Here is a 56,204-nt window from a genome sequence, read left to right on the forward strand (position 1 = left end):
TTTCTCAGGAATAAAACACACTACATTGGCCTCCACAGGAATAAAACACACTACATTGGCTTTCTCAGGAATAAAACGCACTACATTGGCTTTCTCAGGAATAAAACACACTACATTGGCTTTCTCAGGAATAAAACACACTACATTGGCTTTCTCAGGAATAAAACACACTACATTGGCCTCCGCAGGAATAAAACACACTACATTGGCTTTCTCAGGAATAAAACACACTACATTGGCCTCCACAGGAATAAAACACACTACATTGGCTTTCTCAGGAATAAAACACACTACATTGGTTTTCTCAGGAATAAAACACACTACATTGGCTTTCTAAGGAATAAAACACATCACATTGGCTTTCTCAGGAATAAAACACACTACTTTGGCTTTCTCAGGAATAAAACACACTACATTGGCTTTCTCAGGAATAAAACATACTACATTGGATTTCTTAGGAATAAAACACACTACATTGGCTTTCTCAGGAATAAAACACACTACATTTGCTTTCTCAGGAATAAAACACACTACATTGGCCTCCTCAGGAATAAAACACACTACATTGGCCTCCTCAGGAATAAAACACACTACATTGGCCTCCTCAGGAATAAAACACACTACATTGGCCTCCACAGGAATAAAACACACTACATTGGCTTTCTCAGGAATAAAACACACTACATTGGCTTTCTCAGGAAAAAAACACACTACATTGGCCTCCACAGGAATAAAACACACTACATTGGCCTCCACAGGAATAAAACACACTACATTGGCTTTCTCAGGAATAAAACACACTACATTGGCATCCACAGGAATAAAACACACTACATTGGCTCTCTCAGGAATAAAACACACTACATTGGCCTCCACTGGAATAAAACACACTACATTGGCTTTCTCAGGAATAAAACACACTACATTGGCTTTCCCAGGAATAAAACACACTACATTGGATTTCTCAGGAATAAAACACAATACATTGGCCTCCACAGGAATAAAACACACTACATTGGCTCTCTCAGGAATAAAACACACTACATTGGCCTCCACAGGAATAAAACACACTACATTGGCTTTCTCAGGAATAAAAAACACTACATTGGCTTTCCCAGGAATAAAACACACTACATTGGATTTCTCAGGAATAAAACACACTACATTGGCTTTCTCAGGAATAAAACACACTACATTGGCTTTCTCAGGCATAAAACACATCATATTGGCTTTCTCAGGAATAAAACACACTACTTTGGCTTTCTCAGGAATAAAACACACTACATTGGCTTTCTCAGGAATAAAACATACTACATTGGATTTCTCAGGAATAAAACACACTACATTGGCTTTCTCAGGAATAAAACATACTACATTGGCCTCCTCAGGAATAAAACACACTACATTGGCTTTCTCAGGAATAAAACACACTACATTGGCTTTCCCAGGAATAAAACACACTACATTGGATTTCTCAGGAATAAAATACACTACATTGGCCTCCACAGGAATAAAACACACTACATTGGCCTCCACAGGAATAAAACACAATACATTGGCTTTCTCAGGAATAAAACACACTACATTGGCCTCCTCAGGAATAAAACACACTACATTGGCTTTCTCAGGAATAAAACACACTACATTGGCTTTCTCAGTAATAAAGCACACTACATTGGCCTCCTCAGGAAAAAAAAAACACTATATTGGCTTTCTCAGGAATAAAACACACTACATTGGCTTTCTCAGGAATAAAACACACTACATTGGCCTCCTCAGAAATAAAACACACTACATTGGCCTCCACAGGAATAAAACACACTACATTGGCTTTCTCAGGAATAAAACACACTACATTGGCTTTCTCAGGAATAAAGCACACTACATTGGCTTTCTCAGGAATAAAACACACTACATTGGCCTCCTCAGGAATAAAACACACTACATTGGCCTCCACAGGAATAAAACACACTACATTGGCTTTCTCAGGAATAAAACACACTACATTGGCCTCCACAGGAATAAAACACACTACATTGGCTTTCTCAGGAATAAAACACACTACATTGGCCTCCACAGGAATAAAACACACTACATTGGCTTTCTCAGGAATAAAACGCACTACATTGGCTTTCTCAGGAATAAAACACACTACATTGGCTTTCTCAGGAATAAAACACACTACATTGGCTTTCTCAGGAATAAAACACACTACATTGGCCTCCACAGGAATAAAACACACTACATTGGCTTTCTCAGGAATAAAACACACTACATTGGCCTCCACAGGAATAAAACACACTACATTGGCTTTCTCAGGAATAAAACACACTACATTGGTTTTCTCAGGAATAAAACACACTACATTGGCTTTCTAAGGAATAAAACACATCACATTGGCTTTCTCAGGAATAAAACACACTACTTTGGCTTTCTCAGGAATAAAACACACTACATTGGCTTTCTCAGGAATAAAACATACTACATTGGATTTCTTAGGAATAAAACACACTACATTGGCTTTCTCAGGAATAAAACACACTACATTTGCTTTCTCAGGAATAAAACACACTACATTGGCCTCCTCAGGAATAAAACACACTACATTGGCCTCCTCAGGAATAAAACACACTACATTGGCCTCCTCAGGAATAAAACACACTACATTGGCCTCCACAGGAATAAAACACACTACATTGGCTTTCTCAGGAATAAAACACACTACATTGGCTTTCTCAGGAAAAAAACACACTACATTGGCCTCCACAGGAATAAAACACACTACATTGGCCTCCACAGGAATAAAACACACTACATTGGCTTTCTCAGGAATAAAACACACTACATTGGCATCCACAGGAATAAAACACACTACATTGGCTCTCTCAGGAATAAAACACACTACATTGGCCTCCACTGGAATAAAACACACTACATTGGCTTTCTCAGGAATAAAACACACTACATTGGCTTTCCCAGGAATAAAACACACTACATTGGATTTCTCAGGAATAAAACACAATACATTGGCCTCCACAGGAATAAAACACACTACATTGGCTCTCTCAGGAATAAAACACACTACATTGGCCTCCACAGGAATAAAACACACTACATTGGCTTTCTCAGGAATAAAAAACACTACATTGGCTTTCCCAGGAATAAAACACACTACATTGGATTTCTCAGGAATAAAACACACTACATTGGCTTTCTCAGGAATAAAACACACTACATTGGCTTTCTCAGGCATAAAACACATCATATTGGCTTTCTCAGGAATAAAACACACTACTTTGGCTTTCTCAGGAATAAAACACACTACATTGGCTTTCTCAGGAATAAAACATACTACATTGGATTTCTCAGGAATAAAACACACTACATTGGCTTTCTCAGGAATAAAACATACTACATTGGCCTCCTCAGGAATAAAACACACTACATTGGCTTTCTCAGGAATAAAACACACTACATTGGCTTTCCCAGGAATAAAACACACTACATTGGATTTCTCAGGAATAAAACACAATACATTGGCCTCCACAGGAATAAAACACACTACATTGGCTCTCTCAGGAATAAAACACACTACATTGGCCTCCACAGGAATAAAACACACTACATTGGCTTTCTCAGGAATAAAAAACACTACATTGGCTTTCCCAGGAATAAAACACACTACATTGGATTTCTCAGGAATAAAACACACTACATTGGCTTTCTCAGGAATAAAACACACTACATTGGCTTTCTCAGGAATAAAACACATCATATTGGCTTTCTCAGGACTAAAACACACTACTTTGGCTTTCTCAGGAATAAAACACACTACATTGGCTTTCTCAGGAATAAAACATACTACATTGGATTTCTCAGGAATAAAACACACTACATTGGCTTTCTCAGGAATAAAACACACTACATTGGCCTCCTCAGGAATAAAACACACTACATTGGCCTCCTCAGGAATAAAACACACTACATTGGCCTCCACAGGAATAAAACACACTACATTGGCTTTCTCAGGAATAAAACACACTACATTGGCTTTCTCAGGAATAAAACACACTACATTGGCCTCCTCAGGAATAAAACACACTACATTGGCCTCCCCAGGAATAGAACACACTACATTGGCCTCCACAGGAATAAAACACACTACATTGGCTTTCTCAGGAATAAAACACACTACATTGGCTTTCTCAGGAATAAAACACACTACATTGGCTTTCTCAGGAATAAAACACATCACATTGGCTTTCTCAGGAATAAAACACACTACTTTGGCTTTCTCAGGAATAAAACACACTACATTGGCTTTCTCAGGAATAAAACACACTACATTGGATTTCTCAGGAATAAAACACACTACATTGGCTTTCTCAGGAATAAAACACACTACATTGGCCTCCTCAGGAATAAAACACACTACATTGGCCTCCTCAGGAACAAAACACACTACATTGGCCTCCACAGGAATAAAACACACTACATTGGCTTTCTCAGGAATAAAACACACTACATTGGCTTTCTCAGGAATAAAACACACTACATTGGCCTCCTCAGGAATAAAACAAACTACATTGGCTTCCTCAGGAATAGAACACACTACATTGGCCTCCACAGGAATAAAACACACTACATTGGCTTTCTCAGTAATAAAACACACTACATTGGCTTTCTCAGGAATATAACACACTACTTTGGCTTTCTCAGGAATAAAACACACTACATTGGCTTTCTCAGGAATAAAACACACTACATTGGCTTTCTCAGGAATAAAACACAGTATATTGGCTTTCTCAGGAATGAAACACACTACATTGGATTTCTCGGGAATAAAACACACTACATTGGCTTTCTCAGGAATAAAACACACTACATTGGCTTTCTCAGGAATAAAACACACTACATTGGCCTCCTCAGGAATAAAACACACTACATTGGCCTCCTCAGGAATAGAACACACTACATTGGCCTCCACAGGAATAAAACACACTACATTGGCTTTCTCAGGAATAAAACACACTACATTGGCTTTCTCAGGAATAAAACACACTACATTGGCTTTCTCAGGAATAAAACACATCACATTGGCTTTCTCAGGAATAAAACACACTACTTTGGCTTTCTCAGGAATAAAACACACTACATTGGCTTTCTCAGGAATAAAACACGCTACATTGGATTTCTGAGGAATAAAACACACTACATTGGCTTTCTCAGGAATAAAACACACTACATTGGCCTCCTCAGGAACAAAACACACTACATTGGCCTCCACAGGAATAAAACACACTACATTGGCTTTCTCAGGAATAAAACACACTACATTGGCTTTCTCAGGAATAAAACACACTACATTGGCCTCCTCAGGAATAAAACAAACTACATTGGCCTCCTCAGGAATAGAACACACTACATTGGCCTCCACAGGAATAAAATACACTACATTGGCTTTCTCAGTAATAAAACACACTACATTGGCTTTCTCAGGAATATAACACACTACTTTGGCTTTCTCAGGAATAAAACACACTACATTGGCTTTCTCAGGAATAAAACACACTACATTGGCTTTCTCAGGAATAAAACACAGTACATTGGCTTTCTCAGGAATGAAACACACTACATTGGATTTCTCGGGAATAAAACACACTACATTGGCTTTCTCGGGAATAAAACACACTACATTGGATTTCTCGGGAATAAAACACACTACTTTGGCTTTCTCGGGAATAAAACACACTACATTGGCTTTCTCGGGAATAAAACACACTACATTGGCTTTCTCGGGAATAAAACACACTACATTGGCTTTCTCGGGAATAAAACACACTACTTTGGCTTCCACGGGAATAAAACACACTACATTGGCTTTCTCAGGAATAAAACACACTACTTTGGCTTTCTCGGGAATAAAACACACTACTTTTGCTTTCTTAGGAATAAAACACACTATATTGGCTTTCTCAGAAATAAAACACACTACATTGGCTTTCTCAGGAATAAAACACACTACATTGGCTTTCTCAGGCATAAAACACACTACATTGGCTTTCTTAGGAATAAAACACACTACATTGGCTTTCTCAGGAATAAAACACACTACATTGGCTTTCTCAGGCATAAAACACACTACATTGGCTTTCTTAGGAATAAAACACACTACATTGGCTTTCTCAGGAATAAAACACACTATATTGGCTTTCTCAGGAATAAAACACACTACATTGGCTTTCTCAGGCATAAATCACACTACATTGGCTTTCTTAGGAATAAAACACACTACATTGGCTTTCTCAGGAATAAAACACACTACATTGGCTCTCTCAGGAATAAAACACACTACATTGGCCTCCACAGGAATAAAACACACTACATTGGCTTTCTCAGGAATAAAAAACACTACATTGGCTTTCCCAGGAATAAAACACACTACATTGGATTTCTCAGGAATAAAACACACTACATTGGCTTTCTCAGGAATAAAACACACTACATTGGATTTCTCAGGAATAAAACACACTACATTGGCTTTCTCAGGAATAAAACACACTACATTGGATTTCTCAGGAATAAAACACACTACATTGGCTTTCTCAGGAATAAAACACACTACATTGGCCTCCTCAGGAATAAAACACACTACATTGGCCTCCTCAGGAATAAAACACACTACATTGGCCTCCACAGGAATAAAACACACTACTTTGGCTTTCTCAGGAATAAAACACACTACATTGGCTTTCTCAGGAATAAAACACACTACATTGGCCTCCTCAGGAATAAAACACACTACATTGGCCTCCTCAGGAATAGAACACACTACATTGGCCTCCACAGGAATAAAACACACTACATTGGCTTTCTCAGGAATAAAACACACTACATTGGCTTTCTCAGGAATAAAACACATCACATTGGCTTTCTCAGGAATAAAACACACTACTTTGGCTTTCTCAGGAATAAAACACACTACATTGGCTTTCTCAGGAATAAAACACACTACATTGGATTTCTCAGGAATAAAACACACTACATTGGCTTTCTCAGGAATAAACACACTACATTGGCCTCCTCAGGAATAAAACACACTACATTGTCCTCCTCAGGAACAAAACACACTACATTGGCCTCCACAGGAATAAAACACACTACATTGGCTTTCTCAGGAATAAAACACACTACATTGGCTTTCTCAGGAATAAAACACACTACATTGGCCTCCTCAGGAATAAAACAAACTACATTGGCCTCCTCAGGAATAGAACACACTACATTGGCCTCCACAGGAATAAAACACACTACATTGGCTTTCTCAGGAATAAAACACACTACATTGGCTTTCTCAGGAATATAACACACTACTTTTGCTTTCTCAGGAATAAAACACACTACATTGGCTTTTTCAGGAATAAAACACACTACATTGGCTTTCTCAGGAATAAAACACAGCACATTGGCTTTCTCAGGAATGAAACACACTACATTGGATTTCTCGGAAATAAAACACACTACATTGGCTTTCTCGGGAATAAAACACACTACATTGGATTTCTCGGGAATAAAACACACTACATTGGCTTTCTCAGGAATAAAACACACTATATTGGCTTTCTCAGGAATAAAACACACTACATTGGCCTCCACAGGAATAAAACACACTACATTGGCTTTCTCAGGAATAAAACACACTACATTGGCTTTCTCAGGCATAAAACACACTACATTGGCTTTCTTAGGAATAAAACACACTACATTGGCTTTCTCAGGAATAAAACACACTACATTGGCTTTCTCAGGAATAAAACACACTATATTGGCTTTCTCAGGAATAAAACACACTACATTGGCTTTCTCAGGCATAAAACACACTACATTGGCTTTCTTAGGAATAAAACACACTACATTGGCTTTCTCAGGAATAAAACACACTATATTGGCTTTCTCAGGAATAGAACACACTACATTGGCCTCCACAGGAATAAAACACACTACATTGGCTTTCTCAGGAATAAAACACACTACATTGGCTTTCTCAGGCATAAAACACACTAGATTGGCTTTCTTAGGAATAAAACACACTACATTGGCTTTCTCAGGCATAAAACACACTATATTGGCTTTCTCAGGCATAAAACACACTACATTGGCTTTCTTAGGAATAAAACACACTACATTGGATTTCTCAGGAATAAAACACACTATATTGGGATTGCTCAGTTATAAAACACACTACATTGGGTTCCACAGGAATAAAACACACTACATTGGCTTTCTTAGGAATAAAACACACTACATTGGCTTTCTCAGGAATAAAACACACTACATTGGCTTTCTCAGGAATAAAACATACTATATTGGATTTCTCAGGAATAAAACACACTACATTGGCTTTCTCAGGAATAAAACACACTACATTGGCTTTCTCAGGAATAAAACACACTACATTGGCCTCCTCAGGAATAAAACACACTACATTGGCTTTCTCAGGAATAAAGCACACTACATTGGCCTCCACAGGAATAAAACACACTACATTGGCTTTCTCAGGAATAAAACACACTACATTGGCCTCTTCAGGAATAAAACACACTACATTGGCCTCCACAGGAATAAAATACACTACATTGGCTTTCTCAGGAATAAAACACACTACATTGGCATCCACAGGAATAAAACACACTACTTTGGCTCTTTCAGGAATAAAACACACTACATTGGCCTCCACAGGAATAAAACACACTACATTTGCTTTCTCAGGAATAAAACACACTACATTGGCTTTCCCAGGAATAAAACACACTACATTGGATTTCTCAGGAATAAAACACACTACATTGGCCTCCACAGGAATAAAACACACTACATTGGCTCTCTCAGGAATAAAACACACTACATTGGCCTCCACAGGAATAAAACACACTACATTGGCTTTCTCAGGAATAAAAAATACTACATTGGCTTTCCCAGGAATAAAACACACTACATTGGATTTCTCAGGAATAAAACACACTACATTGGCTTTCTCAGGAATAAAACACACTACAGTGGCTTTCTCAGGAATAAAACACACTACATTGGCCTCATCAGGAATAAAACACACTACATTGGCCTCCACAGGAATAAAACACACTACATTGGCTTTCTCAGGAATAAAACACACTACATTGGCTTTCTCAGGAATAAAACACACTACATTGGCCTCTTCAGGAATAAAACACACTACATTGGCCTCCACAGGAATAAAACACACTACATTGGCTTTCTCAGGAATAAAACACACTACATTGGCATCCACAGGAATAAAACACACTACATTGGCTCTTTCAGGAATAAAACACACTACATTGGCCTCCACAGGAATAAAACACACTACATTGGCTTTCTCAGGAATAAAACACACTACATTGGCTTTCCCAGGAATAAAACACACTACATTGGATTTCTCAGGAATAAAACACACTACATTGGCCTCCACAGGAATAAAACACACTACATTGGCTCTCTCAGGAATAAAACACACTACATTGGCCTCCACAGGAATAAAACACACTACATTGGCTTTCTCAGGAATAAAAAATACTACATTGGCTTTCCCAGGAATAAAACACACTACATTGGATTTCTCAGGAATAAAACACACTACATTGGCTTTCTCAGGAATAAAACACATCACATTGGCTTTCTCAGGAATAAAACACACTACTTTGGCTTTCTCAGGAATAAAACATACTACATTGGATTTCTCAGGAATAAAAGACACTACATTGGCTTTCTCAGGAATAAAACACACTACATTGGCCTCCTCAGGAATAAAACACACTACATTGGCCTCCTCAGGAATAAAACACACTACATTGGCCTCCACAGGAATAAAACACACTACATTGGCTTTCTCAGGAATAAAACACACTACATTGGCTTTCTCAGGAATAAAACACACTACATTGGCCTCCTCAGGAATAGAGCACACTACATTTGCCTCCACAGGAATAAAACACACTACATTGGCTTTCTCAGGAATAAAACACACTACATTGGCTTTCTCAGGAATAAAACACATCACATTGGCTTTCTCAGGAATAAAACACACTACTTTGGCTTTCTCAGGAGTAAAACACACTACATTGGCTTTCTCAGGAATAAAACATACTACATTGGATTTCTCAGGAATAAAACACACTACATTGGCTTTCTCAGGAATAAAACACACTACATTGGCCTCCTCAGGAATAGAACACACTACATTGGCCTCTACAGGAATAAAACACACTACATTGGCTTTCTCAGGAATAAAACACACTACATTGGCTTTCTCAGGAATATAACAGACTACTTTGGCTTTCTGAGGAATAAAACACACTACATTGGCTTTCTCAGGAATAAAACACACTACATTGGCTTTCTCAGGAATAAAACACAGTACATTGGCTTTCTCAGGAATAAAACACACTACATTGGATTTCTCAGGAATAAAACACACTACATTGGCTTTCTCAGGAATAGAACACACTACATTTGCTTTCGCGGGAATAAAACACACTACATTGGCTTTCTCGGGAATAAAACACACTACATTGGATTTCTCAGGAATAAAACACACTACTTTGGCTTTCTCGGGAATAAAACACACTACATTGGCTTTCTCAGGAATAAAACACATCACATTGGCTTTCTCAGGAATAAAACACACTACTTTGGCTTTCTCAGGAATAAAACACACTACATTGGCTTTCTCAGGAATAAAACACACTACATTGGATTTCTCAGGAATAAAACACACTACATTGGCTTTCACAGGAATAAAACACACTACATTGGCCTCCTCAGGAATAAAACACACTACATTGGCCTCCTCAGGAACAAAACACACTACATTGGCCTCCACAGGAATAAAACACACTACATTGGCTTTCTCAGGAATAAAACACACTACATTGGCTTTCTCAGGAATAAAACACACTACATTGGCCTCCTCAGGAATAAAACAAACTACATTGGCCTCCTCAGGAATAGAACACACTACATTGGCCTCCACAGGAATAAAACACACTACATTGGCTTTCTCAGGAATAAAACACACTACATTGGCTTTCTCAGGAATATAACACACTACTTTTGCTTTCTCAGGAATAAAACACACTACATTGGCTTTTTCAGGAATAAAACACACTACATTGGCTTTCTCAGGAATAAAACACAGTACATTGGCTTTCTCAGGAATGAAACACACTACATTGGATTTCTCGGGAATAAAACACACTACATTGGCTTTCTCGGGAATAAAACACACTACATTGGATTTCTCGGGAATAAAACACACTACTTTGGCTTTCTCGGGAATAAAACACACTACATTGGCTTTCTCGGGAATAAAACACACTACATTGGCTTTCTCGGGAATAAAACACACTACTTTGGCTTTCTCGGGAATAAAACACACTACTTTGGCTTTCTTAGTAATAAAACACACTATATTGGCTTTCTCAAGAATAAAACACACTACATTGGCTTTCTCAGGAATAAAACATACTACATTGGCCTCCACAGGAATAAAACACACTACATTGGCTTTCTCAGGAATAAAACACACTACTTTGGCTTTCTCGGGAATAAAACGCACTACTTTGGCTTTCTTAGGAATAAAACACACTATATTGGCTTTCTCAGAAATAAAACACACTACATTGGCTTTCTCAGGAATAAAACACACTACATTGGCCTCCACAGGAATAAAACACACTACATTGGCTTTCTCAGGAATAAAACACACTACATTGGCTTTCTCAGGCATAAAACACACTACATTGGCTTTCTTAGGAATAAAACACACTACATTGGCTTTCTCAGGAATAAAACACACTGTATTGGCTTTCTCAGGAATAAAACACACTACATTGGCTTTCTCAGGCATAAAACACACTACATTGGCTCCTCAGGAATAAAACACACTACATTGGCCTCCTCAGGAATAAAACACACTACATTGGCTTTCTCAGGAATAAAGCACACTACATTGGCCTCCACAGGAATAAAACACACTACATTGGCTTTCTCAGGAATAAAACACACTACATTGGCCTCTTCAGGAATAAAACACACTACATTGGCCTCCACAGGAATAAAATACACTACATTGGCTTTCTCAGGAATAAAACACACTACATTGGCATCCACAGGAATAAAACACACTACTTTGGCTCTTTCAGGAATAAAACACACTACATTGGCCTCCACAGGAATAAAACACACTACATTGGCTTTCTCAGGAATAAAACACACTACATTGGCTTTCCCAGGAATAAAACACACTACATTGGATTTCTCAGGAATAAAACACACTACATTGGTCTCCACAGGAATAAAACACACTACATTGGCTCTCTCAGGAATAAAAAATACTACATTGGCTTTCCCAGGAATAAAACACACTACATTGGATTTCTCTGGAATAAAACACACTACATTGGCTTTCTCAGGAATAAAACACACTACATTGGCTTTCTCAGGAATAAAACACACTACATTGGCATCCACAGGAATAAAACACACTACATTGGCTCTTTCAGGAATAAAACACACTACATTGGCCTCCACAGGAATAAAACACACTACATTGGCTTTCTCAGGAATAAAACACACTACATTGGCTTTCCCAGGAATAAAACACACTACATTGGATTTCTCAGGAATAAAACACACTACATTGGCCTCCACAGGAATAAAACACACTACATTGGCTCTCTCAGGAATAAAACACACTACATTGGCCTCCACAGGAATAAAACACACTACATTGGCTTTCTCAGGAATAAAAAATACTACATTGGCTTTCCCAGGAATAAAACACACTACATTGGATTTCTCAGGAATAAAACACACTACATTGGCTTTCTCAGGAATAAAACACACCACATTGGCTTTCTCAGGAATAAAACACACTACTTTGGCTTTCTCAGGAATAAAACATACTACATTGGATTTCTCAGGAATAAAACACACTACATTGGCTTTCTCAGGAATAAAACACACTACATTGGCCTCCTCAGGAATAAAACACACTACATTGGCCTCCTCAGGAATAAAACACACTACATTGGCCTCCACAGGAATAAAACACACTACATTGGCTTTCTCAGGAATAAAACACACTACATTGGCTTTCTCAGGAATAAAACACACTACATTGGCCTCCTCAGGAATAGAACACACTACATTTGCCTCCACAGGAATAAAACACACTACATTGGCTTTCTCAGGAATAAAACACACTACATTGGCTTTCTCAGGAATAAAACACATCACATTGGCTTTCTCAGGAATAAAACACACTACTTTGGCTTTCTCAGGAGTAAAACACACTACATTGGCTTTCTCAGGAATAAAACATACTACATTGGATTTCTCAGGAATAAAACACACTACATTGGCTTTCTCAGGAATAAAACACACTACATTGGCCTCCTCAGTAATAGAACACACTACATTGGCCTCTACAGGAATAAAACACACTACATTGGCTTTCTCAGGAATAAAACACACTACATTGGCTTTCTCAGGAATATAACAGACTACTTTGGCTTTCTGAGGAATAAAACACACTACATTGGCTTTCTCAGGAATAAAACACACTACATTGGCTTTCTCAGGAATAAAACACAGTACATTGGCTTTCTCAGGAATAAAACACACTACATTGGATTTCTCAGGAATAAAACACACTACATTGGCTTTCTCAGGAATAGAACACACTACATTGGCTTTCTCGGGAATAAAACACATCACATTGACTTTGTCGGGAATAAAACACACTACATTGGCTTTCTCGGGAATAAAACACACTACATTGGCTTTCTCGGGAATAAAACACACTACATTGGATTTCTCAGGAATAAAACACACTACTTTGGCTTTCTCGGGAATAAAACACACTACATTGGCTTTCTCAGGAATAAAACACACTACATTGGCTTTCTCAGGAATAAAACACACTACATTGGCTTTCTCGGGAATAAAACACACTACTTTGGCTTTCTCGGGAATAAAACACACTACTTTGGCTTTCTTAGGAATAAAACACACTATATTGGCTTTCTCAGGAATAAAACACACTACATTGGCTTTCTCAGGAATAAAGCACACTACATTGGCCTCCACAGGAATAAAACACACTACATTGGCTTTCTCAGGAATAAAACACACTACTTTGGCTTTCTCGGGAATAAAATACACTACTTTGGCTTTCTTAGGAATAAAACACACTATATTGGCTTTCTCAGGAATAAAACACACTACGTTGGCTTTCTCAGGAATAAAACACACTACATTGGCCTCCACAGGAATAAAACACTCTACATTGGCTTTCTCAGGAATAAAACACACTACTTTGGCTTTCTCAGGAATAAAACACACTACATTGGCTTTCTCAGGCATAAAACACACTACATTGGCTTTCTTAGGAATAAAACACACTACATTGGCTTTCTCATTAATAAAACACACTACTTTGGCTTTCTCGGGAATAAAACACACTACTTTGGCTTTCTTAGGAATAAAACACACTATATTGGCTTTCTCAGGAATAAAACACACTACATTGGCTTTCTCAGGAATAAAGCACACTACATTGGCCTCCACAGGAATAAAACACACTACATTGGCTTTCTCAGGAATAAAACACACTACTTTGGCTTTCTCTGGAATAAAACACACTACTTTGGCTTTCTTAGGAATAAAACACACTATATTGGCTTTCTCAGGAATAAAACACACTACATTGGCTTTCTCAGGAATAAAACACACTATATTGGCTTTCTCAGGAATAAAACACACTACATTGGCCTCCACAGGAATAAAACACACTACATTGGCTTTCTCAGGAATAAAACACACTACATTGGCTTTCTCAGGCATAAAACACACTACATTGGCTTTCTTAGGAATAAAACACACTACATTGGCTTTCTCAGGAATAAAACACACTATATTGGCTTTCTCAGGAATAAAACACACTACATTGGCCTCCACAGGAATAAAACACACTACATTGGCTTTCTCAGGAATAAAACACACTACTTTGGCTTTCTTAGGAATAAAACACACTACATTGGCTTTCTCAGGAATAAAACACACTACATTGGCTTTCTTTGGAATAAAACACACTACATTGGCTTTCTCAGGAATAAAACACACTACAGTACAAGTGCGCTGAGCTTACTGCACACTTGACAACCGCTCGCCGCACCACAGTGGTTAAAAGACGCTATTTTAGATTAAATAAATGCTATAGCACAGAGAGAGGCTTAGAAAGAATGGTTAGTCCTCAGACTGATGCTCCTAAACCTTTTGTCATCACACGGAACACTTAGGCAGATTCAATTAGCCATGATTTTTGCTCTGTGACCTCATGCTTTAATAATCAGTGAATATTGCATGATATTTTAGCCAATAATACCAGAACACCACTCGCTATTTAATTACAAGTGTTACATTGCACCAATACTGCTTGTATCATATATCATATTTGTTTGCAATAATACTGTCACAGAAAACAATTATGTCATTTCTGTATTTGATTTTGGCTGGTGAAGATGAAAGGAACAAATATATACAAAAATGTGAGGCGCTCCTAGAGTCAATTCAGATGGTTCTAGGGAGAAATAGCAAAATCCAGCAGGCGTAGTAATAGTCTGCAGCCTGTGCAGTCGCTTGGTTTTCAAAACAGAGCCCCCACAAGCAGATTAGTCCAGAGAGGCTGTAGTGTTGATCATCTGGTTGTTTTGATGTGGCAAACAAGTGAATCCAGAACAACAGGGAAAATCCAGTGATTTATCCAATATGGGGGTCCTCTGGTGATCGACCTGACGCGTTTCCCTGTCACAGACAGCTTTTCTCAAGACCGGTGTGAGTGGCTAATTGCAGTTCTCAGACAGTGCACTGTGCTGTCTGGCCTCCATCATCTAGCCTCAGACATAGAGCCTTCGGTTCCTAAGGAAATCTGCTGAGACAATGGGGGCGCATATTTAACAAGAGATGACTGCCATGATGACAGCAAGGCTGTGTATTTGCTGTGGAGTTACAAGGAATTAGGTGCATTCTTTCACAGACATTGCTGGATGTGCAGAGGACTTTATACACTCAGAGGCCATTTTATTAGGGACACCTTGCTAGAACTGTGTAGGATAGACCACCTTTATACCCACAACAACCTGAATTCTTCATGGCCTGGAATCAGCAAGGTGCTGGAGACATTCCTTACAGCCTCTGACCCATGCTGACATGATGGCTTCGCACTCCTTCTCCCGTTCTACCCACAGATGTTACAATGTGTGGTGATACCCTGTGTGGCACCTCCAGATCCCTTGCGTGCCAAAAGGGGGCGTGGGCTAGTGCCAGTGAGTCCATGCCCCATGATTGGTGCCTTTGCAGGGATGGGACAGTGTATCATGCCCCTGTTCTCATCATGCTGGGGGCTTGCGCAGTGCTCCGGTAGTTTCCAGCCTCTCCAGACACAGGAGGGTGTGGAATGGATGACGCATACATGCGCGTGTCATCGATCACTGCTGCTCACCGCTCAGTGACACCATCCAATGAGGTGACACCAATATAGCTGGATGGGGCCATCATGGAACCAGCTTGAGATGACGTGGACTGTGTGACACGGTGTATTATCCTGCTAGAATGGCCAACAGAAGATCGCCATTTTCTAAAAATTCAAAGTCTTCTGAAAAAAAACCATAGTATAAATTGAGTGGGCACTGTACAAATAAATGACCAATATTGATGTTGGAATGTGACCTGTTTAAAAAAAATATGTCTAAATACCCTCAGCACAGGGGTGAGAAAATCCTCAGCAGTGAAGGGGTTGCAGACAGCCCTCTGTTACACCTCAGCCTCAGGGGCAGATTGCCCATAGGCCACACCAGGAAGAATACCATTGGGCCGTCACGTCTGTGTGGTCGTCTGTTGGTAGGGTGATTTATTTTTTTATATCTGTCCCCGCCCCCACTTCTTGCATGACTGGCAAGCAGCCCGCCAGCATCAGTCATAGGAGAGTGCCCGCCACTCAGAGTGTGCACAACCTGACTAAGCGGAGGGTAGGCGCTGCCACCACACTGCATACAGTGCACAGTGAAGCAGGTGCCAAACTGAATATGACAAGTCACCCTGGAGCCACTCTTCTCCTGAGCTGGATCTCTGTAGTGCAGCCAGGTTCCAGGGATCAAGAGAGCGGTGAGGAGTTGAGGAGCATGTGCCTCTACGGTGAGAACCTGAGAGCACGTGCTAAGCCCTTATTGGTGGAGCCTAGCACATGTGTATGTATGTCTCTATATGTAATACTGCCTGTATATATGTGTGTGTTTGACCCTATCTGTATGTGTGTGTGTGCCTCTCTATGTAACCCAGCCTGTTTATACGTGTGTCTATATGTGAGCCTGCCTGTATATATGTGTAACCCTGCCTGTGTCTATGTACAGTATATATATATATATATATATATATGTGTGTGTGTGTGTGTGTGTGCCTCTATATGTGACCCTCTCTGTATATGTGCGGAGTCTGGGGGGTGTCACTGAGTGCTCCCTCTCCCATCACCTCCCTTCCTGTCACCCACAGCTGTTTTTCAGAACTTATATACAAGCTCTATATTGAAAAAGGCCCAGAAAGTACCATAACAGAAAATATCCATAAAGTCCCCCTCATCACAGCCCCTCTCAACCCCCTCATCACAGCCCCTCTCATCCCCCTCATCACAGCCCCCCTCATCCCAGCCCCCTCATCTCAGCCCCCTAATCCCATCCCCTCATCACAGTCCCCTCCATTACAGCCTTCTCCATCAGAGGCCTTCTCATCCCCCTCATCACAGCCCCTCACATACCCCTCATCACAGCCTCTCACAACACCTCTCATCACATACCCTCACAGCACCCCTCATCACAGCCCCTCTCATCCCCCTCAGCACAGCCCCTTCCATCACAGACCCCTCTATCACAGCCTCTCACTCACACTAACCTGCCAGCTCCTGTCCTGAATGGCGGCAGCAAAGGACTAGTGGCGGGAGACTGGTCTGCAGGCAACGGTGCCGACACTAATTTGTTTGTCGCTCGCGTGGCCGAGACAGGACGCCCTCCTCTGTGTGGCGCCCTACTCGGCCACGTAATGAGCGTATATGTAAAACCATCCCGTGTGTAAGTAATTGAGTTTTGTGAGTGAGGAAAACAATGGAAGGTCAGTGGTACATGGTTATAAGACAAATGGGTTTATGGGTGAATTTATATGAATTCAGAGTTGTAGATGGATTTGTAAGCAAAAGTCAACAGTTTTAATTTTATTATAAAAAGTTATATCATTATAATAACAGCACCAAATAACATGATATTAGTGATGACATATGCTGGGCATACACGGCAAGATAAAATGTCTGTCAGACCGACAGACATTTTATCTGGCCGGTTGCCAGCCGCAGATGTCCGCCGCATACACTGTGAGAGAAATCTCACAGTGTATAGCCCGACATCTGCGCTCCACCCCCGGGGGAGGAGACATTTCCCTGTTCCTTCCGTAGGAAGGAACACAGGAAATGTCTGTCTGTCGGCCGCTCTGGGCATACACTGCCCGATGCGGCCGACAGTTACCGGGTAAATATCGCATCGGACGGGCATGCTGGACAATCCAGTATGCCCGACTGAGCAATATTTAACCCTCGGTCGCCCCCCCTACGCTACAATTATCGCGGCAATCCGCAGATATCGGGCGGATCGTCCCGATAATTGCAGCGTGTATGGCCAGCAATAGTGATGCTATTTTTTTTTTTATGAATTCTTTATTTTCAGAACAAAAACAGATTTTTGTAACAGAAAATCAATAGAAAACGTGGACTGTATATATAAAAAACAGATACCAAAGCTGAAATGCTTCAGATAAGTCTAATACACAGCATATTCTACTATATAATATAGAAAAATATCAAAATGTTCAGAAAAAAGAAATAAAATAAATATATATACATATATGTATATATAGACATATACACACATATATAGACATACCCTCACATACAGACATATCTGTTTTTAAAGAAAGAAAAATAAAAAAAAGGAATAGCAGAGAGAGAAAAAGACAAGGGGGGAAAAGGGGAGGGGATGCAGATAGACACTGAATGCACCGATATACGAAATAAGACAATAGAAATTTTTAATAATTAAGAATGTGAAATGAGGGCTGCATATGAGGCAGAGGATTTAAAATAAATCCATTTGGACCAAAGAGCAATAGACTCATAGCGTTTCTCAGGGGCTGAGTAGAGAAGCTCATCCATTGTCTTATAGAAGTGAAGACGTTGACACCATTCCCAGAGTGTAGGAGGAGTCCAGGAGCGCCAATGAACTGGGAGTACCGCCCTTGCCGCATTAGTAATATGACTAAGGAGAGACTTTTTATATAGAGAAATTGGGTCAGATGTATGTGAAAGCAACCAAAAATCCAAACCAGATGGTACAGTGTAGCCTAAGATCTCCGAAGCCAAGGCTATTATTTTACCCCAGAAGGGGGCAATTAGTGGACAATCCCACCTGATGTGCATCATCGTACCCGTTTCCTCAAGACACCTCCAACAGAGAGGGGACACCGTGGGATAGCATTTGTGGAGGATAACCGGGCAACGGTACCATCTTGTCATGACCTTATATTGCGTTTCCAGAACCTCTAAACTGTTGGAACACGGATTAGTAGCTTGAAACACTTTGTCCCATTTAATATGTATATCCTTTTTAATAAAACCTCTGTCCCAGGCCTTTACAAAAAGAGGGTCACCAGTAAACATGTTATGTAATAAAAATCTTATATATACCCGAGATTATATGTGTAGGAGGTTGCCGATGCGAGCACATAGATTCGAAGGATGTCATTTCCCTAGCAATTGCTGAAGGACCCCCCAGAGAAGAGACAAAATGTCGGATCTGAGTGTAGGCCCAGAGAGAATGGTTTGTAAGAGAGGTATTGGCACATAAACTGAAAAGGGTATAAATTTACCATTGGCCACAAGGTGACCAACTTTAAAAATCCCTGCAGCAGACCATATGGAAGAAAACCGCCCTGAAGTCCCAGGAGGGAAAAGGGGATTATATAAGATAGGAGTAAGAGGAGATATCACTGAAGATATTCCGGGTTTAACTCGCAATTTTCTCCACATCTCCAAAGTAGGGCCCACTGTTGGGTGTGTGGAACGAGCAATTTTAGAACACCATGGCAAAGTACTCAAATGAAGATTAGACAATTCTGCCTCCAGCTCCACCCACTGCTTACCCACTGTGCCCCGAGTCCAATCCAGAACTCTACCGAGTACAATGGCCTGATAGTAAGTGGATATCATTGGCAATTGTTGGCCTCCCTGACATTTCTGCCTAAAGAGCACTTCATGTTTAAATCTGGGCTTCCCACCCCCCCAGACAAACTTTCGGATGAGGGTATGTGCTTCTGACAAAAAGCTTGAGGGAAGGGCAATCGGTGTGGTCTGCAACAAATATAAGAAGCGCGGAAGAACATTCATCTTGATAATATTTAGGCGGCCTAGCCCCGAAAACTTTTGCAAACTCCACTGATCCAGTTCTTTACGAATAGAATTGAGCAAAGGTGTATGATTAAGGGCAAACAGATCACATATACGTCTAGGAACAAATATGCCTAAGTATTTAAGAGAAGAAGTCTGCCATTTAAAGGGGAAGGAGGTACCAAGTGCGGACACTCTCAACCGAAGAGGTGACATTTAAGGCAACAGACTTACTATAATTAATAGTGATGCCATTTTAATAATAATATGTAGATATGTTAAGCAGCAAACTTCATTTACTGCAAATTAGATTAGTTTTGGCATTTGCAGGACAGTTAGGAGATATAGTTGGTAATACAGAGAATGTATCAGGAGCTACTGGGCATCTTATGTAAGGAAGGGATATAATATGGCGATATTGTGTAAGGAGGAGCAGCAGGATGTGGCGTGTCGGTATAAAGTGTACTTGTCGACAAGCATTATGGGAACCTGAAAGGCAGATGCTACTTAAAGCATTTCACAGGTGCTAGCCCAGCAGGACAACTGTCAACATGAAGGCGCACGTTTAATGCGGCATCCCACCGCCTGCCCTCCGGGGTCCACATACTGCTTGTCAACATTTTGATATTGTGATTGTGGACAAGCTTTATGTATCCTGGAGTCTCTGGTTAAAGGAAAGTGCGGAATTAAAGATGGTGTTTAATTTCTGCACCTTCTCGGTCAGTCTCTATGCATGATTTGTTCTCTTTGTATGATTGTTTTTATACCTGTCTGGCACTGCTGAGTTTTATTGCATCTTATAAATAAAAATGATAATGAGACAGTGAACTTGGTGAATGGGTGAAAGAAAGTTAGAAATACTTAAATGAGGAAAGTGGTGCAAAATTAAATGTGTTGAAAGTACAGGGAGATCATTTAATTAGGGTACTTGGTTTAAGTAGATCAGGGGCGGACAATATATTGAAACAGAAACAGATAGCGAGATACAAAGTGCGAAGCTGATGAGTGCAAGGAATGGGCAATTGCAGTAGAAAGAAGTCTGCATGGGACACTGCTAAGGGATCTACAAGAGGGGAAAGGGTACAAGGGGGCATATCGTGGGGTGTTGTAAAGGGAGCAAAATGTGGGGAGAAGTGGTGCAGGGGATTGCATTGGAGGGAGGGCAACTGCATGAAGAGGAAGGGCATTGGGGCTGTTGTGCAGAAGGGAGGGGGCTGAGTGAGGGGAAAAGGGCATAAACATTTACATGGGGGTAGAAGTATATTGGTATCAGCAGAAAATAGGAAATGAATAGGATGACTGATGTGGGAAAGCTGAAGTTGGAGAGCTGATAAGATGAGGAAGAACAGACTGAGCACCAGTTAGGATTTGTGGCAAGAAGGCATTCGGTTAAAGGTATCCATACCGCTATAGCCGCCATAGTTGCCTCCAATCAAAACCCTCATGCTCAAAACATGCTCCTGAGCCTTGATACACACAAGGCATTCGATACGGTTCTCTGGCCTCATTTATTTGAGGTTTTGATTCGTAGAGGATTTGCTCCAAATTTTATTAAACTACTTCAGTTTTTTTATCATTCCTCCTCAACGTCATTATTGATTAATGGAATACGTGGTACTCCCATGGAAATGGGACGAGGCACTCGACAAGGATGTCCCCTCTCTCCTCTCCTTTTTAATCTTGCTATTGATCCTCTCCTTCGAATTTTGCAACAATGGTCTAGTTTTCAGGGAGTCCGTGTGAGTACTCAAAATGTCAAGCTCACAGTATATGCAGATGATATTCTTTTATACATTCAGGACCCTCAGCATACCTTACATTTAATTATTTTATTTTTATTTATTTATTACCAGTTATTTATATAGCGCACACATATTCCGCAGCGCTGTACAGAGAATATTCGTCCATTCACATCCGTCCCTGCCCCAGTGGAGCTTACACTCTATATTCCCTACCACATGCACACACACATACACACTAGGGGTAATTTTCTTAGGAGCCAATTAACCTACCAGTATATTTTTGGAGTGTGGGAGGAAACCGGAGCACCCGGAGGAAACCCACGCAAGCACAGGGAGAATATACAAACTCCACACAGTTACGGCCGTAGTGGGTATCGAACCAATGACCTCAGTGCTGTGAGGCAGTAATGCTAACCATTACACCATCTTATGCAAAGGTTCTGTCAATTTGGCAGCATCTCTGGCCTTCAAATCAATGCAGATAAATCAAGAGCAATGTTTCTTCACCCCATTATTGTTACTCCCCCTTGGGCCTCGCTTTTTTCCTTCTCCTGGGCCTCCTCACATTTGAAATATTTGGGTATTATTTTGCCTAAAAATCCTACTCAATTGTATAGCATGAATGTGTCACAGATGACTCGACTTATTACTGAGGAGCTCCGGAGTTGGAAACATTTGACGCTCTCATACCTTGGAAGAGCCGCCCTTATTAAAATGATGACCTTTCCTCGTCTTCTTTATATGTTGCAGGCATTACCCATTCTTCTCACTAAAAATGATGTTCAATTAATTAATAAACTATTTTGTTCATTTTTATGACAGGGTGGTAGGGCTCGCATCAGTCTTAGGAAACTATATCAACCTAAATCTAATGGAGAGATAAACTTCCATGATGTTCTAGATTATAACCATGCCTCTTTAATAAGAAATTTGATAGACTGGCTACAAGATAAAGAGATATATGCTAATAAGTCCCTTGAATCACAATTTTTACCTACTATGGCCCTGAAATATTTCCTTCATATCCACGATCAAGAGGTTCCGCCAGAGGTTCATGACAATCCTTTATTAATGACAACTAGATGCCTTTGGCATATCCTGCGTCTTAAATCTTGGCTCAACGCTCACAAATCCATTTACCTTCCATTGTTTGGTAACTTGGATTTTCAAAATGGAGAGGCATCATATCCCTTTACGATATGGAAAGAGAAGGGAATTCATACTATAAGTTATTTGCTTGATGTAGACACTCATAAGCCCCTGACATTCCATGGGGCAACTGTGAGATTTGAGACTCTAGGGGCTTATCCCCTGGCATATTTTCAGGCACAACATTATATAGCCTCGGTAATACAGCCTCTTTCGAGTGATGACTGGTGTAATCCATTAGATCAACGGCTTTCAGGACCAATACCATCACGCAAAGCTATTTCTATATACTATAGATTCTTGAGTGAGAATCTAAATCATGATTTGGTCAGCCAGGGGATGCCCCAGTGGTTGACGCAATTTCCAACATTGACTACTGAGGATTTGGTAAAAGGACTACTGAAGTCTTGCACATTATTAACCGCTAGTTCATATAATTAACTCTTTTTGAATGTGTATCATAGGACTTATTTGTCCCCTTACAGATTATACAGAATGGGTCTATCCAACTCTCATAATTACCCTAGATGTGCTGGGGAAGAGGCCGATCTTTATCATTGTCTATGGGAATGTCCAGTAGTCCAAGGTTTCTGGAGACAAGTACGACGAGAGGCGGAAAACCACCTAGTCAATTTTGTACCATTTACTCCAGAATGGGCCATCCTGGGTATCTTCCAAGGGGACAAAAGCTCACCACGGGAAGTAGAAAATTATTACTTGCAATAAGTGCCGCAGCAAAAAAGACCATCTTGCAGGATTGGATACACCCAACTCCCAAAATTTTATTTTCCGTATGGATTGGATTGAGTCGGTGCTCGAAAAGGAGAGAAGGGTCACTTTTTTTTTCGATACCTGGGAAAGTTTTATTACGACTCTGCCAACTTTAACACAAACCCAAATTTATCATAGTATGTGTCTGACCCAATGGTATGAAACTAGAGTCCTCTTGGATGATCCTCCTATTGCGTTGCCTGGTGGGTGAGTGCCGGACACTCTTTTCCTTTTTTTATTTTTTATTTAGTCAATTATTATCTGTTTATTGTCTATTATTGGTGTCTAAGATGTAATTTCTATTAGATTAAATATTGGACAAAATGGACACAGTTATGTATGCAAACATATGAAAATGTCCTGGAATATTTGTAGCTGATAAAACGCCATATATACTATTTTCTTGAATTTGATCTGGAAAACTTTATTTATTATTTTTTATTATTTTGATGTACGGTGTTAATTGCTTCAATAAAAACCTTTGGAAAAAAAAAAGATGAGGAAGAACAGATTTAACAAGTTAAAAAATGGTAAATTGTGAAGAAAAAAGAGCAAGTTGGAATATTGAGATAATAGTGTAAATAGGACGTGTACATAGCACTGTGCAGAGGTAACATGATGATGGGAGTGTGAGCAAAGGGAGTATAGCCAGAGAGGAGAGATGGAAGGATCTGGGAGATGAATAGGGCAAGAGGATGAAAGGAGAGGAACAAAAGGGAAAGGAGAGAGAGAAGAAAGGCTGGTTGGGAACAGGAGAGAGGAATGGGTATATAGGAGGATAAGAGTGATTAGGAGGAAATGTAGGTAGGAAAGAGAAAGGAGAGAGAGAAGAAAGGCTGGTTGGGAACAGGAGAGAGGAATGGGTATATAGGAGGATAAGAGTGAATAGGAGGAAATATAGGTAGGAAAGAGAAAGGAGAGAGAGAAGAAAGGCTGGTTGGGAACAGGAGAGAGGAATGGGTATATTGGAGGGTAAGAGTGAATAGGAGGAAATGTAGGTAGGAAAGAGAAAGGAGAGAAGAAAGGCTGGTTGGGAACAGGAGAGAGGAATGGGTATATAGGAGGATAAGAGTGATTAGGAGGAAATGTAGGTAGGAAAGGGAAAGGAGAGAGAAGACAGGCTGGTTGAGAACAGGAGAGAGGAATGGGTATATAGGAGGATAAGAGTGATTAGGAGGAAATGTAGGTAGGAGAGGGAAAGGAGAGAGAAGAAAGGCTGGTTGGGAACAGGAGAGAGGAATGGGTATATAGGAGGATAAGAGTGAATAGGAGGAAATGTAGGTAGGAGAGGGAAAGGAGAGAGAAGAAAGGCTGGTTGGGAACAGGAGAGAGGAATGGGTATATAGGAGGATAAGAGTGAATAGGAGGAAATGTAGGTAGGAGAGGGAAAGGAGAGAGAGAAGAAAGGCTGGTTGGGAACAGGAGAGAGGAATGGGTATATAGGAGGATAAGAGTGAATAGGAGGAAATGTAGGTAGGAGAGGGAAAGGAGAGAGAAGACAGGCTGGTTGGGAACAGAAGAGAGGAATGGGTATATAGGAGGATAAGAGTGATTAGGAGGAAATGTAGGTAGGCGAGGGAAAGGAGAGAGAAGAAAGGCTGGTTGGGAACAGGAGAGAGGAATGGGTATATAGGAGAATAAGAGTGAATAGGAGGAAATGTAGGTAGGAGAGGGAAATGAGAGAGAGAAGAAAGGCTGGTTGGGAACAGAAGAGAGGAATTGGTATATAGGAGGATAAGAGTGAATAGGAGGAAATGTAGGTAGGAAAGGGAAAGAAGAAAGAAGACAGGCTGGTTGGGAACAGGAGAGAGGAATGGGTATATAGGAGGGTAAGAGTGAGTAGGAGGAAATGTAGGTAGGAGAGGGAAAGAAGAGAGAAGACAGGCTGGTTGGGAACAGGAGAGAGGAATGGGTATATATGAGGGTAAGAGTGAATGTAGGTAGGAGAGGGAAAGAAGTCTGAAGAACATAGAGACTGATGGAGAGACAGATGGTAATGCAAATGCAACTGCATTCTATCATGGATCGCAGCTGCTAAAATATGCTAATGCCTTCCAAAGCGCAACCAAGCATAGGGACACCCACTGCTGCCTTCTCTTATCCGTATGATGACGTGCAACAGGGTAACCATCGGTACCATTGACGCACCTCGGGCAGCCATGCTGTATATGTGGCAAGTCTAACCAGCCGCAAACACTGCAGCTCTCCTGACATGCAAAGAGCTCTCATGCCGCACAGGAGAACGCAATGACTAATTTATGCACACCCACAAAATGGTGTTTAAGTGGTCAGACACGCCTGCGTTCTTCTAATCACCCCCAAATTACCACCCCCTAATGCTGACTACCTGTCACTCACTTTGCGTATGGTTTCTATGTTCAGACATAATGGTAATACAATCGCTGAGCATGCGCAGTGCGGATTTTGCGCATACACATTTGCAAACAATCGATCAGTGAAAATATCGGATTTGCGTACATTTCTGAATCAGGCCCATAATGTGTAACCCTGTGTTTTAGACACCTGCTTGTTGCATAGCCAGTGTCTTTGTATTGGGTTTGGAATTGGTTAGGCTTTCACTATGTCTATGTAACAAGATAACTGCAGTGTCCATTATAAGGTCTAAACCTATTCTGGGTGGTACCAATGTATGTATCAATGAGCCTAGAACTAAGAATTTGAATTGGGTAATAAGCCTCAATCTCAATACCCTGCACTTGTGAATTTACGCTATGTTGTGAATATCAGAGCACTCTCTGTCATTCTACTCCAGTACTGCTGCTGCATCTACTACAGTATATTGATGACATGGATAAATCGCTGCTTAGTACATGCATAACGTATGAATGTGCTCAAGCACTGCATAGGGTGGTTTGCCTTACATTTGTAAGTGCACATTTGTTGCGTTTGATTTATTTATATACCATCCGTGCAACGTACTATCACTCAGCTTCCCGTCTACTCTGGTGTTGGTTCCGCCCTACAGTTGATTTGGTGAGGCCACTGCTAGAAAATTTTCCAGAGCCACTTTTACTTCCCAATCTGAGCCTGTCATCCTCCTTACCTGAGAGGTAAATGTATATGAAATTAAATGCATTTCAGTATTTGATGCTGAGATGATAGTGTAGGACTTGCACATAGTGGGAGATTATCAAATCTTGGAGAGAGAAAAAGTGAAGAAATTGCTCATAGCAACCAATCAGCTTTTGTCATGCTAAATGACAGAAGCCGATTGGTTGGTCCTTTGTCTCACTCCAAGATTTGATAAATCTCTCCCATAATCAGGGGCGCGCCGAGAGGGGGGGGATCGGGTACTAATTACCCTGGCCCAGGCTTGCTGGAGGGGGCCGGCGGGGGCCCAGGTCCGGCACCACTCCCCCTCCCTCTTACATCAAAGCAGCCCAGCACATGCTGCTGTGTGCTACGCTGCACTGGGAGTTTCTCCTATGCCTGTGGGGGGAGCGATCACACTGATAGCCCCCCCCCACTGGATATGCACCGGGCTGAGGGGGCTCACAGCGTCCCCCCTCGCCAGCGGCGCTTAGCTACACTGCAAAACTTTTATTTTTATTATTATTGTTACCTAAGGGAGCGTGGCCACTCCTACCACGATTAGGCCATGCCCCCTTTACCCTGGCCCGGCGTGGCTCTTGGTGGGCCTGCCCATAATGAGGTAATCTTCACAAGGTTTGCAAGCTTAAATGTGTTGGTTTCTACCTGATGCTAGTCCTCCCTTCCCATGTAATCTCTGTTTTACACAACATTGTAAAATATATTTTATTACTCAGAATGCAGCACATTTGATAATAAATAATATACACAGTTATTGATATTATTTTTTACTATATAACTGCATAATTTTCTGCTAGTGGGAGGTGAAGGTCCAGAGTAGCAGCTGATAGTAGGTGGATAACGTAGCTGGAACATGATGTCTGCTACAGTAGTTCAGCTATCCAATATTGGAGTGGGTCTGGCTACAGCCTGACTGTAAGGCTGAGGTAGCCAAGGTGTTTCTGGTCTCTTCAGATGTAATAAAGAGAATTTGGGGCCTTGTGCAGGCCGTGATGTTTTTTCTTTTTTAGCACAAAGTAGATGCTATCTGTGAGACTGATGTTCCCTTCCCAGTGGCCTTCAGTTGGTTTAAGCTGACCGATTTGTGGTGGTGATGGTGGTGGTACAATCGGACGTCCCGATATCACTGGAGCCTGGTGCCTACTAGTTCAGCTATTTGATATTGCAGTGTGTCTGGCTGCAGGCTGACTATAAGGAAGGCCAGGAAAGGTGTTTCTGGTCTCTTCAGGTGTAATAAAGAGAATTGGGAGCCTTGTGCAGGCCGTGATGTTTTTTAGCACAGAGCAGATGTTATCTGGGAGATTGATGTTAGCTTCCCAGCGGCCTTCAGTTGGTTTAAGCTGACCGATTAGTGGTGGTGGTGGAATAATCGGCAGTCCCGGTTAATGGTTTTTATACTCCTGAAAAGAAAGAGTGTTGCAGTAAGTGAGAGAAACAAACTTGTAATGATATAGAAAACTGTGTGCTGGCTCATCTATACTAGTAGGTGAGACGATCACCCAGCACTACCACTAGCTACTCCTCTCCTATTCCTCTCCTCTCTCAGGGACTGTTGGTTTTCTGAAAAGAATACAGTTGTATTACCGCACTAGTCACTCACTTATCCTATAATTATATAAGTGGTGTTATGGGGATATTCACCGTTATATCATATTGGTTATTACCTATTATTCCTTCAATCGGATCCTGTTGTCATACAGTAGTGCCACCAATACCCCTTTATATAGTTACTTCAGAAACAAGAAAAAGAAAAGAAAAGAAAGAATGAAAGAGGTTTTCTTCCTCAGTGCACTTATCCCCTAATAACATACATCTATTGTCTATTCAATGTAACATGTGTCCTACTAAAACGTAACGTTTACTGTATGTATATATTTACTTAAAATAAGTAACCAAATAGCAGCAAAATATTAAAATGATAGTTATATGTATAGATAGAAATAGTGTTTAATATCTTCCACTTGGGAGGAGTGCCTTCATGTACCTAGTTATTATTCAACTTCCTAGAGATTATTAATCATTCAACTAGTTTATAAAGAGATATATTATTTCCTCGATCTAGTTGATAATGAGTTAAATATTACTCCATATATAAATGTTTTATATCTGTACTGAATATTTTATTTGCATATGCTCTATATTGAGGATATATTATAAGTATCTAATTTTTCTTCACTCTAAAATATGCCCTAATAATATTATATTCAGTGACTTCTAGTATTTATCACTTGGATAGTATCGATCTCTGATTCTCTGTGTTGAGCTCAGTATTCGTATTTGATACTAGGGGGTATATTTACTAAAGTGAGAGCTTTTAGAAGTGGAGATGGTGCCCATAGCAGATTCTACGTAACATTCAACCAGCACCTTCTAGAAGACAATATCTAAAATATGATTGGTTGCTATGGGCAACATCTCCACTTCTAAAAAGTCTCACTTTACTAAATATACCCCTAAGTATCTTGTTTACTCAATACCCTTGGGTCTATTCAGCATGATATAATTGACAAAAACATGCGGAAACACTGGTTTCCGCATTATTTAAGCTTTTGACCTATTCAGCAATGTGTAGATGGAGATATACCGTAATTATCATCTCCATATTTTCCTAATTCGCAGAGTTCCGCACTGTAGGGATCATGCCATTGATCTCTACAGTGTTTTAACGCTTTTGTTATTCAGCAAAAAGCGTTAAATCACTAGAAATATATTTACTTTATATAACGGCATTTCAGAATGGTGTTATATGAGGAAAATACTTAAATATTATCCCGAAAACTGCAGGGACAGAGGGAAATTTTCCCATAAGTCCCTACAGCATTGTGCAACACCGCCCAGTCTCCGTGTCTGGTTTCCGGTGACCGCCGACAGGTAAGTCCAATTAGAGCCTGTTAAACCTGCCAAAATTGATTGACATGTGTATACAGGCTTTGTACTAGCCTGTATACATTTATATTTAGGTGTGATTATGTTTAACATTTGAACACAGAAAAAAAGGAGATTTGCCCCCAGCACACTGCAGCAAAAACAATACTTAAATCCTACATGATAATAGCGATTCAGAGGTATTAGTTACATACATTTGCAAATATATGAATAAGCGCCAGGCCAATCGTCAAGGCTCCTCTATACTGGCGTCCCTAGCATTAAGGGGTTCACGTCCGAGAAGCAAGGCACCCCAAAAAAATTCCAACCAAGGACCATCCCCAGGGCATCACACGAAAAGGGAAAAAGGTGATAGTGAAGTATAAAGAAAAGATGTGTAAGTATAAATCAATAAGTGTTAATGAAATGAGAAAGAATTAAAATGACATAAATAATATACAAACAAATAGAAAAGTGATAAAAGTATTCTATGTGAATTAAGTGGTGATGCCATGAGAAAGACCTTTTTCCCTTTTCGTGTGATGCCCTGGGGATGGTCCTTGGTTGGAATTTTTTTGGGGTGCCTTGCTTCTCGGACGTGAACCCCTTAATGCTAGGGACGCCAGTATAGAGGAGCCTTGACGATTGGCCTGGCGCTTATTCATATATTTGCAAATGTATGTAACTAATACCTCTGAATCACTATTATCATGTAGGATTTAAGTATTGTTTTTGCTGCAGTGTGCTGGGGGGCAAATCTCCTTTTTCTCTGTGTTCAGAGTAAACCCCGCCCTTTACAAGCACCTGTGTTATGCAATTAAGCTGATCAGAGCAACTACCATTTCTTTTGAAAGTTTGGAGAGGCATGAAGGCAGTCAGCATTAGGAGGATGTGCTGATGCTTATAGTGCCATGTGGAGGTTTTTTGGGGTACCGTCAAGGTAAGTTAGCTCTCAGCTTTTATATGTACTGTTATCATGCAGTACATCAATTGTAATTATATGACCCAGAGTGGGCGCTACTATTATGTAGCAATAATTATTTTGGGGTGACAGTTTGGGAGTGGGGCCCCCTGGGGGGTTCTGACTGGGCCTTTCTCATGGCATCACCACTTAATTCACATAGAATACTTTTATCACTTTTCTATTTGTTTGTATATTATTTATGTCATTTTAATTCTTTCTCATTTCATTAACACTTATTGATTTATACTTACACATCTTTTCTTTATACTTCACTATCACCTTTTTTCCTTTTCGTGTGATGCCCTGGGGATGGTCCTTGATTGGAATTTTTCTGGGGTGCCTTGCTTCTCGGACGTGAACCCCTTAATGCTAGGGACGCCAGTATAGAGGAGCCTTGACGATTGGCCTGGCGCTTATTCATATATTTGCAAATGTATGTAACTAATACCTCTGAATCGCTATTATCATGTAGGATTTAAGTATTGTTTTTGCTGCAGTGTGCTGGGGGGCAAATCTCCTTTTTTCCCTTTTTTTCTGTGTTCAGAGTAAACCCCGCCCTTTACAAGCACCTGTGTTATGCAATTAAGCTGATCTGAGCAACTACCATTTCTTTTGTATGTTTAACATTTATACACATGTCAATCAGTTCGGACAGGCTGGAGCTGTACTTACCCCGTCGGTGGTCACCGCAAGCACGGACGGAGACTGTTCCCGAGCTCATGACTGAACATGTGCAGAGGAACAAACAGAAGGAATTGTTTTCGGAATCCCTAAAACAATGACTTCTGTAACATCGCAGGGACAGCGTGTTACCGCATCCGCTGTCCCTGCACAAAATATTGATGAATAGCAGCCATAAATTATCATAATTAATAAAAACTCGTGACAATGTTGCCTGATAATATTAATCATCCCCTGTGTCTGTTGTTTTGATACAATGTATCCAATTAGTTCTGGACACGATTGAGAAACCAACGAAAAGTCCTGTCAGATTTGGGGAAATCAGCCTGACACCCCCCAAAAGATGCACTGACATTGGGGATCACTATAGATACCCCCAAATAGCTCTACTGAAGGTATTTAGGGTACTTAAATGCTCTCAATAGCTGCTAATTAGCATCTTTACATAAGTGGTGAAGAATAGAATTTAGCAGGTTTTTTTGCAGAAAATAAGTAGTCCCAGCAAATTTGGGGTACATGAAAATGGGTGCTAGCATATTTTGAAGTTGCTAAAGTGAAGTTATAGAAATCTTTAAAAATCCACCTGTCGCAAACACCTGCAATCTTGAAAACACCTGGGGCATACTTGGGACCCCCCTGGAATATATTTTGCTAGTTTTTAAGTTTGTCCTCCAACTTTGTTTTCGCACCCAAAATGAAAGTACTTTTTTAGGGTGTTCTACATTTTTAAAAAAAGTTTTTTGACACAGTTTACCTTTGGTGGACTGTCCCAAGGGTGCTGGGTGGTTCCCGCAAGTTTGCACCCCAAAACCCCAATTCTGCACTTTTTGCAACGGGTTTCATAGGCGAATCTTTTTTGTCTATTCCAATGCATTGACTTTCCGCATCGGCGAAAAGGCTTTGGAATTGAATACGGGGCAAAGTTTTTGCCTGGCGAAATGAAGTCACCGGCAAAACTTTTCTGCAGAAACTGACTTTTCGCATCTAATTGAATACTCCCCTTAGGGGTAAATTTACTAAAGTGAGAGTTTTTAGAAATGGAGATGTTGCCCATAGCAACCAATCATATTTTAGCTATTGTCTTCTAGAAGGTGCTAGTTGAATGTTACGTAGAATCTGATAGGCTGCTATGGGCAACATCTCCACTTCTAAAAGCTCTCACTTTAGTAAATATACCCCCTAGTATCAATTACGAACACTGAGCTCAACACAGAGATTCAGAGATCGATCCGATGCAAGTGATAAATACTAGAAGTCACTGAATATAATATTATTAAGGCATATTTTAGAATGAAGAAAAATTAGATACTTATAATATACCCTCAATATAGAGCATATGCAAATAAAATATTGAGTACGGATATAAAACAATTATATAGAGAATAATATTTAATCCCTTTATCAACTAGATCGAGGAAATAATATACAGTCAGGTGCATAAATATTGGGACATTGACAGAATTTTCATATTTTGGGTTCTATTCAACACCACAATGGCTTTGAAATGAAACAAACAAGATGTGCTTTAACTGCAGACTTTCAGATTTAATTTGAGGGTAATTACATCCAAATCAGGTGAACGGTGTAGGAATTACAACGGTTTCTATATGTGCCTCCCACTTGTTAAGGGGCCAAAAGTAATGGGACAAATTAAACAATCCTAAATCAAACTTTCACTTTTTAATACTTTATTGCAAATCCTTTGCAGGCAATTACAGCCTGAAGTCTGGAACGCATAGACATCACCAGACGCTGGATTTCATCCCTGGTGATGCTCTGCCAGGCCTCTACTGCAAATGTCTTCAGTTCCTGCTTGTTCTTGGGGCATTTTCCCTTCAGTTTTGTCTTCATCAAGTGAAATGCATGCTCAATCGGATTCAGGTCAGGGGATTGACTTGGCCATTGCATAACATTCCACTTTTTAGCCTTAAAAAACTCTTTGGTTGCTTTTGCAGTATGCTTCGGGTCATTGTCCATCTGCACTGTGAAGCGCCGTCCAATGAGTTCTGAAGCATTTCACTGAATATGAGCATATAATATTGCCCGAAACACTCCAGAATTCATTCTGCTGCTTTTGTCAGCAGTCACATCATCAATAAATACAAGGGAACCAGTTCCATTGGCATCCATACATGCCCACGCCATGACATTACCACCACCATGCTTCACTGATGAGGTGGTATGTTTTGGATCATGAGCAGTTCCTTTCCTTCTCCATACTCTTCTCTTCCCATCACACTGGTACAAGTTGATCTTTTTCTCATCTGTCCATAGGATGTTGTTCCAGAACTGTAATGGATTTTTTAGATGTTGTTTGGCAAACTCTAATCTGGTCTTCCTGTTTTTGAGGCTCACCAATGGTTTACATCTTGTGGTGAACCCTCTATATTCACTCTTGTGAAGTCTTCTCTTGATTGTTGACTTTGACACATATACACCTACCTCCTGGAGAGTGTTCTTGATTTGGCCAACTGTTGTGAAGGGGTTTTTCTTCACCAGGGAAATAATTCTTCTGTCATCCACCACAGTTGTTTTCCGTGGTCTTCCGGGTCTTTTGGTGTTGCTGAGCTCTCCGATGCGTTCTTTCTTTTTAAGAATGTTCCAAACAGTTGATTTGGCCACACCTAATGTTCTTGCTATCTCTCTGATGGGTTTGTTTTGATTTTTCAGCCTAATGATGGCTTGCTTCACTGATAGTGACAGCTCTTTGGATCTCATATTGAGAGTCGACAGCAACTGATTCCAAATGCAAATGTTACACCTAGAATCAACTCCAGACCTTTTACCTGCTTAATTGATAATGAAATAACGAGGGAATAGCCCACACCTGCCCATGAAATAGCTTTTGAGTTGATAGTCCCATTACTTTTGGCCCCTTAAAAAGTGGAAGGCACATATAGAAACCGTTGTAATTCCTACACCGTTCATCTGATTTGGATGTAATTACCCTCAAATTAAATCTGAAAGTCTGCAGGTAAAGCACATCTTGTGTGTTTAATTTCAAAGCCATTGTGGTGGTGAATAGAGGCCAAAATATGAAATTCTGTCAATGTCCCAATATTTATGCACCTGACTGTATCTCTTAATAAACTAGTTGAATGATTAATAATCTCTAGGAAGTTGAATAATAACTAGGTACATGAAGGCACTCCTCCCAAGTGGAGGATATTTAACACTATTTCTATCTATACACATAACTATCATTTTAATATCTTGCTGCTATTTGGTTATTTATTTTAGGTAAATATATATATATACAGTAAAAGTTACATTTTAGTAGGACACATGTTACATTGAGTAGACAATAGATGTATGTTATTAGGGGATAAGTGCACTGAGGAAGAAAACCTCTTTCTTTCTTATTCTGTTACTGTTGGTTTTCTATAAGATGAGCTACATGTGTTGCTCTGTCTTGCAGCTGTTAGATAAGGATGAAATGGGCTCTTTCCTTCTGTCTATCAGTCGCACAGACAGAGCAGCAGGTATAGCCAGTCCCATAGGTGATCAGCATTGATAGGGAGAGGAGACAAATAGCCTTTGTCAGTGATCACGCCACGTAGAAGAATCAACATTTGTAATTTGTGTTGGTAGCAAAACAGTAACCTCTAGTACTTGGATGGTTCCATTAGTACAGGTAGTAACAATGGACAAGGAGATATTACATTGTTTGCAGTGGCGTAAATTCATCCCAGACGCAAGTTATAATTTGGTGCCCCTTGTCACAGCCGCTGACACTGTAATGTAGCAATTTGCATGCAGACAGGCTATAGATAGATGAAGGCAGCAGCTGATGGTCTGACATGGAGCTCTCCACTAGTGTATGGTGGCTTCTCAGGTGTCGGGAAGAGGTGTCATGTATTGGGCGGCCGTGACGGCACACTCCAGGTACAGAGTTTCAGCCCTAAGTGGGGTGAATATGTTGTGGACAATGGAGGAGGTGCCTCTTCTGAGGTGGAGCCTGGCGTCAGGTGCCTCCATTGTCTCCCATAGTTCTGCCCCTGATTGTTTGGCTCCCTGGGTTTAAGGATTAAAGAGGAATTAGTGGCACAGCACCATTAGTATGATATAGAGTATGATGGGCCACAGGGGCACTATGATAAATCTAAGGAGAACAATAGCACTGCTTTGGGTATAATAAAGTGTCAGAGTGCTGCGTCATACTGAGAAATACCATAAAGTCTGCTCCACCTGTAGCAGATATATCTTATATTTCTGATGAGCCATAATAATTTTATATTTCATTGTATATTCAAGAAATCTCAATAAACAGTATAGTTGCAGATTAGCAAATATATGATCACAAATGTCACAGGGGTGCATAAAGTCTGTCTTACTGTGTGTCCGTTAAAAGGAGAATCCCGGGATTGGGTGGCTGCCACTCCGGTACTCCAGCCCAGGGAGTTTCTGCAGCTCTTGATGGTGCTAAAAAAAAAAGAAATATTAATTTAAAAAACACTGCATACAATGTAATCTTCTTCTTATTAATGTAACCTTATATAACCATAAACATCGTATGTACATATGGGGTCCTTTTAGTTCAAACTGACATATAACACAATGATGCAGTTAATTGCTACTCTGCAGCATGTTATATATTATGAAGCTAAAACTGGCTACTGTGTGCTCATGTGAGCTTTACTTTACCAAGTATATATTGTCGGCACCAGCCTGGATATCCACTTGTGGGGTTACAAATGATTAATTTAGCAGCCAGATTGTAGAAAGCACTGTACATACATCACCCTGCTTACTGTGGAAGTGTATAGAGATGTTGCATTCCGGCAGTGTAGTCACTGTGTGATGTCTCTGGAGTCTCCTATAGTTTATGAGAGACCCATGCAGTTGTGGCTTCAGATGCAAGGCATTATACTAATAATCCCAAGCTGAGACAGATCCTATAGTAACTGCTGGTTCAGTGACTACTAGATCTAATGTAGCATGGATGTATTTGTGCTGACAATAGGGGAGAACAGATGCAAGGCATTACTAATAAACCCAAGCTGAGATGGATCCTATAGTAACTGCTGGTTCAGTGACTACTAGATCTAATGTAGCATGGATGTATTTGTGCTGACAATAGGGGAGATCAGATGCAAGGCATTACTAATAAACCCAAGCTGAGATGGATCCTATAGTAACTGCTGGTTCAGTGACTACTAGATCTAATGTAGCATGGATGTATTAGTGCTGACAATAGGGGAGATCAGATACAAGGCATTACTAATAAACCCAAGCTGAGACAGATCTTATAGTAACTGCTGGATCAGTGACTACTAGATCTAATGTAGCATGGATGGATTAGTGCTGGCAATAGGGGAGATCAGATACAAGGCATTACTAATAAACCCAAGCTGAGACAGATCCTATAGTAACTGCTGGTCAGTGACTACTAGATCTAATGTAGCATGGATTTATTAGTGCTGACAATAGGGGGAGATCAGTCTTTGGGGCTCTTCAATGTATCTCGTAGTGTAAAAATAAACATCCCACAAGTTTCAATGAACAAAAATTGTACAACAACCACAAAAGCTTTGTGTGTTTCTAGATCTACAAGTGCATCAGATATCAGGTTAAATATACATATTTATACCCGTTTTACACCAGAGCAAAAACCTTAGTTATTGCTGAGTCTACCTAGGTCGCAGCTCAGTGTTGAAAGGTCCCTGAAAAATAACCCGTGTCAAGTAACCCGGCAATCCAACCGAGGTAGCTACCAGGATCGACACAGGATGGACCCGGGTAATGGTGCAGTGTGAACAGGGCAACCCGGGTTATCCAACCTGGGTCATGCCTAAAATGAGCTGAATGGTGGTTATGGAGCAGTCACCTCCAACGTTTTATGACCTGACAAATTTAGTAGGGCAGACCCAGGTTCAGTGTGAATCGGGCCAGTGTCGGACTGGCTGACTTGAGAATAACCCAGATCGATGGTGCTGTGCAGGGCCGTAACTAGGGTGGTGCGACCTGTGCCATGGCACAGGGCACTGCAAGCCAGGGGGTGCTGTTCGGGCCTGTCAATTTTATTTTTATTTTCATTCTTACTTTTAGCTTTCTCTTCTTTTATCCGCAGCATCTCCTGGCCTCCCTTATCTCTTCCCTGGCCCTTCCCCATTAAGCCATGATCCTTTTTCGGGTGCACGTCTTATGTTCCTATTTGAAAAATAGGTGGGGGGGTGCCAATGCTCTTTTTGGCACAGGACACCAAAAAGTCTAGTTACGGCTCTGGTGCTGTGTAAACGGTGTCTGACCTGGGTTGGAACCATGTCTGAAAACCCAGGTCCGACCAGGGTGGAAAATAGGTATTTGTTTATACTGTAAAATACGTATTGGAATAGACTTCTGGGCCTGCTCTAATTGTACAAAGAGCTATTACAATGAAGGAAACATATTTTATGACACTTTTTTCCTGTTTGCCTGATTTTCAAATACAACCGACTCTCTGGCTTCCTTCATATTGGCCACTCTGGTAAAGTGTATATAACAGCACCAAACCCTGATCAAGTCAGAGAGGGTGGGCAACCTGTGAAGACATATAATATGCTCACCCCTAATGCTGCATTACTATATATGCCTGATGTCAGTGCTTATCAATAGTGCAGCACAAACACAACTTCCTTATGATTGCACATTGGAATAGACATCTAGCGGTAATTCCTTTTGTCTATAAGAAGTGGTAACGTACCTTAAATGGCAGGAAAGGAGGTGTCACTCTCCTGTGCTCTATGTCCCTCCAGCTGATGGAGCATAGGAAAGGGTGTTCACAGATGTTATCTGACACCCCAAGGCGATGTTCTGCCTTCTTTTTCAGCAGCTGTAAATGTAAATATCAGATGCCTTCACGTCACATTTTGTTTACCAATTATTATTTAGTAAATATGAAGTAAACTGTACTTTTATCTTTCAGTGGGCGGGATGCAGCAAAGGGAGAAATGCGGTCAAACCCCCAGAATGCATGTTTGACCGCATTTCTCATATGCACCAAGACCCGTAATTCGATGCGGTGGGTAATGCCATATGATGATGGCGGGACCCTATAGAAACCTATGGGCTTCTCTCTGGAAAGTGCTGTGAGAAGGGTCCAATCGGATCTCTGCCAGCACCCCCCACAGAGCTGACGTCCTTCTGCGCAGATGGACACCAGAAGGACTTCTTGGTCATAGAATGAATGCGGGAGAGTCCCATTTTTCTGGGACTGTCCCGCTGTTCCATCTGCGGGCCGCAGTATCACACAGTGGGAGGGAAGTTGGGGGGAGCGCAAATCAGAGCAGTGGGCAAGATGAGGTAGAATAGATGTCATGCGCATGCGCATGGCATCTATTCACTAAGGTAAGGAGATCCTGGGGGCTGCTCAGCATCTCAGAGAGCACACAACCATAATGACACAAGCGGAGGTGCCACGAGGCTTAATCCCCTTTCATTGCGGCTCCGTCCCCTTTACACGAAGTCCCGCCCCCTTTTGTGAGCGCACACCTACGGCGCACAAAATGTCCTGGATGTCTACACTTAAAAGTTGTGAGGTATGTAATGCTGTGGCAGCCCTCTATAGCCTATGGCCTATACATTGCAGATTAAGCCGGCGGAAGGTTCCCGGGTGCCGTATAATACATGCCACAGGTAAAATCACATCCTGCAATACGGTTTTGGACAATAACATTGCGCCCATTACACATTGGAAATCAGATGTTTGATAAATGCTCTCCTTACTGTGATTCCATTAAACATGAGACGACATAAAATATGTTGTTATTTTTATAAAAAATACATTATTTTTTACTTTTTTTTAAGGGGTGTCATTACTGTAAAGGAAAAACATTATGGGGCTTGTTGCATATTTTATCTTTATTGAAAAAGTGAAGCCTTCAATAGATATTAAAAATCTAACTAATGTTCTCATAAATGTTGTTAGAGGTCCCAGCCCCAGAGCTCTCATATCCATACCTACCAACATTTGAATGATGGAAGTAGGGACAGGGAGCGTGCCCGGAAAGGGGAAGGGGCGGAGCCAATTGAAAATGGGGCGGAGCCTCGTGGCTTGCCCCGTTTTCGTCACTTTGTGGGCATGCCCAGCACTCTCCGAGATGCTGGGCAGCCCCCAGGCAGCCCACACACAAGAGATGCGCCCGGCATCTGTTCTCCTCCTGTACACCCGCTGCTCTGCTATGCAGGGCAGCGGTTTGTGCTTTCCCCAACATCCCCCTCATCGTGGGACACTGCGGCCCATGGGCGGGGCAGCGGGACAGTCCCAGAAAAACTGGACTGTCACGCTGGAAGCAGGACAGTTGGGAGGTATGAATATCACACAGATACCATCCTGTAATTGCAGGTAGCCTGTCACAGCCAGATCTTTTATCTCAGGGTTAAGCTGCAGTTTGTGGAACCGCAAAATAATCTCAGGTCCTCACCTTCTTCAGAAAATGTTTTGCCTCCGGATTCAGCCATGTTGGGAACTTTGGCTCCTCATGCAGCACTGACTTGTAAAATAGCCGAGTGTGGGGGCCATTATAGAATGGAAATTTTCCTGTAGCCATCCTGGTAACTGTGATCCCCAGGGACCACCAATCCACGGCTTTCCCGTATGGTTTATTCAATAGAACCTAATAAAGTGATGGATCACAATATAAATAATTATATCTGTAATTACAATTTCTTTGTGTGTTACTGCCAGGTTTATGAATCTCTAACAACTGTTGGCCCTTAGATTTCTTCTTCTACACTGTCTTACACCCCTTTCTTATACACCATGTCCTAATCCAATGTCTGTATTATCCCCTGTGGCTTTATACTCTGTCACTATGGCCTTCTCCCTAGTGCAGCTCCAGGACAGTGGGAATGACTCAGGGGTGGACACAATGCTGATGTTTGGGGCATTGAGCAATATATTTGTACTGTGTGTGTGTCAGAGTCGCACCGTGCACACATGGTGACTGATTACCAATGACAGTCGCAGTGAGGATTTGGACGCAAAGTGATTGACAGTCGGGTAAATTTACTAAGATTCGACTTTGGTTGAGTATTTTTTTTCATCTCGATTTGCATCGCCGAATCTCAGGTGATTTTCCCGTTGTTCATCTTGCAAATTTACTAAGAAGTCAGTTTAGCTGAAAGTGAAATGGCCGAAGGTGAAGCAGATCGCGATATCTCCTCCGAGTTGCAAGTGAAGATGAGATTGCTCACCCGAGATTGCAGTCTGCACATATCAGTGAGATATGTGTAAGCTGCTTGTGTGTTGTACCTGTTAATAAAATGATGTATGTTTGCACATTTACTAAAATTCAAGATTTACAATCTCGGGTGAGATTAGAGTAAACTCGCAGAGAAATTGAAGTTTCAAACACTCCACCTCCCGAGCTGCGAGTTTGCCAGAAACATACACAGGTCATTGTGATATGTGTATGTTTCTGCATGTGTAGTTAATGTATAGTGTTTTCATAAAAAAAAAATGATGTAGGGTGCCGCTACATAATAATGCACAGGGGACCCCCTATATTTAAAACCAGTACCAAAACCAAACCGACCGGAGTGTAATGCCACAGCCAGGAGACCCTATTACCAGGGCTCCATGGCCAAAGCATTCTCAACCCAAGCCGGGGATCTCAGGGGAGGTGGGGACCTCCCAAAAAATGGGTCCCCCCTCTCCCGAAACCCCAGGCTTGGTCTGAAGCCCGAGACTCATCCCTGAACCACAAGTACCAGCATGCGGGGCATTAAGGGCTCAATGGTACGTGTAGTTCACCCGAGATGATCATCTCGACCTATCTCGATTCTTAGTAAATTTACCCCTTATACTTTTCAGAAAATGCTCATGTATTATGTTTTACAAGGGGTTCCATATAAGTGGCCTAGAGAAACATTATATGAAAAAGCATGTAGCCATAGAGATCATTGTACATTATAATCAATATAAAGGAATGGCACTGATGATCCCATTTGAATGTATATATCTCTGATTTTTTTTTCAAGTATATAACAGCTACATAATGGGGGTAAGGTACAATCAGGGAGGTTGCTAGACTCTCCAGGGAGTCAGGGAGATTACTGCTATTTCAGGGAGTCTCCCTGATAAACAGGGAGAGTTGGCAAGTACACCATAAGGTCATATCTTGTGATCAGAATAAAATAACTTGTTTGCAGCTATGAAAAGGGCTTTTTACTATAAGAGCTGTGACATTGTAGATTGAATTACCAGATGGGCTGGTGGTAGCGGATACTGTAAATTATAATTTATATTAATACAGAATGTAAGGTATGCAGTCGGGAAGTCGGCGGACGTAATCCCAACGGCCGGCTTCCCGACTGCTTTATCCTGGCGAGGGTTAAATGACCGGTGTCTACATCTAGACACCTGTCATTTGACCGGCGCCGGGAGACCGGCGCCCGGTATCCCGATCGACAGCCATGGGGGGGAGGGTTAGGTTTAGGGCTCCCAGCAGGGAATTAGGGTTAGGCACCCCCCGGGAGGTTAGGGTTAGGCTAGGGGGAGGGAGGGTTAGGCACCCTGGGGGGGACTTAGGGTAAGGCACGATCGGGATTTTCACCCATGTCGGGCAGCCGCTGTCAGGATTTGGTCCAAGTCCAGCGGTAATTCATACCGATTCCGAATTAAAGACTAAAAATATACATGGCTACTGGCAAGGCTAATTACACTATGCTTTATAGGACATCAGTTTTGCCTTCCACTGGATAAACTGGGGTTTATGGATGAAAGGAAGAACATTATTTATTTATTTATTTTATTTATTAACAGTTTCTTATATAGCGCAGCATATTCCGTTGCGCTTTACAATTGTAAGCATTAATAGAACAAAACTGGGTAATAACAGACAGATATATAGGTAGGAAGGCCCTGCTCGCAAACTTACAATATATAAACTGGGTTTTATGGATGAAAGGAAGAACATTATAGATTCATCTTTCTTAAAACCAGTGCATTTTTTGGTTGTACTTGAGGGTAAGTAGCACCGGCATCTTTTTTCGAGTCTCATGTTAAATTCTATTTACTAGTTCCAGAAACAGGAAGAAATAAGTACACATGTATCACATGTATGACCCAGGTGTCTGCACATGTATGACCGAACTTTACCAGATCACATGCACACTGGAGCTAGAAGCCCTAAAGCGTGCTTCCCGTTCCACTTCTTAAAATAAAAATGAAAAATATGTAAAGTAAATAATAATTTGGTTTGCTTCAAAATATAAAATAATACTTTATCTACATACATCAGTAATAGATTTATCCTGTGACTATCCTGTGCTATTACCATCCTGGGATATGATAGTAAGAGGAAGACTGCAGCTGTCCTTGTTACATACATAGGGAAGCTTTCACCAGAGCAACCCGGCAAATGTTTTCTTCGTTGTTACCCTTTTAAAAACAGACATGGGCGTAGCTATAGTAGGTGAAGTGAGTGCCAATGCTGTGGGGCCCAGAGGGTTATTGGTTGCTAAGTGACAAAATGTGACCTGGGGGGCAATGTGTGGCATGAGTACTGGTCTAAACAGACCGCAAGCTGATCACTGCAAAAAAAAAAAAATTGTTGCAAAAAAAAAAATTACTTACCTGACTCCAGGGACCGGTGATCATGCCTACGGTGATGACTCCCCTTCGGTCAGCTGGTCTCCCATAGTGCACTGCTGCCCGGTCATCAGGTGCAGTATGGGAGATCACCTGACCGGAGGCATGGAGAACATCACCGGAGGCCCGGATCATGCAGGTAAGTGTAATTAAGGGGGAGGGGGTTGTGGGGGGTCCGTGATTGGGGGGAGTGGGGCTTAACATCGGGGGAGGGGCTTAGCACCGGGGGGGTAGCAGTGGCGGCCGGTCGGCGCATGCATGGGCACTTTGTCACAGTATTTTTGGAGAAAATACTGTGATAAGGCTCCGTAGGGGATTCGCAGGGAGAGAGCTTTATCGCAAGCTCTGTCCCTGCAAGGGATTTGTAGTAAATCCATGTGATATTGCCTGAATTGCGAATTCAGTCGTTATTATGACACTACAATCTGCATTCAATATGCAGATTGTAGTAAATAGAGCCCTCTGTGAGAAGACATGGAAAACATGTAATGTTTGGGGTCCTGAGGACAGAGATTGAAAACCTGTGGGTTAAGCTACAAAAGGGAAGGGTAATGGTTAGGCACTAAAGGGAGGGTTATGCTGTGAGAGAGGAGATTAGAGTTAGGCAGTAGGGGGTGGGTTAGGTTACTTGAAGGGAGATTCGGGTTTAGGCAATAGGGGGAGGGTTAGGCTACAGGAGGGGAGGGTAAGGTTTAGGCACTAGGGGGAGGGTTAGGGTACAGAAGGGGAAGGTAAGGGTTAGGTACTAGGGGGAGGGTTAGGGTACAGAAGGGGAAGGTAAGGGTTAGGCACTAGGGGGAGGGTTTGGGTACAGGAGGGGATGTTAAGGGTTAGACACTAGGGGGAAGGTTAGGGTACAGGAGGGGATGGTAAGGGTTAGGTACTACGGGGAAGGTTAGGCTGTGAGAGGGGAGGTTAGGGTTAGGCACTAGGGGGAGGGTAATGCTGTGGGAGGAAAGGTTAGGGTTAGGCACTAGGGGAAGGTTAATTTTGTGGGAGGGTAGGTTAGGCACTAGGGGGAGCGTAATTCTGTGGGAGGGGAGGTTAGAGGGCTTGGTCTAAGGATTAGGGATATTTTCCACAGGAACCGCTGCAAGATGAGCCAGAAGTCATCATGACGACTTTACGACCATGTTGACATTCTTGTGTTGAATTATACATTTTGGCATCATGATGTTGACAAAATATACCACACACATATCTAACATTGCTTATTCTTCCTTCCTTCATATTACATACTGTATACTACCTAATTACAGAATATGTGTGGATATTTCATATATCTGTGAGGTCTGTTACTACTAAGCATGCTCCTGACTAAAGCTGGATGTGGTTCCAGACCTGTGGTTTTCATGTTATATAGATATAATAAATACAATCAGAGCCCTTTTGAAAAGCAGCTGATACCAGGGATACAACTTTTTACAGGGTCTAGATCAACTCAACGTGATGAGATTAGTGGCAATGGTCATAGTACAACTCATACTTGCCAACTTCTACGTTTTCTCTGGGGAGGAGAAGCAGTTGGGCGGTGCTGGAGGTGGGTAGGACGGATCACGTAATTAAACCCCGCCCCATCACAGTAATTTGACGTGAATGCTGCATATTTAAATAGGCGAGGGGCCAAATGACACGATTCTCATAGACATGCGTCATTAGGTCCCGTTCTCTACTCACAGACCCGTCGTGCCCCGGGAATTTTCTCCCCATTCTGTCCACTTCACTAGGAAGTGGGCAGAATGCGGGAGAAGTGCCTACTCTTCCAGGGATGCGAGGTATTGCCCGAAAAATTGTGAGCCTCCCACAGGTCTCGAGAGAGTAAGCAAGTATGGTACAACTGTATTCTACATTATACAAACATAGGAAGCTACAACTCCTAACATTACGTGACTGCAGAACATTAACATACTATAATTATTCTGCATCTTCAATACTAAACACTGCATCCAGCATCTAAATAATGCAGGCAATTACATTAAAAACCAGAAAGATATTTTGGAATATAAATTTGCAAAACCTCTTTTTAACTCTCTCTAATTTTGTATCTCACCTCTGGGGCCATGTAACAGACAGTGCCAGTCCTGCCGCAGATTGTTTTACCTGGGTGCATGCCATCCTGGGCGAGACCAAGATCTATAATTTTTATGTGGCCTTCCTCATCCAGCATTATGTTGTCTGGTTTAATATCCCTGTAGTGATATAAAGAGATGTCTGGGTCTGAATTTGGTATATAACAACTGGGTGCATCAAGTAGCCTGGAGATTATGACATGAAAATAAAATTGCAAAGTAGATGGAAACAGGATACAACAATGGAACTTTTTACACATGCCGACTATAAAACTGGCAGCCCTCCAAGGCTTTCTGTGTGATGTTCAGTCTCCTATATGTCCATAAATTATTAGGTTACTATGGGGACCAAGTTATTTACTGACACTGATGAAAGGTGCAAACCTGCACTGAACTCAAATAGATATTTGCCTTCATTGAATAATGTGCACTATACAGATGGCATATGCTCAATATACCGACCGTGGGGATTCCAGCAGTCAGAATGCTGGCGCTGGAATCCCGACACCTGTCAGAATCCCGACCGCCGGAATCTCAAAGGTAAGCAGGTGGGTTAGGGTTTAGGGTTAGGCACTAAGGGGGGAGGGTTAGGTTTAGGTGCGGGGAGGGGTAGATGATTAGGTATAAGCACTAGGGGGGAGGTTAGGTTCAGGCATCGGGGAGGGAGGGTTTGGGTAGGTAGAGGGGGAGGGTTAGGAAACCGACTGACAGGTGTCGGTATCCTAACCCTGTCTGGATGCCGGCTTCAGGATTCTGACTGCCAGGATCCCGTACCCATCCCATACAGATAAATGCTAATTTCCTGCTGTGGTAATCCAAGTTTACACTTTTGTGTAAGTACATAACTCTTAGCAGTATATTTTATAGCATGGCGACTGCCTAAATCCTGCATTTTAACCTTTATTACATATATGTGGGACTTTCCTGTCATAGGTTAAAGAAGATACTGCTGTTATTGCAGATACAGATGTGTCATCACACATCTAGTATCAATACGCCATGCGGCATGAGATGCCTGGCGGAAGTGAGTGGTCAGGGACATTGCGTTTTGTGTCTTTTTTGCCAAAAATGCATCTAAGTTGCAACATGATGTGACTAGGATGCACAAGGAGATTGCACTGATTAATTTAATATGCAACACTTGTATAGTGTACACGAAGCACAATGGACCTTGACATGGAAAAAAGCTGTGGCCACTGCACAGATTCAGAGACTCAGTTACACACAGTTACACACAGAAATACTAATGTCACATATCAAATTAACTTAGCACAGTCTTCTAGAGCTTCCTAGTTACATCTCACTGCAACTAAAACACATTTTCATCAATAAAGATACAATAAAATGCCCAGCGCTAGCAGAGTAGCACAGGACTTGGTGCGCTGAGAGGGGCTATTTGGCGCGACTACAGCAATGATGTGTGAGGACACTTGTATCTATAACATGTAAGATTATTCTACTAACCGATGAGCAATGCCTCTTCTGTGGAGATATAGGATGCCACAGATTAGTTCTGCTGTATAGAACCTGAACAGGAGAAGAGAATGAAGTTAGTAAATGATTATATAACTATCCTAAAGTGAATATGTTTAATATGTGTGAAGAAATGAACTAATCAGCTGCACAAATAGAGATTATATGTCCCGCATTCAGGCATGTCCCCTTTCTGTCAATGGGGCTGCAGATGTCTCGGCGGCCCTGGCTGTGCCTAACGGGTGCACACAGCACGTCTACTCTCTGATCTCTACAGATGCCTCCATAAGATACAAGTACGCTCAGGAGACCGGAGAGGTGAGGAAGAGGCGAATTGTCCTAAAGTTTCAGTCACGTGAAAAGTTACATTTCTTACAGCTGTAGAATCACCTCTTTCATTGGATAAAACTTTTCTTTGTTTCTCCTAAGGCACCGCACAGGTTATTCTCATTTATGGCATCAATTATTCATGACAGTAAAAGACGCAGTAACACTTTTGTATATTTCAAACCATATATTACATAGGACAAAGAGCACCTAGGCACATATTTCTCTACTCCGAGGGGGAAATTACCTAAAGGTGGTTCGATAAATATGGTGATGTCTATACTTTACATGTGACAAATAGGGACAGCAATTTGTTCTGTGGGTTTAGACAAATGGTTAATTTGTGGAGGTTGTGGCTTTAGGAAAGTATGGAAAACACTGCAAGTTTGTTTGTACAGCAAGTCAGGCCCTTGTTAGGCCTCTTCCATGAAAGCCACCGTCTTGCTGTAGACATTTCTCTGTTTTGGTGGATATCTAGGTACAGTTGTACAAAGTGATGCACATGGCACCAACATAGAGGAATTTGTACTTTATAAATGTGACTGGACCTTATTCAGAGTCAAATGTAAATTTAATTTGTGGCTTTGTTGGCTGTAGATTGTATTTATGTTGAATGTACAATGCTCATCTATTTTGGGTTTGCCCAAAGTGCGACTACGAACGACTAGGGTATCAAGATCTAGAATGGGCCAAAATACAGTAAGGGGGTGGTAAGGGCATGCAATCTAGAAGTTGCAAACGTAGCTGCCCGGAGGAGCCTGGGCTGTAATGCTATAACTAAGTTGTATGCTGATTGGTCACTTGGATATCTGTTATCTGCATTACCCAGACAATAACTGTACTATATTTGCATTGTGTACTGCCATGTTCAGCATTTTGAGAAATCACCCTGAAACCAGGCTTCCGTCGTACTCCTGCCGCTTCTGACCAGGTAGCCGTGAAGGCGAGGGAGCCGTAGCTACAGACTTACAAATGCAACTGTCTCTGAATAGATTGCAGGAATGTGACGTTTCACATGCAGATGTATTTGGGAATTCTGTTTGCTTGCAACTCTGAATATGGCGCTGTAGGTTTATTTTTCCATATATAATGTTTTGGCTTATGAAATTGTTGCAGTGCTTAATATATTTTGTGTCTCCTTCATCTGACAATCCTGTCACCTTCTGTTTATTTCTACCCACCCTCAGTGACTGCTCTCTGCAATATCTCATTAGAAGTTATTTACTTACTGCACTTTGTCTATCTCTATGGAACCGCACATTTTTATTAGTGCCTCCAGGCTGCCACCGCCAATGTACTCCATTATGAAATACGCGTGGGCCTATAACACAAGAAAACTTTCAGGTAAATACAAATATTCATTAAAAGCATAAATAAGTTTTAAGATCCTAGAACATAAAGATCCACAGCTCATACTTTTGAAGTTGGCAGGTGATCTGTAATTATAAAGAGATGGGCTGTTCCTGCTGATAATTTACTTCTGGTCTGGATGATTTGAGGCTGCAGCCATATAAGGGTACAAAGGATTCAGTATCTGAGACATAAGAAATGTGTGACACCCCATTCAGAGTAACTAGCACAGAGGCCATGATTCAGAGCCGGACGCTCTGACAGAGCACTCGCTCTGAATCAGGGCCGTCCTTCTTAATTTTTAGAGCGGCCTCCTGGCCGCTCGTATAGCTGTGGGTGACCACCCACAGCTATAGCGAGCGGCCAGGAAGATGGTCGCGATGGTCAAGACCATTGCGACCATCGGGCTTGCGACGAGACCCTTGTGGTAGGGTCTCGTTACCGCAAGCCCTAGAGTGCTTTCGGCTCTATCAGAGCCGAGAGCACTCCCACTGACATCACTTGTGATGTCAGTGGGGCCGGCTCCAGACGGTAGGCGTTCCCATGGGAACACCTCCATCTAGGCAGCCATGCCCCCGGCACGCCCACCAAAGGGGGTGTGCTGTCACTCACCATCTACAGCACGCCCCCTTTGGTGCAAGACCCGGAGCGACGGCTTGCCCGTCGCTATCCGGGTCTCTTGCATGCACACGACGGAGCCGGTTCCATCGTGTGCTTGCGCACTGGGCCAACACCGACCCACTTGTGAGCACTCAGCACTCGCGAGCGGGTCTAAATCAGGCCCAGAGTCACATCACTGTACATCATAGTGTGTCTCCAGCATCATAGTGGGGAATGTAATCACTGATAATAACATTACATACTAATAAGATAGTGACAGTGTGACTAGGTTAATGTCCTATAGATTATGGCAGAGCAGTAAGAAGTTCCTGTACCTTGGATTGCAGTGCCATATAGGCCTGACAGAGGAAAGGGCATCCCTGGGCCTGAAGAAGTATTCTCCTCTCCCTCATTATAGAGTTGATGTTTTGAGTCTTTTTAATAATTTTCACTGCAAGTAAATCCTTACTGCCGGGGAGAGATGCGAGGACGACCTGAGAAAGACAGTGAGATAGCTGATAAGTTTAGTAATGTTCAGTGATCAGATATTTAGTAATAGCTACAGAGCTGATAATCTTCATACAGGTTGGGTCTCCCATATCCAAAATGCTTGGGACCAGGAGTATTTTGGGTACCGGAATATTCCGTATTTTGGAATATTTGCATTTAATAATGAATTATCTTGGGAATGGGACCCAACTATACACACAGAATGCATTTATGTGTTACATACACCTTATACACACATTGTGTCCTGTCAGGTAACCACTGCACACAGCAGTAACACAACAAGACTAGTGAGACATGTATGTCGTAGAACTCCATCCAATGGGATGAATCTGCTTAATCTTATTACTGCCAGAGCCTACACGTTCCACAGTCTCCTAACATGCTTGGATTTGTTATAACTACATGAATACCAGAGTCTACGGACACAGCATGTATAGTGCCTTGCTGGCATCTACTCATAGTTATTACATGGTGGTGATATCTTAGAAATATTATAAAATAAGATGACTTTCACCCAGATGCTGTGTGATATCCGGGGCCGGATTATAAGGGGGGGTGAAAGGGGCAGTCGTCCCGGGGGCTCAACACCTAAAGGGACCCCACTAAGCAGCAGCAGCTGCAAAAGAGCAGGCACCGTTATTAAGCTCCACCCACCTAGTGGTAAAATGCCGCGATTCACAGGTAAATCGGCTGGAGGCGGAGCCAGTATGATGCATATCCATTACAGTTGTGTCACTTGGCTCCGCCCCTTTCCGATTGACCCGCGAATCACGGCCAAGCCGTGAGGGGGCAGAGCTTAATAACATAGTGCCTTCCTGCCAGGTCCCCTCCCCATCCACAACATGCAGTGCAGATGGTGCAAGGTAAGTGTGTGTCTGTGTGAAATGTGTGTGTGTGACTTGTGTGTGTATGTATGTATGTATGTTTTTGTGTAATGTACAGAATGTGTGAAATATGCATGTGTGGTGTATATATGTGTTTTTCTGTGTGACTGTATATATATGTGTGTGTAAGTATATAAATATATGTGTGTTGTGTATGTGTATATATAAATATATACAATTATATTGATAGGGGTTCCCACAAAGTTGATGCCCCAGGGCCCCCTCAAACCTTAATCCAGCCCTGGTGATATCATTAGTTTCTCTTCTATCTCACATATATAACCCCAATATAGGGGACTAATTCCCATATATAACCCCAATATAGGGGACTAATTCCCATATATAACCCCAATATAGGGGACAAATTGAAGTGTCAAGCAGTGAACAATTATTGTTAACAATTTTGTTTCCTATTCACGCTATCTAATTTTCAGCTATATTTTACTTTTATATTAATTTTTGTATATCCCTGATGAAAATGTGAATCTAAATACATTGAAACACTGGATCAGTTCCTGACTTGAAGTGGTTTTTATCACTGAGTGCCGCTTTCTTTCTCTATATTTACCCAACATGTGGGTTGTGGCGGGCACCAGGCACAGTAACCTTGTTTACGGTTAGCCTAGAGTACCATCAATTCCTCTATTCCTACTAGAGCCCACAGTGACATAGGGCTAGCATGGCTGAGATAACAATATGGGACTGTTTATTACAAATTACAACAAACCTGGTAAGGCAATCTCAGCATAGTACTTAAAGTAACAGAATACTGAAAAAGTAAAATATATATATATTATTTTATTTTTTTTCAAGTGGAGACTTTTGTAAAATAATAAGGCTATTGCTCCTTTCCAATGAAAACATTATTGTCTTGTGAAGGGTGGACGGGCGTTAGATATTATTGAAATTGTATATTCTTTTATCATATGTTTAATAAAACCCTGCATACACTTTTGTATAGCAGAGAGGATGATCCAGAGTCATAAATTAATCTTTATTGTTGTAGTTATTTTTTTCAGTATGCCATGGTGATAAACTAATGTTCATTTTTTTACATTGAGCAGACAAACGGCAATTAGAAAAATTACATTTATCTTTATATAATGGATATGTCATACCTCCCAACATGACCCTCTCCAGGAGGGACACAATGCTCTGGTCCTGGACTTCCCTGGTAATTTATGATTGGTGGTGGCTCTAGAGGTGGGGCTGCAGTACAGTCCAAAATTAAAATAGGGGAGTGACACCAACTGCCAGTGAGTCCCAGCCAGTGATGTTTGGCAGCGTGTGAAATGACAGTTGGTGTGTCTCCCCTATTTTAATTTTGAACTGCGCTGCGGCCCCACCTCTTACCAGGGACGGACCAGAGCATTGTGTCCCTCCTGGAGAGGGTCATGTTGGGAGGTATGTGATATGTTATTAAATTGGCCATAATAATGATAATAATACCATTTATAGGATTTTGCTTTTCTTCAGATGGCAAATGGTCCTGCTAAGGGGTCGCAACCCTTTTGGATCCCTCCGCCCCTGACCGGCTCATTCCGCCAGATGTTGGGGCTCTTGTGCGCATACATGACCTGTAGGGGCTCATGCGTGACCTGTGACCGCGAAGGAGCAATGATGAATTGCTCCGGCGCTCGCATCAAATTAGAACGACCCCGATAATTAACATCATGAATAGACCACTTTATGACTGCAATTTACATATTCGCCAAAAAACAATATTCCTAAGGCATACTGGAAAATAGATGTGGACAAGCCTGAGATTAGCACAATATGATTTGGGTGGATAAGAACATTTACTATTTTGCCCTATTTTCTCAATTGGGAATGATGGTAGGTATGAATCTATTGTGGTAAGAAACATCACTTACTTTGCCAAAACTCCCTTTTCCAAGGATGGCATGTACTTCAATTTGCTTAAGAGCAAATGATTTCCTCTCAGCTGATGCCAATTCCTTCACAGTGCCCTTCTCATAATCCCCTTCTTCCCGGCTAGCATCTCTAACTTTCTTCCACTTTCTATCTTCTTCAAGCTCTTCCTCAATCACTCTGTGCCGTTTGGCATTCTTAAATTGAGCCTCCAATAGTGGATTTCCGTGGATGGCATCAATTTTAATCAGATGCACCCGGATGGATTTGGGGCACAGATGTTTTATTTTTTGTCTCAACCTTTTCCTGTCTGATATCACAGACATGGAAATCTCCATGATGACGTCGGAGGTAAAATATAGCTCTGCTACATATGAAATAAAGTCTGAGGTCTTGATAAATAAAAAAAATACTCTACCAAGTAGAGTACCAACTGCTCTATCAAGAGTTATCCAAAGACTGAGATTAGCTCTGGAAATACCAGGCTGAGATGTCATAGACACTTATGATGTCACAGACATAGAGGCCGATGTAACATTCCATGATCTTAAAGACAACACAACCATTAAATGGTCCATATTACACATATACTATAAGATAGTATAAGGAGTATGATTTATGTGTATCATGAGTTGTAATACAAAATATCACTTTTTTCAAACTCCATACATGAGTTGCAGCATAGCTAAAATGGTGAACCATATACCAGTGGTCATTAACTTGGATAACCCAATTTAGAATAAAGCCATATCTGCACAAACAATTCAGAAATAAATGAGGTTTCTCTGAAGGCCATATCATTGGTGACAATCAGAAGTAAAATGTAAGATTTGTGGTTAATTTGCATATACATAGGGCTTGATGCAGAGTTGCATGCAGGGCAGTAAACGTGGGGGGTGAGTGGTGCTGCTGCCCAGGGCACAAGACCTAGGGGTGGCACCATCACATTTGACTTGTAGAATGCCTATAACAGCATCCTACAGCCTGCAGATTTCATAGAATGCACCTGGTGCTCAGCTTCCTTGCTCTGGCGGCGGCCGGCCCCCACTTTGTGATGTCATTATATCACATATGCAGGGGTTGGAACAATAATTATATTACCTGGGTCAGTACCAGGTAATATAATTAATGTCCCATTATTATATGCCTTTGTATTTGAAAGATATATTTACTGCCAATGAAATGTATCTAATTATATACAGTATATTAAATTCAAAGGCTCCATAATCTAACAATTCAACTGTAATGACAAAGCAGATATCTACGTACAATACTGCTATTACTTTGATATGGTGACTATATCTGCAGCCTACAAATCTAGACTAATTATGGATTACCTATGTAGAAATTTGAAAACAATAGATCATGACACCTATTTCACTATAATAGAGGTCACACTGTTTAATATATTTGCACTGAAAAAGTAACCAAAAGAATATCTATAATGAATACCCAGTGATAGGACACTGGAGGTTACTGATCATTTTAAATAATCACAAACATGTATATTTTTTGGGATACTATGAATGATGATTGAAAATATACTCTATGCTTGATTTCCATATAAAACATCCTGAAATATGCTTATATATATATATATATATATATATATATATATACAACCAAAACCAACCTGCGCTATATTAAAAACAGCCGCTCCTTTCAGTAAGTCCTCTGTTAGTAGGACCAACACATAAATACAAAACAATTACTTCAAGGGCGCTACAACACACTTAATAATACAGACAATTCTTATATTCTTCGTAAATAACAATCCCTTCAGGGTTTATAGGCTCCAGTTATTTCTGTTTTGTGAATGTAGATAACAACTTTCGTGCTCGCTTTTCAGAGCTGATCGGAGAGTTCATATGACAAAACTTTTTTAACGTCCTTCTTGAGGTTCTATAAGATACCCTCATACCAGAAAAACACCCAAGATAGGCCCAAAGGCCAACATTAATACAATGTAAAACAATCTTTATTAAAAAATTTGCAAATTCAGATAGATAAATGTATAAATATGTTAATACATCAACATCTTTTATACAGATAAAAATAGATTTTCCACACCTTACAAATGAATGAAGGTTTATAACATAATGTCCACCATTAGTGTAAACCCTACGCGTTTCGTCTTACGTCAAGACTTCATCAGGGGTAGATCTCGAAATACATATATTTAAGGATATAGTATGACAATGATCAGAACGGCTCTTGGAATCAATAATTAACCTCACACTAGTTGTACATATTGAGATAAATCACATCTTTAGATCATCAACATTAGGTTATACAACACTTTTTAGGTCCTTCTTCCTCTCAATCCCACTGCCACCTAAACATGTATATTTTTTGGGATACTATGAATGATGATTGAAAATATACTCTATGCTTGATTTCCATACAAAACATCCTGAAATATGCTTTTATATATATATATATCAATGTTGTCCAATGAATTATCACTACATAAACTTTGTATGCCTATACTGAGTAATTAGGATATAGACAATTGGACATTAGCTGAACCATGATAGGTCGAGATGTATCATTATTCACATTCAATATGTGACTATATGATAATATACGCGGCTTACTGGCTTTTATTCTTTGCCAGCATGTATGAAGATCTTGTTGCTGGGACAGCTGTGCGATAACCTTTAGTATCTAGTTTACTGAAAAATCTTTATATAAATCCCACATTTCCAAGAAAGAGATTGTGGAATATAAACAATCACTCACATACTGTTTTATAATAGTTTTTTCTACACACATTACTGCATCAATCATAGTGATTAAGAAGCACTCAAAGGCACAAGTATTAAAAATAAAATATTTTTTAATCACAATTTTTTTTTTCAATACATTTTTATTGAGAAAATATGTATTCATAATATAAGACATATTTTTGTACCATACAACATCCAACATAAAATCGTACTTATCAAATATAATACCAAAATAATTAAATTTATATGATTTACAATTGCATATTTTAAAATATATCTTTCAAATCTATAAACAAGTCTTCAGTTTAATCCTTTACATTTGTATTTCTATTATAATAAACCATTACAAAATTATTGATCCGGAGAGAGAGCAAACCCAATCTTTTTTTTCTAAATAATATTAATAGGAGGATCATCTACCGCTAGTCTTGAGAGATACCATGTGGTGTGTCTATGTGTGTTTCCCATAATGAAAAGAAACATTCCACCTTTTTTTCTTTTTGTATCATGGTCTCTACCCAATCCATTTTAAAAATAAAATATAATTTTGTCATGAACAGAGACCATTGGGGAGGTGAACTATCCAACCAACCCTGCAGTACAGTTTTCCTGCCTGCTGCACTCATAATCAACAGTAATTTCTTGCTATCTAAGGTTATACGCTGTCCTGGGTCAAAAACCCCCAATATCGCCCACTCGGGAGTAAACGGGACATCATTTATAAAATTTTTCTCTGCATATCTTCTTATCTGATGCCAGAAATTCTTTACTATTGGGCACGCCCATAGACAATGAAAATTGTCTGCTTCCTCCTGTTGGCATCGTGGACATAAATGATTATTAGATGATCCCATTTTGAACTGTCTAATGGGGGACAGATAGACATTATGATAAACATTTATAAAGAGTTCAGTATACATACTGGCTGGCAAAGTTCTTCTAGAGAACTCCAATGCCTTTTCTAGCCTTGGAATCGTCAGATTTGGGAAATGAGTTAGTCATTTAGCCACACCTCCA

At 41.0% G+C, this 56,204-nt stretch overlaps 1 protein-coding gene across 1 annotated transcript; it reads right to left on the minus strand.

Annotated features, from left to right (window-relative positions):
• Positions 1 to 28,067: 28,067 nt before the first annotated feature.
• LOC148540917 (protein kinase C delta type-like) lies at positions 28,068 to 52,796 on the minus strand. The gene is made up of 9 exons (XM_088473202.1): positions 52,461 to 52,796; positions 49,528 to 49,686; positions 48,472 to 48,563; positions 46,907 to 46,969; positions 45,424 to 45,562; positions 40,204 to 40,395; positions 38,484 to 38,612; positions 36,136 to 36,223; positions 28,068 to 28,691 (listed from the first exon to the last, which is right to left on the minus strand). Exons 1-8 carry the CDS (start codon positions 52,794 to 52,796, stop codon positions 36,146 to 36,148), a joined length of 1,188 nt encoding a protein of 395 aa, XP_088329328.1. The 3' UTR covers positions 28,068 to 28,691; positions 36,136 to 36,145.
• Positions 52,797 to 56,204: the final 3,408 nt, after the last annotated feature.

The sequence above is a fragment of the Taudactylus pleione genome, unplaced genomic scaffold, assembly GCF_031769625.1.
Source record: "Taudactylus pleione unplaced genomic scaffold, aTauple2 ptg000016l, whole genome shotgun sequence".
NCBI lineage: Eukaryota > Metazoa > Chordata > Amphibia > Anura > Myobatrachidae > Taudactylus > Taudactylus pleione.

Excerpts from the sequence above, each read along its gene's own strand:
- LOC148540917 (XM_088473202.1), bottom strand. The coding sequence starts at position 52,796 with ATGGAGATTTCCATGTCTGTGATATCAGACAGGAAAAGGTTGAGACAA. Across the intron at positions 48,564-49,527 it reads ATATGGCACTGCAATCCAAG|GCCCACGCGTATTTCATAAT; the intron begins GTACAGGAACTT and ends CTTGTGTTATAG. Across the intron at positions 38,613-40,203 it reads CAAAACATTTTCTGAAGAAG|CTGCTGAAAAAGAAGGCAGA; the intron begins GTGAGGACCTGA and ends TTACATTTACAG.